The following is a 72,089-nucleotide window of genomic DNA, read 5'->3' as shown; positions in this document are numbered from 1 at the left end:
CTTACTCTCTATTCTTTGGACCATTCCTGTGACACTAGTTAGAGATTCCGATGCTTCACTTCAGCTTTACTGTATCACTGCGACCTTCTTATTGACGATGAAACACAGAAATTGCATCGGAATTAAATACAAAAGGCACAATTCCGACTCAAGTACAAGTAGACTGGCTCTTCTTACTGTCTATGTTTTGAACCATTCCTGTGACACTAGTTATAGATTCCGATGCTTCACTTCATCTTTACTGTATCCCTCTGACCTTCTTATTGACGATGAAACACAGAAATTACATCGGAAATAAATATAAAAGGCACAATGCCGACTTAAGTACAAGAAAACTGACTCTTCTTACTGTCTAAGTTTTGAACCCTTCCTGTGACACTAGTTATAGATTCCGATGCTTCACTTCAGGTTTACTGTATCCCTCTGACCTTCTTATTGACGATGAAACACAGAAATTTTATCGGAATTAAATACAAATGGCACAATGCCGACTTAAGTACAAGAAAACTGACTCTTCTTACTGTCTATGTTTTGAACCATTCCTGTGACACTAGTTATAGATTCCGATGCTTCACTTCAGGTTTACTGTATCCCTCTGACCTTCTTATTGACGATGAAACACAGATATTGCATCGGAATTAAATACAAAAGGCACAATGCCGACTTACGTACAAGAAAACTGACTCTTCTTACTGTCTATGTTTTGAACCTTTCCTGTGAGATGGGTTTTAGATTCCGAAGCTTCACTTCAGGTTTATTGAATCCCTCTGACCTTATACTGACGATGAAACACAGAAATTGCATCGGAATTAAATACATAAGGCTCAATGCCGACTTAAGTACAAGGAGACTGTCTCATCTTACCCTCTATTCTTTGGACCATTCCTGTGACACTAGTTAGAGATTCCGATGCTTCACTTCAGCTTTACTGTATCTCTCTGACCTTCTTATTGACGATGAAACACAGAAATTGCATCGGAATTAAATGCAAAAGGCACAATGCCGAATTAAGTACATGAAAACTGCCTCTTCTTACTGTCTATGTTTTGAACCATTCCTGTGACACTAGTTATAGATTCCGATGCTTCACTTCAGGTTTACTGTATCCCTTGGACCTTCGCATTGACGACGAAACACAGAATTAGCATCGGAATTAAATACAAAAGGCACTATGCCGACTTGAGTACAAGAAAACTGACTCTTCTTACTGTCTATGTTTTGAAACAATCCTGTGACACTAGATATAGATTCCGATGCTTCACTTCAGGTTTACTCTATCCCTCTGACCTTCTTATTGACGATGAAACACAAGAATTGCATCGGAATTTAATACAAAAGGCACAATGCCGACTTAAGTACAAGAAAACAGACTCTTCTTACTGTCTATGTGTGAACCATTCCTGTGACACTAGTTATAGATTCCGATGCTTCCTTCAGATGTACTGTATCCCTCTGACCTTCTTATTGACGGTGAAACACAGAAATTACTTCGGAAATAAATATAAAAGGCACAATGCCGACTTAAGTAGAAGAAAACTGACTCTTCTTACTGTCTAGGTTTTGAACCCTTCCTGTGACACTAGTTATAGATTCCGATGCTTCACTTCAGGTTTACTGTATCCCTCTGACCTTCTTATTGACGATGAAACACAGAAATTTCATCGGAATTAAATACAAATGGCACAATGCCGACTAAGTACAAGAAAACTGACTCTTCTTACTGTCTATGTTTTGAACCATTCCTGTGACACTAGTTATAGATTCCGATGCTTCACTTCAGGATTACTGAATCCCTCTGACCTTCTTATTGACGATGAAACACAGAAATTATATCGGAATTACACACAAAAGGCACAATGCCGACTTAAGTACAAGAAAACTGACTCTTCTTACTGTCTATGATTTGAACCATTCCTGTGACACTAGTTATAGATTCCGATGCTTCACTTCAGGTTTACTGCATCCCTCTGACCTTCTTATTGACGATGAAACACAGAAATTGCATCGGAATTAAATACAAAAGGCACAATGCCGACTTATGTACAAGAAAACTGACTCTTCTTACTGTCTATGTTTTGAACTTTTCCTGTGAGATGGGTTTTAGAATCCGATGCTTCACATCAGGTTTACTGTATCCCTCTGACCTTATACTGACGATGAAACACAGAGATTGCATCGGAATTAAATACATAAGGCTCAATGCCGACTTAAGTACAAGAAGACTGTCTCATCTTACTCTCTATTCTTTGGACCATTCCTGTGACACTAGTTAGAGATTCCGATGCTTCACTTCAGCTTTACTGTATCACTGTGACCTTCTTATTGACGATGAAACACAGAAATTGCATCGGAATTAATTACAAAAGGCACAATTCCGACTCAAGTACAAGAAGACTGGCTCTTCTTACTGTCTATGTTTTGAACCATTCCTGTGACACTAGCTATAGATTAGGATGCTTCACTTCAGGTTTACTGTATCCCTCGGACCTTCTTATTGACGATGAAACACAGAAATTGCATCGGAATTAAATACAAAGACACAATGCCGACTTAAGTACAAGAAAACATACTCTTCTTACTGACTATGTTTTGAACCATTCCTGTGACACTAGTTATAGATTCCGATGCTTCACTTCAGGTTTACTGTATCCCACTGACCTTCTTATTGACGATGAAACACAGAAATTGCAACGGAATTAAATACAAAAGGCACAATGCCGACTTAAGTACAAGAAAACTGACTCTTCTTACTGTCTATGTTTTGAACCATTCCTGTGACACTAGTTATCGATTCCGATGCTTCACGTCAGGTTTACTGTATCCCTCTGACCTTCTTATTGACGGTGAAACACAGAAATTCCATCGGAATTAAATGCAAAAGGCACAATGCCGAATTAAGTACAAGAAAACTGACTCTTCTTACTGTCTATGTTTTGAACCATTCATGTGACACTAGTTATAGATTCCGATGCTTCACTTCAGGTTTGCTGTATCCCTTGGACCTTCGTATTGACGACGAAACACAGAATTTGCATCGTAATTAAATACAAAAGGCACAATGATGACTTAAGTACAAGAAAACTGACTCTTCTTACTGTCTATGTTTTGAACTTTTCCTGTGAGATGGGTTTTAGAATCCGATGCTTCACGTCAGGTTTACTGTATCCCTCTGACCTTATACTGACGATGAAACACAGAGATTGCATCGGAATTAAATACAAAAGGCACAATGCCGACTTGCGTACAAGAAGACTGAGTCTTCTTACTGTCTATGTTTTGAACCAATCCTGTGACACTAGATATAGATTCCGATGCTTCACTTCAGGTTTACTGTATCCCTCTGACCTTCTTATTGACGATGAAACACAAGAATTGCATCGGAATTAAATAAAAAAGTCACAATGCCGACTTAAGTACAAGAAAACAGACTCTTCTTACTGTCTATGTTTGAACCATTCCTGTGACATTAGTTATAGATTCCGATGCTTCCCTTCAGGTTTACTGTATCCCTCTGACCTTCTTATTGACGATGAACCACAGAAATTACATCGGAAATAAATATAAAAGGCACAATGCCTACTTAAGTACAAGAAAACTGACTCTTCTTACTGTCTATGTTTTGAACCATTCCTGTGACACTAGTTATAGATTCCGATGCTTCACTTCAGGTTTACTGTATCCCTCTGACCTTCCTATTGACGATGAAACACAGAAATTGCATCGGAATTAAATACAAAAGGCACAATGCCGACTTATGTACAAGAAAACTGACTCTTCTTACTGTCTATGATTTGAACCTTTCCTGTAAGATGGGTTTTAGATTCCGAAGCTTCACATCAGGTTTACTGTATCCCTCTGACCTTATACTGACGATGAAACACAGAAATTGCATCGGAATTAAATACATAAGACTCAATGCCGACATAAGTACAAGAAGACTGTCTCATCTTACTCTCTATTCTTTGGACCATTCCTGTGACACTAGTTAGAGATTCCGATGCTTCACTTCAGCTTTACTGTATCACTGTGACCTTCTTATTGACGATGAAACACAGAAATTGCATTGGAATTAAATACAAAAGGCACAATTCCGACTCAAGTACAAGAAGACTATCTCTTCTTACTGTCTATGTTTTGAACCATTCCTGTGGCACTAGATATAGATTCCGATGCTTCACTTCAGGTTTACTGTATCCCGCTGACCTTCTTATTGACGATGAAACACAGGAATTGCATCGGAATTAAATACAAAAAGCACAATGCCACCTTAAGTACAAGAAAACAGACTCTTCTTACTGTCTATGTTTGAACCATTCCTGTGACACTAGTTATAGATTCCGATGTTTCCCTTCAGGTTTACTGTACCCCTCTGACCTTCTTATTGACGATGAAACACAGAAATTACATCGGAAATAAATATAAAAGGCACAATGCCGACTTAAGTACAAGAAAACTGACTCTTCTTACTGTCTATGTTTGAACCAATCCTGTGACACTAGATATAGATTCCGATGCTTCACTTCAGGTTTACTGTATCCCTCTGACCTTCTTATTGACGATGAAACACAGGAATTGCATCGGAATTAAATACAAAAGGCACAATGCCGACTTAAGTACAAGAAAACAGACTCTTCTTACTGTCTATGTTTGAACCATTCCTGTGACACTAGTTATAGATTCCGATGCTTCCCTTCAGGTTTACTGTATCCCTCTGACCTTCTTATTGACGATGAAACACAGGAATTGCATCGGAATTAAATACAAAAGGCACAATGCCGACTTATGTACAAGAAAAGTGACTCTTCTTACTGTCTATGTTTTGAACCTTTCCTGTGAGATGGGTTTTAGATTCCGAAGCTTCACTTCAGGTTTACTGTAGCCCTCTGACCTTATACTGACGATGAAACACAGAAATTGCATCGGAATTAAATACATAAGGCTCAATGCCGAATTAAGTACTAGAAGACTGTCTCATCTTACTCTCTATTCTTTGGAACATTCCTGTGACACTAGTTAGAGTTTCCGATGCTTCACTTCAGCTTTACTGTATCACTGTGACCTTCTTATTGACGATGAAACACAGAAATTGCATCGGAATTAAATACAATCGGCACAATGCCGACTTAAGTACAAGAAAACTGAGTCTTCTTACTGTCTATGATTTGAATCATTCCTGTGAAACTAGTTATAGATTCCGATGCTTCACTTCAGGTTTACTGTATACCTCTGACCTTCTTATTGACGGTGAAACACTGAAATTGAATCGGAATGAAATACAAAAAACGCAATGCCGACTTAAGTACAAGAAAACTGACTCTTATTACTGTGTATGTTTTGAACCATTCATTTGACACTAGTCATAGACTCCGATGCTTTACTCAAAGTTTACTGTATCCCTCCGACCTTCTTTTTGACGAAGAATCACAGAAATTGCTTCGGAATTAAATACAAAAGGCACAATGCCGACTTAAGCACAAGAAAAGTGACTCTTCTTACTGTCTAAGCTTTGAACCCTCCTGTGACACTAGTTATAGATTCCGATGCTTAACTTCAGGTTTACTGTATCCCTCTGACCTTCTTATTGTAGATGAAACACAGAAATGGCATCGGAATTAATTACAAAAGGCACAATGCCGACTTAAGTACAAGAAAACTGACTCTTCTTACTGCCTATGTTTTGAACCATTCCTATGACACTAGTTATAGATTACGGTGCTTCACTTCAGGTTTACTGTATCCCTCTGACCATCTTATTGACGATGAAACACAGAAATTGCATCGGAATTAAATGCAAAAGGCACAATGCCGAATTAAGTACAAGAAAACTGACTCTTCTTACTGTCTATGATTTGAACCATTCATGTGACACTAGTTATAGATTCCGATGCTTCACTTCAGGTTTACTGTATCCCTTGGACCTTCGTATTGACGACGAAACACAGAATTTGCATCGGAATTAAATACAAAAGGCACAATGCCCACTTGAGTACAAGAAAACTGACTCTTCTTACTGTCTATGTTTTGAACCAATCCTGTGACACTAGATATAGATTCCGATGCTTCACTTCAGGTTTTGTGTATCCCTCTGACCTTCTTATTGACGATGAAACACAGGAATTGCATCGGAATTAAATACAAAAGGCACAATGCCGACGTAAGTACAAGAAAACAGACTCTTCTTACTGTCTATGTTTGAACCATTCCTGTGACACTAGTTATAGATTCCGATGCTTCCCTTCAGGTTTACTGTATCCCTCTGACCTTCTTATTGACGATGAAACACAGAAATTACATCGGAAATAAATATAAAAGGCACAATGCCGACTTAAGTACAAGAAAACTGACTCTTCTTACTGTCTATGTTTTGAACCATTCCTGTGACACTAGTTATAGATTCCGATGCTTGACTTCAGGTTTACTGTATCCCTCTGACCTTCTTATTGACGATGAAACACAGAAATTGCATCGGAATTAAATACAAAAGGCACAATGCCGACTTATGTACAAGAAAACTGACTCTTCTAACTGTCTATGTTTTGAACCTTTCCTGTGAGATGGGTTTTAGATTCCGAAGCTTCACTTCAGGTTTACTGTAGCCCTCTGACCTTATACTGACGACGAAACACAGAAATTGCATCGGAATTAAATACATAAGACTCAATGCCGACTTAAGTACTAGAAGACTGTCTCATCTTACTCTCTATTCTTTGGACAATTCCTGTGACACTAGTTAGAGATTCCGATGCTTCACTTCAGCTTTACTGTATCACTGTGACCTTCTTATTGACGATGAAACACAGAAATTGCATCGGAATTAAATACAAAAGGCACAATTCCGACTCAAGTACAAGTAGACTGGCTCTTCTTACTGTCTATGTTTTGAACCATTCCTGTGACACTTGTTATAGATTCCGATGGTTCACTTCATGTTTACTGTATCCCTCTGACCTCCTTATTGTCGATGAAACACAGAAATTGCATCGGAATGAAATACAAAAGGAACAATGCCGACTGAAGTACAAGAAGACTGGCTCATCTTACTGTCTATGATTTGAACCATTCCTGTGACAACAGTTATAGATTCGGAAGCTCGACTTCACGTTCACTGTCTCCCTCTGACCTTCTTATTGGCGATGAAACACAGAAATTGCATCGGAATTACATACAAAATGCACAATGCCGACATAAGTACAAGAAAGCTGTCTCTTATTACTGTCTATGATTTGAACCATTCCTGTGACAATAGTTATAGATTCGGAAGCTCGACTTCACGTTCACTGTCTCCCTCTGACCTTCTTATTGTTGATGAAACACGGAAATAGCATCGGAATTAAATACAAAAGGCACAATGCCGACTTATGTACAAGAAAACTGACTCTTCTTACTGTCTATGTTTTGAACTATTCGTGTGACACTAGTTATAGATTCCGATGCTTCACTTCAGGTTTACTGTATCCCTCTGACCATCTTATACACGATGAAACACAGAATTTGCATCGGAATTAAATACAAAAGCACAATGCCGACTTAAGTACAAGAAAACTGACTCTTCTTACTGTCTATGTTTTGAACCATTCCTGTGACACTAGTTATAGATTCCGATGCTTCACTTCAGGTTTACTGTTTCCCTCTGACCTTCGTATTGACGATGAAACACGGAAATTGCATCGGAATTAAATACAAAAGGCACAATGCCGACTTATGTGCAAGAAAACTGACTCTTCTTACTGTCTATGTTTTGAACCATTCCTTTGACACTAGTTATAGATTCCGATGCTTCACTTCAGGTTTGCTGTATCCCTCGGATCTTCTTTTCGACGATGAAACACAGAAATTGCATCGGAATTAAATACAAAAGCCACAATGCCGACTTAAGTACAAGAAAACTGACTCTTCTTACTGACTATGTTTTGAACCATTCCTGTGACACTAGTTATAGATTCCGATGCTTCACTTCAGGTTTACTGTATCCCACTGACCTTCTTATTGACGATGAAACACAGAAATTGCAACGGAATTAAATACAAAAGGCACAATGCCGACTTAAGTACAAGAAAATTGACTCTTCTTACTGTCTATGTTTTGAACCATTCCTGTGACACTAGTTATCGATTCCGATGCTTCACTTCCGGTTTACTGTATCCCTCTGACCTTCTTATTGACGATGAAACACAGAAATTGCATCGGAATTAAATGCAAAAGCCACAATGCCGAATTAAGTACAAGAAAAATCACTCTTCTTACTGTCTATGCTTTGAACCATTCATGTGACACTGGTTATAGATTCCGATGCTACACTTCAGGATTACTGTATCCCTTAGACCTTCGTATTGACGACGAAACACAGAATTTGCATCGGAATTAAATACAAAAGGCACAATGCCGAATTGAGTACAAGAAAACTGACTCTTCTTACTGTCTATGTTTTGAACCAATCATGTGACACTAGATATAGATTCCGATGCTTCACTTCAGATTTACTGTATCCCTCTGACCTTCTTATTGACGATGAAACACAGAAATTTCATCGGAATTAAATAAAAAGGCACAATGCCGACTTAAGTACAAGAAAACTGACTCTTCTTACTGTCTATGTTTTGAACAATTCCTGTGACACTAGTTATAGATTCCGATGCTTCTCTTCAGGTTTACTGTATCCCTCTGACCTTCTTATTGACGATGAAACACAGACATTGCATCGGAATTAAATACAAAACACACAATGCCGACTTATGTCCAAGAAAACTGACTCTTCTTACTGTCTATGTGTTGAACCTTTCCTGTGAGATGGGTTTTAGATTCCGATGTTTCACTTCAGGTTTACTGTATCCCTCTGACCTTATACTGACGATGAAACACAGAAATTGCATCGGAATTGAATACATAAGGCTCAATGCCGACTTAAGTACAAGAAGACTGGCTCATCTTACCCTCTATTTTTTTGGACCATTCCTGTGCCACTAGTTAGAGATTCCGATGCTTCACTTCAGCTTTACTGTATCACTGTGACCTTCTTATTGACGATGAAACACAGAAATTGCATCGGAATTAAATACAAAAGGCACAATGCCGACTTATGTACAAGAAAAGTGACTCTTCTTACTGTCTATTTTTCAACCTTTCCTGTGAGATGGGTTTTAGATTCCGAAGCTTCACTTCAGGTTTACTGTAGCCCTCTGACCTTATACTGACGATGAAACACAGAAATTGCATCGGAATTAAATACATAAGACTCAATGCCGGATTAAGTACTAGAAGACTGTCTCATCTTACTCTCTATTCTTTGGAACATTCCTGTGACACTAGTTAGAGTTTCCGATGCTTCACTTCAGCTTTACTGTATCACTGTGACCTTCTTATTGACGATGAAACACAGAAATTGCATCGGAATTAAATACAAAAGGCACAATTCCGACTCAAGTACAAGAAGACTGGCTCTCCTTACTGTCTATGTTTTGAACCACTCCTGTGACACTAGTTATAGACTCCGATGGTTCACTTCATGTTTACTGTATCCCTCTGACCTCCTTATTGTCGATGAAACACAGAAATTGCATCGGAATGAAATACAAAAGGCACAATGCCGACTGAAGTACAAGAAGACTGGCTCATCTCACTGTCTATGATTTGAACCATTCCTGTGACAATAGTTATAGATTCGGATGCTCGACTTCACGTTCACTGTCTCCCTCTGACCTTCTTATTGGCGATGAAATACAGAAATTGCATCGGAAGTAAATACAAAATGCACAATGCCGACATAAGAACAAGAAAACTGACCCTTATTACTGTCTTTGTTTTGAACCATTCCTGTGACACTAGTTATTGATTCCGATGCTTGGCTTCAGGTTTAATGTATCCCTCTGACCTTCTTATTGACGATGAAACACAGAAATTGCATCGGTATTAAATACAATCGGCACAATGCCGACTTAAGTACAAGAAAACTGAGTCTTCTTACTGTCTATGATTTGAATCATTCCTGTGAAACTAGTTATAGATTCCGATGCTTCACTTCAGGTTTACTGTATACCTCTGACCTTCTTATTGACGGTGAAACACTGAAATTGAATCGGAATGAAATACAAAAAACACAATGCCGACTTAAGTACAAGAAAACTGACTCTTATTACTGTGTATGTTTTGAACCATTCATTTGACACTAGTCATAGACTCCGATGCTTTACTCAAAGTTTACTGTATCCCTCCGACCTTCTTTTTGACGAAGAATCACAGAAATTGCTTCGGAATTAAATACAAAAGGCACAATGCCGACTTAAGCACAAGAAAACTGACTCTTCTTACTGTCTAAGCTTTGAACCCTCCTGTGACACTAGTTATAGATTCCGATGCTTCACTTCAGGTTTACTGTATCCCTCTGACCTTCTTATTGTAGATGAAACACAGAAATGGCATCGGAATTAATTACAAAAGGCACAATGCCGACTTAAGTACAGGAAAACTGACTCTTCTTACTGCCTATGTTTTGAACCATTCCTATGACACTAGTTATAGATTACGGTGCTTCACTTCAGGTTTACTGTATCCCTCTGACCATCTTATTGACGATGAAACACAGAAATTGCATCGGAATTAAATGCAAAAGGCACAATGCCGAATTAAGTACAAGAAAACTGACTCTTCTTACTGTCTATGATTTGAACCATTCATGTGACACTAGTTATAGATTCCGATGCTTCACTTCAGGTTTACTGTATCCCTTGGACCTTCGTATTGACGACGAAACACAGAATTTGCATCGGAATTAAATACAAAAGGCACAATGCCCACTTGAGTACAAGAAAACTGACTCTTCTTACTGTCTATGTTTTGAACCAATCCTGTGACACTAGATATAGATTCCGATGCTTCACTTCAGGTTTTGTGTATCCCTCTGACCTTCTTATTGACGATGAAACACAGGAATTGCATCGGAATTAAATACAAAAGACACAATGCCGACGTAAGTACAAGAAAACAGACTCTTCTTACTGTCTATGTTTGAACCATTCCTGTGACACTAGTTATAGATTCCGATGCTTCCCTTCAGGTTTACTGTATCCCTCTGACCTTCTTATTGACGATGAAACACAGAAATTACATCGGAAATAAATATAAAAGGCACAATGCCGACTTAAGTACAAGAAAACTGACTCTTCTTACTGTCTATGTTTTGAATTATTACTGTGACACTAGTTATGGATTCCGATGCTTGACTTCAGGTTTACTGTATCCCTCTGACCTTCTTATTGACGATGAAACACAGAAATTGCATCGGAATTAAATACAAAAGGCACAATGCCGACTTATGTACAAGAAAAGTGACTCTTCTTACTGTCTATGTTTTCAACCTTTCCTGTGAGATGGGTTTTAGATTCCGAAGCTTCACTTCAGGTTTACTGTAGCCCTCTGACCTTATACTGACGATGAAACACAGAAATTGCATCGGAATTAAATACATAAGACTCAATGCCGAATTAAGTACTAGAAGACTGTCTCATCTTACTCCCTATTCTTTGGAACATTCCTGTGACACTAGTTAGAGTTTCCGATGCTTCACTTCAGCTTTACTGTATCACTGTGACCTTCTTATTGACGATGAAACACAGAAATTGCATCGGAATTAAATACAAGAGGCACAATTCCGACTCAAGTACAAGAAGACTGGCTCTCCTTACTGTCTATGTTTTGAACCACTCCTGTGACACTAGTTATAGACTCCGATGGTTCATTTCATGTTTACTGTATCCCTCTGACCTCCTTATTGTCGATGAAACACAGAAATTGCATCGGAATTAAATACAAAAGGCACAATGCCGACTGAAGTACAAGAAGACTGGCTCATCTCACTGTCTATGATTTGAACCATTCCTGTGACAATAGTTATAGATTCGGATGCTCGACTTCACGTTCACTGTCTCCCTCTGACCTTCTTATTGGCGATGAAATACAGAAATTGCATCGGAAGTAAATACAAAATGCACAATGCCGACATAAGAACAAGAAAACTGACCCTTATTACTGTCTTTGTTTTGATCCATTCCTGTGACACTAGTTATTGATTCCGATGCTTGGCTTCAGGTTTACTGTATCCCTCTGACCTTCTTATTGACGATGAAACACAGAAATTGCATCGGTATTAAATACAATCGGCACAATGCCGACTTAAGTACAAGAAAACTGAGTCTTCTTACTGTCTATGATTTGAATCATTCCTGTGAAACTAGTTATAGATTCCGATGCTTCACTTCAGGTTTACTGTATACCTCTGACCTTCTTATTGACGGTGAAACACTGAAATTGAATCGGAATGAAATACAAAAAACACAATGCCGACTTAAGTACAAGAAAACTGACTCTTATTACTGTGTATGTTTTGAACCATTCATTTGACACTAGTCATAGACTCCGATGCTTTACTCAAAGTTTACTGTATCCCTCCGACCTTCTTTTTGACGAAGAATCACAGAAATTGCTTCGGAATTAAATACAAAAGGCACAATGCCGACTTAAGCACAAGAAAACTGACTCTTCTTACTGTCTAAGCTTTGAACCCTCCTGTGACACTAGTTATAGATTCCGATGCTTCACTTCAGGTTTACTGTATCCCTCTGACCTTCTTATTGTAGATGAAACACAGAAATGGCATCGGAATTAATTACAAAAGGCACAATGCCGACTTAAGTACAAGAAAACTGACTCTTCTTACTGCCTATGTTTTGAACCATTCCTATGACACTAGTTATAGATTACGGTGCTTCACTTCAGGTTTACTGTATCCCTCTGACCATCTTATTGACGATGAAACACAGAAATTGCATCGGAATTAAATGCAAAAGGCACAATGCCGAATTAAGTACAAGAAAACTGACTCTTCTTACTGTCTATGATTTGAACCATTCATGTGACACTAGTTATAGATTCCGATGCTTCACTTCAGGTTTACTGTATCCCTTGGACCTTCGTATTGACGACGAAACACAGAATTTGCATCGGAATTAAATACAAAAGGCACAATGCCCACTTGAGTACAAGAAAACTGACTCTTCTTACTGTCTATGTTTTGAACCAATCCTGTGACACTAGATATAGATTCCGATGCTTCACTTCAGGTTTTGTGTATCCCTCTGACCTTCTTATTGACGATGAAACACAGGAATTGCATCGGAATTAAATACAAAAGGCACAATGCCGACGTAAGTACAAGAAAACAGACTCTTCTTACTGTCTATGTTTGAACCATTCCTGTGACACTAGTTATAGATTCCGATGCTTCCCTTCAGGTTTACTGTATCCCTCTGACCTTCTTATTGACGATGAAACACAGAAATTACATCGGAAATAAATATAAAAGGCACAATGCCGACTTAAGTACAAGAAAACTGACTCTTCTTACTGTCTATGTTTTGAATTATTACTGTGACACTAGTTATGGATTCCGATGCTTGACTTCAGGTTTACTGTATCCCTCTGACCTTCTTATTGACGATGAAACACAGAAATTGCATCGGAATTAAATACAAAAGGCACAATGCCGACTTATGTACAAGAAAACTGACTCTTCTAACTGTCTATGTTTTGAACCTTTCCTGTGAGATGGGTTTTTAGATTCCGAAGCTTCACTTCAGGTTTACTGTAGTCCTCTGACCTTATACTGACGATGAAACACAGAAATTGCATCGGAATTAAATACATAAGACTCAATGCCGACTTAAGTACTAGAAAACTGTCTCATCTTACTCTCTATTCTTTGGACCATTCCTGTGACACTAGTTAGAGATTCCGATGCTTCACTTCAGCTTTACTGTATCACTGTGACCTTCTTATTGACGATGAAACACAGAAATTGCATCGGAATTAAATACAAAAGGCACAATTCCGACTCAAGTACAAGTAGACTGGCTCTTCTTACTGTCTATGTTTTGAACCATTCCTGTGACACTAGTTATAGATTCCGATGGTTCACTTCATGTTTACTGTATCCCTCTGACCTCCTTATTGTCGATGAAACACAGAAATTGCATCGGAATGAAATACAAAAGGAACAATGCCGACTGAAGTACAAGAAGACTGGCTCATCTTACTGTCTATGATTTGAACCATTCCTGTGACAACAGTTATAGATTCGGAAGCTCGACTTCACGTTCACTGTCTCCCTCTGACCTTCTTATTGGCGATGAAACACAGAAATTGCATCGGAATTAAATACAAAATGCACAATGCCGACATAAGTACAAGAAAGCTGTCTCTTATTACTGTCTATGATTTGAACCATTCCTGTGACAATAGTTATAGATTCGGAAGCTCGACTTCACGTTCACTGTCTCCCTCTGACCTTCTTATTGTTGATGAAACACGGAAATAGCATCGGAATTAAATACAAAAGGCACAATGCCGACTTATGTACAAGAAAACTGACTCTTCTTACTGTCTATGTTTTGAACTATTCATGTGTCACTAGTTATAGATTCCGATGCTTCACTTCAGGTTTACTGTATCCCTCTGACCATCTTATACACGATGAAACACAGAATTTGCATCGGAATTAAATACAAAAGCACAATGCCGACTTAAGTACAAGAAAACTGACTCTTCTTACTGTCTATGTTTTGAACCATTCCTGTGACACTAGTTATAGATTCCGATGCTTCACTTCAGGTTTACTGTTTCCCTCTGACCTTCGTATTGACGATGAAACACAGAAATTGCATCGGAATTAAATACAAAAGGCACAATGCCGACTTATGTGCAAGAAAACTGACTCTTCTTACTGTCTATGTTTTGAACCATTCCTTTGACACTAGTTATAGATTCCGATGCTTCACTTCAGGTTTACTGTATCCCTCGGATCTTCTTTTCGACGATGAAACACAGAAATTGCATCGGAATTAAATACAAAAGCCACAATGCCGACTTAAGTACAAGAAAACTGACTCTTCTTACTGACTATGTTTTGAACCATTCCTGTGACACTAGTTATAGATTCCGATGCTTCACTTCAGGTTTACTGTATCCCACTGACCTTCTTATTGACGATGAAACACAGAAATTGCAACGGAATTAAATACAAAAGGCACAATGCCGACTTAAGTACAAGAAAATTGACTCTTCTTACTGTCTATGTTTTGAACCATTCCTGTGACACTAGTTATCGATTCCGATGCTTCACTTCCGGTTTACTGTATCCCTCTGACCTTCTTATTGACGATGAAACACAGAAATTGCATCGGAATTAAATGCAAAAGCCACAATGCCGAATTAAGTACAAGAAAACTCACTCTTCTTACTGTCTATGCTTTGAACCATTCATGTGACACTGGTTATAGATTCCGACGCTTCACTTCAGGATTACTGTATCCCTTGGACCTTCGTATTGACGACGAAACACAGAATTTGGATCGGAATTAAATACAAAAGGCACAATGCCGAATTGAGTACAAGAAAACTGCCTCTTCTTCCTGTCTATGTTTTGAACCAATCATGTGACACTAGATATAGATTCCGATGCTTCACTTCAGATTTACTGTATCCCTCTGACCTTCTTATTGACGATGAAACACAGAAATTTCATCGGAATTAAATACAAAAGGCACAATGCCGACTTAAGTACAAGAAAACTGACTCTTCTTACTGTCTATGTTTTGAACAATTCCTGTGACACTAGTTATAGATTCCGATGCTTCTCTTCAGGTTTACTGTATCCCTCTGACCTTCTTATTGACGATGAAACACAGACATTGCATCGGAATTAAATACAAAACACACAATGCCGACTTATGTCCAAGAAAACTGACTCTTCTTACTGTCTATGTGTTGAACCTTTCCTGTGAGATGGGTTTTAGATTCCGATGTTTCACTTCAGGTTTACTGTATCCCTCTGACCTTATACTGACGATGAAACACAGAGATTGCATCGGAATTAAATACATAAGGCTCAATGCCGACTTAAGTACAAGAAGACTGGCTCATCTTACCCTCTATTTTTTTGGACCATTCCTGTGACACTAGTTAGAGATTCCGATGCTTCACTTCAGCTTTACTGTATCACTGTGAACTTCTTATTGTCGATTAAACACAGAAATTGCATCGGAATTAAATACAAGAGGCAAAATGTCAACTTAAGTACAAGAAAACTGACTCTTCTTACTCTCTATGTTTTGAAGAATTCCTGTGACACTAGTTATAGATTCCGATGCTTCACTTCGGGTTTACTGTATCCCTCTGACCTTCTTATTGACGATGAAACACAGAAATTACATCGGAAATAAATATAAAAGGCACAATGCCGACTTAAGTACAAGAAAACTGACTCTTCTTACTGTCTATGTTTTGAACCATTCCTGTGACACTAGTTATAGATTCCGATGCTTCACTTCAGGTTTACTGTATCCCTCTGACCTTCTTATTGACGATGAAACACAGAAATTGCATCGGAATTAAATACAAAAGGCACAATGCCGACTTATGTACAAGAAAACTGACTCTTCTATCTGTCTATGTTTTGAACCTTTCCTGTGAGATGGGTTTTAGATTCCGAAGCTTCACTTCAGGTTTACTGTAGCCCTCTGACCTTATACTGACGATGAAACACAGAAATTGCATCGGAATTAAATACATAAGACTCAATGCCGACTTAAGTACTAGAAGACTGTCTCATCTTACTCTCTATTCTTTGGACCATTCCTGTGACACTAGTTAGAGATTCCGATGCTTCACTTCAGCTTTACTGTATCACTGTGACCTTCTTATTGACGATGAAACACAGAAATTGCATCGGAATTAAATACAAAAGGCACAATTCCAACTCAAGTACAAGTAGACTGGCTCTTCTTACTGTCTATGTTTTGAACCATTCCTGTGACACTAGTTATAGATTCCGATGGTTCACTTCATGTTTACTGTATCCCTCTGACCTGCTTATTGTCGATGAAACACAGAAATTGCATCGGAATTAAATACAAAAGGAACAATGCCGACTGAAGTACAAGAAGACTGGCTCATCTTACTGTCTATGATTTGAACCATTCCTGTGACAACAGTTATAGATTCGGAAGCTCGACTTCACGTTCACTGTCTCCCTCTGACCTTCTTATCGGCGATGAAACACAGAAATTGCATCGGAATTAAATACAAAATGCACAATGCCGACATAAGTACAAGAAAACTGTCTCTTATTACTGTCTATGATTTGAACCATTCCTGTGACAATAGTTATAGATTCGGAAGCTCGACTTCACGTTCACTGTCTCCCTCTGACCTTCTTATTGTTGATGAAACACAGAAATTGAATCGGAATTAATTAAAAAAGGCACAATGCCGACTTAAGTACAAGAAAACTGACTCTTCTTACTGTCTATGTTTTTCACCATTCCTGTGACACTAGTTATAGATTACGGTGCTTCACTTCAGGTTTACTGTATCCCTCTGACCTTCTTATTGACGATGAAACACGGAAATAGCATCGGAATTAAATACAAAAGGCACAATGCCGACTTATGTACAAGAAAACTGACTCTTCTTACTGTCTATGTTTTGAACTATTCATGTGACACTAGTTATAGATTCCGATGCTTCACTTCAGGTTTACTGTATCCCTCTGACCATCTTATTCACGATGAAACACAGAATTTGCATCGGAATTAAATACAAAAGCACAATGCCGACTTAAGTACAAGAAAACTGACCCTTCTTACTGTCTATGTTTTGAACCATTCCTGTGACACTAGTTATAGATTCCGATGCTTCACTTCAGGTTTACTGTTTCCCTCTGACCTTCGTATTGACGATGAAACACAGAAATTGCATCGGAATTAAATACAAAAGGCACAATGCCGACTTATGTGCAAGAAAACTGACTCTTCTTACTGTCTATGTTTTTAACCATTCCTTTGACACTAGTTATAGATTCCGATGCTTCACTTCAGGTTTACTGTATCCCTCGGATCTTCTTTTCGACGATGAAACACAGAAATTGCATCGGAATTAAATACAAAAGGCACAATGCCGACTTAAGTACAAGAAAACTGGTTCTTCTTACTGACTATGTTTTGAACCATTCCTGTGACACTAGTTATAGATTCCGATGCTTTCACTCAGGTTTACTGTATCCCACTGACCTTCTTATTGACGATGAAACACAGAAATTGCAACGGAATTAATACAAAAGGCACAATGCCGACTTAAGTACAAGAAAATTGACTCTTCTTACTGTCTATGTTTTGAACCATTCCTGTGACACTAGTTATCGATTCCGATGCTTCACTTCCGGTTTACTGTATCCCTCTGACCTTCTTATTGACGATGAAACACAGAAATTGCAATCGGAATTAAATGCAAAAGCCACAATGCCGAATTAAGTACAAGAAAACTCACTCTTCTTACTGTCTATGCTTTGAACCATTCATGTGACACTGGTTATAGATTCCGATGCTTCACTTCAGGATTACTGTATCCCTTGGACCTTCGTATTGACGACGAAACACAGAATTTGCATCGGATTTAAATACAAAAGGCAAAATGCCGAATTGAGTACAAGAAAACTGCCTCTTCTTCCTGTCTATGTTTTGAACCAATCATGTGACACTAGATATAGATTCCGATGCATTACTTCAGGTTTACTGTATCCCTCTGACCTTCTTATTGACGATGAAACACAGAAATTTCGTCGGAATTAAATACAAAAGGCACATTGCCGACTTAAGTACAAGAAAACTGACTCTTCTTACTGTCTATGTTTTGACAATTCCTGTGACACTAGTTATAGATTCTGAGGCTTCTCTTCAGGTTTACTGTATCCCTCTGACCTTCTTATTGACGATGAAACACAGACATTGCATCGGAATTAAATACAAAACACACAATGCCGACTTATGTCCAAGAAAACTGACTCTTCTTACTGTCTATGTGTTGAACCTTTCCTGTGAGATGGGTTTTAGATTCCGATGTTTCACTTCAGCTTTACTGTATCCCTCTGACCTTATACTGACGAAGAAACACAGAAATTGCATCGGAATTAAATACATAAGGCTCAATACCGACTTAAGTACAAGAAGACTGGCTCATCTTACCCTCTATTTTTTTGGACCATTCCTGTGACACTAGTTAGAGATTCCGATGCTTCACTTCAGCTTTACTGTATCACTGTGAACTTCTTATTGTCGATTAAACACAGAAATTGCATCGGAATTAAATACAAGAGGCAAAATGTCAACTTAAGTACAAGAAAACTGACTCTTCTTACTCTCTATGTTTTGAAGAATTCCTGTGACACTAGTTATAGATTCCGATGCTTCACTTCGGGTTTACTGTATCCCTCTGATCTTCTTATTAACGATGAAACACAGACATTTCATCGGAATTAAATACAAAAGGCACAATACCGACTTAAGTACTAGAAAATTGACTCTTCTTACTGCCTATGTTTTGAACATTTCCTGTGACACTAGTTATAGATTCCGATGCTTCACTTCAGGTTTACTGCATCACTCTGACCTTCTTATTGTCGATGAAACACAGAAATTGCATCGGAATTAAATACAAAAGGCACAATGCTGACTCAAGTACCTGAAAACTGACTCTTCATACTGTCTATGTTCTGAACCATTCCTGTGACACTAGTTATAGATTCCGATGCTTCACTTCAGGTTTACTGCATCCCTCTGACCTTCTTATTGACGACGAAACACAGAAATTGCATCGGAATTAAATAGAAAAGGCACAATGCCGACCTAAGTACAAGAAAATTGACTCTTCTTACTGTCTATGCTTTGAACTATTCCTGTGACACTAGTTATAGATTCCAATGCTTCACTTCAGGTTTACTGTATACCTCTGACCTTCTTATAGACGATGAAACACTGAAATTGCATCGGAATTAAAGACAAAAGGCAAAATGCCGACTTAAGTACAAGAAAACTGACTCTTCTTACTGTCTATGTTTTGAACCATTCCTGTGACACTAGTTATTGATTCCGATTCTTCACTTCAGGTTTACTGAATCCCGCTGACCTTCTTATTGCCGATGAAACACAGAAATTGCATCGGAATTAAATACAAAAGGCACAATGGCGACTCAAATACTAGAAGACTGGCTCTTCTTACTGTCTATGATATGAACCTTTCCTGTGAGACCGGTTTTAGATTCCGATGCTTCACTTCAGGTTTACTGTATCCCTTGGACCTTATTATAGACGACGAAACACAAAAATTGCATCGGAATTAAATACAAAAGGCACAATGCCGACTTAACTACAAGAAATCTGACTCTTCTTACTGTCTATGTTTTGAACCATTCATGTGACACTAGTTATAGATTCCGATGCTTCACTTCAGGTTTTCTGTATCCCTTGGACCTTCTTATTGACGACGAAACACAGAATTTGCATCGGAATTAAATACAAAAGGGACAATGCCGGCTTAAGTACAAGAAAACTGACTCTTCTTACTGTCTGTGTTTTGAACCAATCCTGTGACACTAGATTTAGATTCCGATGCTTCACTTTAGGTTTACTGTATCCCTCTGACCTTCTTATTGACGATGAAACACAGGAATTGCATCGGAATTAATTACAAAAGGCACAATACCGACTTCAGTACAAGAAAACAGACACTTCTTACTGTCTATGTTTGAACCATTCCTGTGACACTAGTTATAGATTGCGATGCTTCACTTCAGGTTTACTGTATCCCTCTGAACTTCTTATTGACGATGAAACACAGAACTTGCATCGGAATGAAATACAAAGGGCACAATGCCGACTTATGTACACGAAGACTGGCTCTTCATACTGTCTATGTTTTGAACCTTTCCTGTGAGACCTGTTTTAGATTCCGATGCTTCACTTCAGGTTTACTGTATTCCTCTGACCTTCTTTTTGACGGTGAAACACTGAAATTGAATCGGAATTAAATACAAAAAACACAATGCCGACTTAAGTACAAGAAAACTGACTCTTCTTACTGTGTATGTTTTGAACCATTCATGTGACACTAGTTATAGACTCCGATGCTTTACTTAAAAGTTTACTGTATCCCTCCGACCTTTTTGACGATGAATCACAGAAATTGCTTCGGAATTAAATACAAAAGGCACAATGCCGACTTAAGCACAAGAAAACTGACTCTTCTTACTGTCTAAGCTTTAACCATTCCTGTGACACTAGTTATAGATTCCGATGCTTCACTTCAGGTTTACTGTATCCCTCTGACCTTCTTATTGTTGATGAAACACAGAAATTGCATCGGAATTAATTACGAAAGGCACATAGCCGACTTAAGTACAAGAAAACTGACTCTTCTTACTGTCTATGTTTTGAACCATTCCTGTGACACTAGTTATAGATTACGGTGCTTCACTTCAGGTTTACTGTATCTCTCTGACTTTCTTATTGACGATGAAACACGGAAATAGCATCGGAATTAAATACAAAAGGCACAATGCCGACTTACGTACAAGAAAACTGACTCTTCTTACTGTCTATGTTTTGAACTATTCATGTGACACTAGTTATAGATTCCGATGCTTCACTTCAGGTTTACTGTATCCCTCTGACCATCTTATTGACGATGAAACACAGAATTTGCATCGGAATTAAATACAATAGCACAATGCCGACTTAAGTACAAGAAAACTGACTCTTCTTACTGTCTATGTTTGAACCATTCCTGTGACACTAATTATAGATTCCGATGCTTCACTTGAGGTTTACTGTATCCCTCTGACCTTCTTATCGACGATGAAACACAGAAATTGCATCGGAATTAAATACAAAAGGCACAATGCCGACTTAAGTACAAGAAAACTGACTCTTCTTACTATGTTTTGAACCATTCCTGTGACACTAGTTATAGATTCCGATACTTCACTTCAGGTTTACTGTATCCCTCTGACCTTCTTATTGACGATGAAACACAGAAATTGCATCGGAATTAAATACAAAAGGCACAATGCCGACTTAAGTACAAGAAAACTGACTCTTCTTACTGTCTATGTTTTGAACCATTCCTGTGACACTAGTTATAGATTCCGATGCTTCACTTCAGGTTCACTGTATCCCTCTGACCTTCTTATTGACGATGAAACACAGAAATTGCATCGGAATTAAATACAAAAGGCACAATGCCGACTTAAGTACTAGAAAATTGACTCTTCTTACTGTCTATGTTTTGAACTATTCCTGTGACACTAGTAATAGATTCCGATGCTTCACCTCAGGTTTACTGTATCCCTCTGACCTTCTTATTGACGATGAAACACAGAAATTGCAATGGAATTAAAAACGAAAGGCACAATGCCGACTTAAGTACAAGAAAACTGACTCTTCTTACTGTCTATGTTTTGAACCATTCCTGTGACACTAGTTATAGATTCCGATGCTTCACTTCAGGTTTACTGTATCCCTCTGACCTTCTTAGTGACGATGAAACACAGAAACTGCATCGGAATTAAATACAAAAGGCACAATGCCGACTTAAGTACAAGAAAACTGACTCTTCTTACTCTCTGTGTTTTGAACCATTCCTGTGACACTAGTTACAGATTCCGATGTTTCACTTCAGGTTTACTGTATCCCTCTGACCTTCTTATTGACGATGAAACACAGAAATTGCATCGGAATTAAATACAAAAGGCACAATGCCGACTTATGTACAAGAAAACTGACTCTTCCTACTGTCTATGTTTTGAACCATTCCTTTGACACTAGTTATAGATTCCGTTGCTTCACTTCAGGTTTACTGTATCCCTCGGATCTTCTTATTGACGATGAAACACAGAAATTGCATCGGAATTAAATACAAAAGGCACAATGCCGACTTCAGTACAAGAAAACTGACTCTTCTTACTGACTATGTTTTGAACCATTCCTGTGACACTAGTTATAGATTCCGATGCTTCACTTCAGGTTTACTGTATCCCACTGACCTTCTTATTGACGATGAAACACAGAAATTGCAACGGAATTAAATACAAAAATCACAATGCCGACTTAAGTACAAGAAAATTGACTCCTCTTACTGTCTATGTTTTGAACTATTCCTGTGACACTAGTTATCGATTCCGATGCTTCACTACCGGTTTACTGTATCCCTCTGACCTTCTTATTGACGATGAAACACAGAAATTGCATCGGAATTAAATGCAAAAGCCACAATGCCGAATTAAGTACAAGAAAACTGACTCTTCTTACTGTCTATGCTTTGAACCATTCATGTGACACTGGTTATAGATTCCGATGCTTCACTTCAGGATTACTGTATCCCTTGGACCTTCGTATTGACGACGAAACACAGAATTTGCATCGGAATTAAATACAAAAGGCACAATGCCGAATTGAGTACAAGAAAACCGACTCTTCTTACTGTCTATGTTTTGAACCAATCATGTGACACTAGATATAGATTCCGATGCTTCACTTCAGGTTTACTGTATCCCTCTGACCTTCTTATTGACGATGAAACACAGAAATTTCATCGGAATTAAATACAAAAGGCACAATGCCGACTTAAGTACAAGAAAACTGACTCTTCTTACTGTCTATGTTTTGAACAATTCCTGTGACACTAGTTATAGATTCCGATGCTTCTCTTCAGGTTTACTGTATCCCTCTGACCTTCTTATTGACGATGAAACACAGACATTGCATCGGAATTAAATACAAAACACACAATGCCGACTTATGTCCAAGAAAACTGACTCTTCTTACTGTCTATGTGTTGAACCTTTCCTGTGAGATGGGTTTTAGATTCCGATGTTTCACTTCAGGTTTACTGTATCCCTCTGACCTTATACTGACGATGAAACACAGAAATTTCTCGGAATTAAATACATAAGGCTCAATGCCGACTTAAGTACAAGAAGACTGGCTCATCTTACCCTCTATTTTTTTGGACCATTCCTGTGACACTAGTTAGAGATTCCGATGCTTCACTTCAGCTTTACTGTATCCCTCTGACCTTCTTATTGTCAATGAAACACAGAAATTGCATCGGAATTAAATACAAAAGGCACAATTCTGACTCAAGTACAAGAAAACTGATTCTTCATACTGTCTATGTTCTGAACCATTCCTGTGACACTAGTTATAGATTCCGATGCTTCACTTCAGGTTTACTGCATCTCTCTGACCTTCTTGTTGACGACGAAACACAGAAATTGCATCGGAATTAAATACAAAAGTCACAATGCCGACCTAAGTACAAGAAAATTGACTCTTCTTACTGTCTATGCTTTGAACTATTCCTATGACACTAGTTATAGATTCCAATGCTTCACTTCAGGTTTACTGTATACCTCTGACCTTCTTATAGACGATGAAACACTGAAATTGCATCGGAATTAAAGACAAAAGGCAAAATGCCGACTTAAGTACAAGAAAACTGACTCTTCTTACTGTCTATGTTTTGAACCATTCCTGTGACACTAGTTATTGATTCCGATTCTTCACTTCAGGTTTACTGAATCCCGCTGACCTTCTTATTCCCGATGAAACACAGAAATTGCATCGGAATTAAATACAAAAGGCACAATGGCGACTCAAATACTAGAAGACTGGCTCTTCTTACTGTCTATGATATGAACCTTTCCTGTGAGACCGGTTTTAGATTCCGATGCTTCACTTCAGGTTTACTGTATCCCTTGGACCTTATTATTGACGACGAAACACAAAAATTGCATCGGAATTAAATACAAAAGATACAATGCCGACTTAAGTACAAGAAATCTGACTCTTCTTACTGTCTATGTTTTGAACCATTCGTGTGACACTAGTTATAGATTCCGATGCTTCACTTCAGGTTTTCTGTATCCCTTGGACCTTCTTATTGACGACGAAACACAGAATTTGCATCGGAATTAAATACAAAAGGCACAATGCCGACTTAAGTACAAGAAAACTGACTCTTCTTACTGTCTGTGTTTTGAACCAATCCTGTGACACTAGATTTAGATTCCGATGCTTCACTTTAGGTTTACTGTATCCCTCTGACCTTCTTATTGACGATGAAACACAGGAATTGCATCGGAATTAAATACAAAAGGCACAATACCGATTTCAGTACAAGAAAACAGACCCTTCTTACTGTCTATGTTTAAACCATTCCTGTGACACTAGTTATAGATTGCGATGCTTCACTTCAGGTTTACTGTATCCCTCTGAACTTCTTATTGACGATGAAACACAGAACTTGCATCGGAATGAATAACAAAGGGCACAATGCCGACTCAAGTACAAGAAGACTGGCTCTTCATACTGTCTATGTTTTGAACCTTTCCTGTGAGACCTGTTTTAGATTCCGATGCTTCACTTCAGGTTTACTGTATCCCTCTGACCTCCTTATTGTCGATGAAACACAGAAATTGCATTGCAATTAAATACAAAAGGCACAATGCCGACTCAAGTACAAGAAGACTGACCCTTCTTACTGTCTATGATTTGAACCATTCCTGTGACACTAGTTATAGATTCGGATGATCGACTTCAGGTTCACTGTCTCCCTCTGACCTTCTTATTGGCGATGAAACACAGAAATTGCATCGGAATCAAATACAAAATTCACAATGCCGACATAAGTACAAGAAAACTGACTCTTATTACTGTCTATGTTTTGAACCATTCCTGTGAAACTAGTTATAGATTCCGATGCTTCACTTCAGGTTTACTGTATCCCTCTGACCTTCTTATTGACAATGAAACACAGAAATTGCATCGGAATTAAATACAAAAGGCACAATGCCGACCTAAGTACAAGAAAATTGACTCTTCTTAATGTCTATGCTTTGAACCATTCCTGTGACACTAGTTATAGATTCCAATGCTTCACTTCAGGTTTACTGTATACCTCTGACCTTCGTATAGACGATGAAACACAGAAATTGCATCGGAATTAAAGACAAAAGGCAAAATGCCGACTTAAGTACTAGAAAACTGACTCTTCTTACTGTCTATGTTTTGAACCATTCCTGTGACACTAGTTATCGATCCGGATGCTTTACTTCAGGTTTACTGTATCCCTCTGACCTTATATTGGCGATGAAACACAGAAATTGCATCGGAATTAAATACAAAAGGCTCAATGCCGACTTAAGTACAAGAAGACTGTCTCCTCTTACTTTCTATACTTTGAACCATTCCTGTGACACTAGTTATAGGTTCCGATACTTCACTTCAGCTTTACTGTATCCCTCTGACCTTCTTATTGACGATGAACACAGAAATTGCATCGGAATCAAGTACAAAAGCCACAATGCCCACTTAAGTACAAGAAGACTGACACTTGTTACTGTCTATGTTTTGAACCATTCCTGTGGCACTAGTTATAGATTCCGATTCTTCACTTCAGTTTTACTGAATCTCGCTGACCTTTTATTGACGATGAAACACAGAAATTGCATCGGAATTAAATACAAAAGGCACAACGCCGATCCAAATACGAGAAGACTGGCTCTTCTTACTGTCTATGTTATGCACCCTTCCTGTGGGACCGGTTTTAGATTCCGATGCTTCACTTCAGGTTTACTGTATACAGTGGACCTTCTTATTGACAGCGAAACACAGAAATTGCATCGGAATTAAATACAAAAGGCACAATGCCGACTTAAGTACAAGAAAAATGACTCTTCTTACTGTCTATATTTTAAACCATTCCTGTGACATTAGTTATAGATTCCGATGCTTCACTTCTGTTTACTGTATCCCTCTGACCTTCTTATCGACGATGAAACACAGAAATTGCATCGGAATTAAATACAAAAGGAACAATGCCGACTTAAGTACAAAAAGACTGACTCTTCTTACTGTCTATGTTTTGAACCTTTCCTGTGACACCAGTTATAGATTCCGATGCTTCACTTCAGGTTTACTGTATCCCTATGACCTCCTTATTGTCGATGAAACACAGAAATTGCATCGGAATGAAATACAAGAGGCACAATGCCGACTTAAGTACAAGATGACTGGCTCCTCTTACTGTCTATGTTTTGAACCATTCCTGTGACACTAGTTATAGATTCGGATGCTCGACTTCAGGTTCACTGTCTCCCTCTGACCTTCTTATTGGCGATGAAACACAGAAATTGCATCGGAATTAAATTCAAAAGGCACAATGCCGACTTAAGTACAAGAAAACTGACTCTTCTTACTGTCTATGTTTTGAACCATTCCTGTGACACTAGTAATAGATTGCGATGCTTCACTACAGGTTTACTGTATCCCTCTGACCTTCTTATCGACGATGAATCACAGATATTGCATCGGAATTAAATACAAAAGGCGCAAGGCCAACTTAAGTACAAGATAACTGACTCTTCTTTCTGTCTATGTTTTGAACCATTCCTGTGACACTAGTTATAGATTCGGATGCTCGACTTCAGGTTCACTCTCTCCCTCTGACCTTCTTATTGGCGATGAAACACAGCAATTGCATCGGAATTAGATACAAAAGCCACAATGCCGACTTAAGTACAAGAAAACTTACTTTTCTTACTGTCTTTGTTTTGAACCATTCCTGTGACACTAGTCGTAGATTCCGATGCTTCCCTTCAAGGTTACTGTATCCCTCTGAGCTTCTTATTGACGATGAAACACAGAAATTGCATCGGAATTAAATACAAAAGGCAAAATGCCGACTTAAGTACAAGAAGAGTGACTCTTCTTAGTGTCTACGTTTTGAACCATTCCTGTGACACTAGTTATAGATTCCGATTCTTCACTTCAGGTTTACTGAATCTCGCTGAACTTGTTATTGACGATGAAACACAGAAATTGCATCGGAATTAAATACAAAAGGCACAACGCCGATCCAAATACAAGAAGACTGGCTCTTCTTACTGTCTATGTTATGAACCCTTCCTGTGAGACCGGTTTCAGATTCCGATGCTTCACTTTAGGTTATCTGTATACCGTGGACCTTCTTATTGACGGCGAAACACAGAAATCGCATCGGAATTAAATACAAAAGGCACAATGCCGACTTAAGTACAAGAAAACTGACACTTCCTACTGTCTATGTTTTGAACCATTCCTTTGACACTAGTTATAGATTCCGTTGCTTCACTTCAGGTTTACTGTATCCCTCGGATCTTCTTATTGACGATGAAACACAGAAATTGCATCGGAATTAAATACAAAAGGCACAATGCCGACTTAAGTACAAGAAAACTGACTCTTCTTACTGACTATGTTTTGAACCATTCCTGTGACACTAGTTATAGATTCCGATGCTTCACTTCAGGTTTACTGTATCCCACTGACCTTCTTATTGACGATGAAACACAGAAATTGCAACGGAATTAAATACAAAAGGCACAATGCCGACTTAAGTACAAGAAAATTGACTCTTCTTACTGTCTATGTTTTGAACTATTCCTGTGACACTAGTTATCGATTCCGATGCTTCACTACCGGTTTACTGTATCCCTCTGACCTTCTTATTGACGATGAAACACAGAAATTGCATCGGAATTAAATGCAAAAGCCACAATGCCGAATTAAGTACAAGAAAACTGACTCTTCTTACTGTCTATGCTTTGAACCATTCATGTGACACTGGTTATAGATTCCGATGCTTCACTTCAGGATTACTGTATCCCTTGGACCTTCGTATTGACGACGAAACACAGAATTTGCATCGGAATTAGATACAAAAGGCACAATGCCGAACTGAGTACAAGAAAACCGACTCTTCTTACTGTCTATGTTTTGAACCAATCATGTGACACTAGATATAGATTCCGATGCTTCACTTCAGGTTTACTGTATCCCTCTGACCTTCTTATGGACGATGAAACACAGAAATTTCATCGGAATTAAATACAAAAGGCACAATGCCGACTTAAGTACAAGAAAACTGACTCTTCTTACTGTCTATGTTTTGAACAATTCCTGTGACACTAGTTATAGATTCCGATGCTTCTCTTCAGGTTTACTGTATCCCTCTGACCTTCTTATTGACGATGAAACACAGACATTGCATCGGAATTAAATACAAAACACACAATGCCGACTTATGTCCAAGAAAACTGACTCTTCTTACTGTCTATGTGTTGAACCATTCCTGTGAGATGGGTTTTAGATTCCGATGTTTCACTTCAGGTTTACTGTATCCCTCTGACCTTATACTGACGATGAAACACAGAAATTTCATCGGAATTAAATACATAAGGCTCAATGCCGTTTTAAGTACAAGAAGACTGGCTCATCTTAGCCTCTATTTTTTTGGACCATTCCTGTGACACTAGTTAGAGATTCCGATGCTTCACTTCAGCTTTACTGTATCCCTCTGACCTTCTTATTGTCAATGAAACACAGAAATTGCATCGGAATTAAATACAAAAGGCACAATTCTGACTCAAGTACAAGAAAACTGATTCTTCATACTGTCTATGTTCTGTACCATTCCTGTGACACTAGTTATAGATTCCGATGCTTCACTTCAGGTTTACTGCATCCCTCTGACCTTCTTGTTGACGACGAAACACAGAAATTGCATCGGAACTAAATACAAAAGGCACAATGCCGACCTAAGTACAAGAAAATTGACTCTTCTTACTGTCTATGCTTTGAACTATTCCTGTGACACTAGTTATAGATTCCAATGCTTCACTTCAGGTTTACTGTATACCTCTGATCTTCTTATAGACGATGAAACACTGAAATTGCATCGGAATTAAAGACAAAAGGCAAAATGCCGACTTAAGTACAATAAAACTGACTCTTCTTACTGTCTATGTTTTGAACCATTCCTGTGACACTAGTTATTGATTCCGATTCTTCACTTCAGGTTTACTGAATCCCGCTGACCTTCTTATTCCCGATGAAACACAGAAATTGCATCGGAATTAAATACAAAAGGCACAATGGCGACTCAAATACTAGAAGACTGGCTCTTCTTACTGTCTATGATATGAACCTTTCCTGTGAGACCGGTTTTAGATTCCGATGCTTCACTTCAGGTTTACTGTATCCCTTGGACCTTATTATAGACGACGAAACACAAAAATTGCATCGGAATTAAATACAAAAGGCACAATGCCGACTTAAGTACAAGAAATTTGACTCTTCTTACTGTCTATGTTTTGAACCATTCGTGTGACACTAGTTATAGATTCCGATGCTTCACTTCAGGTTTTCTGTATCCCTTGGACCTTCTTATTGACGACGAAACACAGAATTTGCATCGGAATTAAATACAAAAGGCACAATGCCGACTTAAGTACAAGAAAACTGACTCTTCTTACTGTCTGTGTTTTGAACCAATCCTGTGACACTAGATTTAGATTCCGATGCTTCACTTTAGGTTTACTGTATCCCTCTGACCTTCTTATTGACGATGAAACACAGGAATTGCATCGGAATTAAATACAAAAGGCACAATACCGATTTCAGTACAAGAAAACAGACCCTTCTTACTGTCTATGTTTAAACCATTCCTGTGACACTAGTTATAGATTGCGATGCTTCACTTCAGGTTTACTGTATCCCTCTGAACTTCTTATTGACGATGAAACACAGAACTTGCATCGGAATGAATAACAAAGGGCACAATGCCGACTCAAGTACAAGAAGACTGGCTCTTCATACTGTCTATGTTTTGAACCTTTCCTGTGAGACCTGTTTTAGATTCCGATGCTTCACTTCAGGTTTACTGTATCCCTCTGACCTCCTTATTGTCGATGAAACACAGAAATTGCATTGCAATTAAATACAAAAGGCACAATGCCGACTCAAGTACAAGAAGACTGACCCTTCTTACTGTCTATGATTTGAACCATTCCTGTGACACTAGTTATAGATTCGGATGATCGACTTCAGGTTCACTGTCTCCCTCTGACCTTCTTATTGGCGATGAAACACAGAAATTGCATCGGAATCAAATACAAAATTCACAATGCCTACATAAGTACAAGAAAACTGACTCTTATTACTGTCTATGTTTTGAACCATTCCTGTGAAACTAGTTATAGATTCCGATGCTTCACTTCAGGTTTACTGTATCCCTCTGACCTTCTTATTGACAATGAAACACAGAAATTGCATCGGAATTAAATACAAAAGGCACAATGCCGACCTAAGTACAAGAAAATTGACTCTTCTTAATGTCTATGCTTTGAACCATTCCTGTGACACTAGTTATAGATTCCAATGCTTCACTTCAGGTTTACTGTATACCTCTGACCTTCTTATAGACGATGAAACACTGAAATTGCATCGGAATTAAAGACAAAAGGCAAAATGCCGACTTAAGTACTAGAAAACTGACTCTTCTTACTGTCTATGTTTTGAACCATTCCTGTGACACTAGTTATCGATCCGGATGCTTTACTTCAGGTTTACTGTATCCCTCTGACCTTATATTGGCGATGAAACACAGAAATTGCATCGGAATTAAATACAAAAGGCTCAATGCCGACTTAAGTACAAGAAGACTGTCTCCTCTTACTTTCTATGCTTTGAACCATTCCTGTGACACTAGTTATAGGTTCCGATACTTCACTTCAGCTTTACTGTATCCCTCTGACCTTCTTATTGACGATGAACACAGAAATTGCATCGGAATCAAGTACAAAAGGCACAATGCCCACTTAAGTACAAGAAGACTGACACTTCTTACTGTCTATGCTTTGAACCATTCCTGTGGCACTAGTTATAGATTCCGATTCTTCACTTCAGTTTTACTGAATCTCGCTGACCTTTTATTGACGATGAAACACAGAAATTGCATCGGAATTAAATACAAAAGGCACAATGCCGACTTAAGTACAAGAAAAATGACTCTTCTTACTGTCTATATTTTAAACCATTCCTGTGACATTAGTTATAGATTCCGATGCTTCACTTCTGTTTACTGTATCCCTCTGACCTTCTTATCGACGATGAAACACAGAAATTGCATCGGAATTAAATACAAAGGGAACAATGCCGACTTAAGTACAAAAAGACTGACTCTTCTTACTGTCTATGTTTTGAACCTTTCCTGTGACACCAGTTATAGATTCCGATGCTTCACTTCAGGTTTACTGTATCCCTATGACCTCCTTATTGTCGATGAAACACAGAAATTGCATCGGAATTAAATACAAAAGGCACAATGCCGACTTAAGTACAAGATGACTGGCTCCTCTTACTGTCTATGTTTTGAACCACTCCTGTGACACTAGTTATAGATTCGGATGCTCGACTTCAGGTTCACTGTCTCCCTCTGACCTTCTTATTGGCGATGAAACACAGAAATTGCATCGGAATTAAATTCAAAAGGCACAATGCCGACTTAAGTACAAGAAAACTGACTCTTCTTACTGTCTATGTTTTGAACCATTCCTGTGACACTAGTAATAGATTGCGATGCTTCACTTCAGGTTTACTGTATCCCTCTGACCTTCTTATCGACGATGAATCACAGATATTGCATCGGCATTAAATACAAAAGGCGCAAGGCCAACTTAAGTACAAGATAACTGACTCTTCTTTCTGTCTATGTTTTGAACCATTCCTGTGACACTAGTTATAGATTCGGATGCTCGACTTCAGGTTCACTCTCTCCCTCTGACCATCTTATTGGCGATGAAACACAGCAATTGCATCGGAATTAGATACAAAAGCCACAATGCCGACTTAAGTACAAGAAAACTTACTTTTCTTACTGTCTTTGTTTTGAACCAATCCTGTGACACTAGTCGTAGATTCCGATGCTTCCCTTCAAGGTTACTGTATCCCTCTGAGCTTCTTATTGACGATGAAACACAGAAATTGCATCGGAATTAAATACAAAAGGCAAAATGCCGACTTAAGTACAAGAAGAGTGACTCTTCTTAGTGTCTACGTTTTGAACCATTCCTGTGACACTAGTTATAGATTCCGATTCTTCACTTCAGGTTTACTGAATCTCGCTGACCTTGTTATTGACGATGAAACACAGACATTGCATCGGAATTAAATACAAAAGGCACAACGCCGATCCAAATACAAGAAGACTGGCTCTTCTTACTGTCTATGTTATGAACCCTTCCTGTGAGACCGGTTTCAGATTCCGATGCTTCACTTTAGGTTATCTGTATACCGTGGACCTTCTTATTGACGGCGAAACACAGAAATCGCATCGGAATTAAATACAAAAGGCACAATGCCGACTTAAGTACAAGAAATTTGACTCTTCTTACTGTCTATGTTTTGAACCATTCGTGTGACACTAGTTATAGATTCCGATGCTTCACTTCAGGTTTTCTGTATCCCTTGGACCTTCTTATTGACGACGAAACACAGAATTTGCATCGGAATTAAATACAAAAGGCACAATGCCGACTTAAGTACAAGAAAACTGACTCTTCTTACTGTCTGTGTTTTGAACCAATCCTGTGACACTAGATTTAGATTCCGATGCTTCACTTTAGGTTTACTGTATCCCTCTGACCTTCTTATTGACGATGAAACACAGGAATTGCATCGGAATTAAATACAAAAGGCACAATACCGATTTCAGTACAAGAAAACAGACCCTTCTTACTGTCTATGTTTAAACCATTCCTGTGACACTAGTTATAGATTGCGATGCTTCACTTCAGGTTTACTGTATCCCTCTGAACTTCTTATTGACGATGAAACACAGAACTTGCATCGGAATGAATAACAAAGGGCACAATGCCGACTCAAGTACAAGAAGACTGGCTCTTCATACTGTCTATGTTTTGAACCTTTCCTGTGAGACCTGTTTTAGATTCCGATGCTTCACTTCAGGTTTACTGTATCCCTCTGACCTCCTTATTGTCGATGAAACACAGAAATTGCATTGCAATTAAATACAAAAGGCACAATGCCGACTCAAGTACAAGAAGACTGACCCTTCTTACTGTCTATGATTTGAACCATTCCTGTGACACTAGTTATAGATTCGGATGATCGACTTCAGGTTCACTGTCTCCCTCTGACCTTCTTATTGGCGATGAAACACAGAAATTGCATCGGAATCAAATACAAAATTCACAATGCCGACTTAAGTACAAGAAATTTGACTCTTCTTACTGTCTATGTTTTGAACCATTCCTGTGACACTAGTAATAGATTCCGATGCTTCACTTCAGGCTTACTGTATCCCTCTGACCTTCTTATTGACGATGAATCACAGATATTGCATCGGAATTAAATACAAAAGGCAAAATGCCGACTTAAGTACAAGAAGAGTGACTCTTCTTAGTGTCTACGTTTTGAACCATTCCTGTGACACTAGTTATAGATTCCGATTCTTCACTTCAGGTTTACTGAATCTCGCTGACCTTGTTATTGACGATGAAACACAGAAATTGCATCGGAATTAAATGCAAAAGGCACAAGGCCGATCCAAATACAAGAAGACTGGCTCTTCTTACTGTCTATGTTATGAACCCTTCCTGTGGGACCGGTTTCAGATTCCGATGCTTCACTTTAGGTTATCTGTATACCGTGGACCTTCTTATTGACGGCGAAACACAGAAATCGCATCGGAATTAAATACAAAAGGCACAATGCCGACTTAAGTACAAGAAAATTGACTCTTCTTACTGTCTATGTTTTAAACCATTCTTGTGACATTAGTTATAGATTCCGATGCTTCACTTCTTTTTACTGTATCCCACTGACCGTCTTATCGACGATGAAACACAGAAATTGCATCGGAATTAAATACAAAAGGCACAATGCCGACTTAAGTACAAGAAGACTGACTCTTCTTACTGTATATATTTTGAACCATTCCTGTGACACTAGTTATAGATTCCGAATCTTCACTTCAGGTTTACTGAAGCTCGCTGAGCTTCGTATTGACGATGAAACACAGAAATTGCATCGCAATTAAATACAAAAGGCACAACGCCGACGCAAATACAAGAAGATTGGCTCTTCTTACTGTACATGTTATGAACCCTTCCTGTGAGACAGGTTTTAGATTCCGATGCTTCACTTCAGGTTTACTGTATTCCGTGGACCTTCTTATTGACGACGAAACACAGAAATTGCATCGGAATTAAATACAAAAGGCACAATGGCGACTCAAGTACAAGAACAATGGCTCTTCTTACTGTCTATGTTTGAACCATTCCTGTGACACTAGTTATAGATTCGGATGCTCGACTTCAGGTTCACTGTCTCCCTCTGACCTTCTTATTGGCGATGAAACACAGAAATTGCATCGGAGTTAAATTCAAAAGGCAGAATGCCTACTTAAGTACAAGAAATCTGACTCTTCTTACTGTCTATGTTTTGAACCATTCCTGTGACACTAGTTATTGATTCCGATGCTACACTTCAGGTTTACTGTATCCCTCTGACCTTCTTATTGAAGATGAAACATAGAAATTGCATCGGAATTACATACAGAAGCCACAATGCCGTCTTATGTACAGGAAAACTGACCCTTCTTAAAGTCTATGTTTTGAACCATTCTTGTGACACTAGTTATAGAATCGGATGGTCGACTTCAGGTTCAATGTCTCCCTCTGACCTTCTTATTGGCGATGAATCACAGAAATTGCATCGGACTTAAATACAAAAGGCACAATGCCTACTTAAGTACAAGAAAACTGACTCTTCTTACTGTCTATGTTTTGAACCATTCCTGTGACACTAGTTATTGATTCCGATGCTTCACTTCAGGTTTACTGTATCCCTCTGACCTTCTTATTGACGCTGAAACATAGAAATTGCATCGGAATTACATACAAAAGCCACAATGCCGTCTTAACTACAGGAAAACTGACTCTTCTTAAAAACTAAGTTTTGAACCATTCATGTGACACTAGTTATAGATAAGGATGCTCGACTTCAGGTTCACTGTCTCTCTCTGACCTTCTTATTGGCGATGAAACACAGCAATTGCATCGGAATGAAATACAAAAGGCACAATGCCGTCTTAAGTACAAGAAAATTGACACTTCATACTGTCTATGTTTTGAACCATTCCTGTGACACTAGTTATAGATTCCGATGATTCACTTCTGGTTTACTGTATCCCTCTGACCTTCTTACTGACGATGAAACATAGAAATTGCATCGGAATTACATACAAAAGCCACAATGCCGCCTTAAGTACAGCAAATTTGACTCTTCTTAAAGTCTACGTTTTGAACCATTCTTCTGACACTAGTTATTGATTCCGATGCTTCACTTCAGGTTTACTGTATCCCTCTAACCTTCTTCTTGACGATGGAACACAGAAATTGCATCGGAATTAGATACGAAAGGCACAATGCCGACTTAAGTGCAAGAAAACTTACTTTTCTTACTGTCTTTGTTTTGAACCATTCCTGTGACACTAGTCATAGATTCCGATGCTTCCCTTCAGGTTTACTGTATCCCTCTGACCTTCTTATTGACGACGAAACACAGAAATTGCATCGGATTTAAATACAAAAGGCACAACGCCGATCAAAATACGAGAAGACTGGCTCTTCTTACTGTCAATGTTATGAACCCTTCCTGTGAGACCGGTTTTAGATTCCTATGCTTCACTTCAGGTTTACTGTATACAGTGGACCTTCTTATTGACGGCGAAACACAGAAATTGCATCGGAATTAAATACGAAAGGCACAATGCCGACTTAAGTACAAGAAAAATGACTCTTCTTACTGTCTAAATTGTAAACCATTCCTGTGACATTAGTTATAGATTCCGATGCTTCACTTCTGTTTACTGTATCCCTCTGACCTTCTTATCGACGATGAAACACAGAAATTGCATCGGAATTAAATACAAAAGGCACAATGCCGACTTAAGTACAAAAAGACTGACTCTTCTTACTGTCTATGTTTTGAACCTTTCCTGTGACACCAGTTATAGATTCCGATGCTTCACTTCAGGTTTACTGTATCCCTCTGACCTCCTTATTGTCGGTGAAACACAGAAATTGCATCGGAATTAAATACAAAAGGCACAATGCCGGCTTAACTACAAGATGACTGGCTCCTCTTACTGTCTATGCTTTGAACCATTCCTGTGACACTAGTTATAGATTCGGATGCTCGACATCAGGTTCACTGTCTCCCTCTGACCTTCTTATTGGCGATGAAACACAGAAATTGCATCGGAATTAAATTCAAAAGGCACAATGCCGACTTAAGTACAAGAAATTTGACTCTTCTTACTGTCTATGTTTTGAACCATTCCTGTGACACTAGTAATAGATTCCGATGCTTCACTTCAGGCTTACTGTATCCCTCTGACCTTCTTATTGACGATGAATCACAGATATTGCATCGGAATTAAATACAAAAGGCAAAATGCCGACTTAAGTACAAGAAGAGTGACTCTTCTTAGTGTCTACGTTTTGAACCATTCCTGTGACACTAGTTATAGATTCCGATTCTTCACTTCAGGTTTACTGAATCTCGCTGACCTTGTTATTGACGATGAAACACAGAAATTGCATCGGAATTAAATGCAAAAGGCACAAGGCCGATCCAAATACAAGAAGACTGGCTCTTCTTACTGTCTATGTTATGAACCCTTCCTGTGGGACCGGTTTCAGATTCCGATGCTTCACTTTAGGTTATCTGTATACCGTGGACCTTCTTATTGACGGCGAAACACAGAAATCGCATCGGAATTAAATACAAAAGGCACAATGCCGACTTAAGTACAAGAAAACTGACTCTTCTTACTGTCTATGTTTTAAACCATTCTTGTGACATTAGTTATAGATTCCGATGCTTCACTTCTTTTTACTGTATCCCACTGACCGTCTTATCGACGATGAAACACAGAAATTGCATCGGAATTAAATACAAAAGGCACAATGCCGACTTAAGTACAAGAAGACTGACTCTTCTTACTGTATATATTTTGAACCATTCCTGTGACACTAGTTATAGATTCCGAATCTTCACTTCAGGTTTACTGAAGCTCGCTGAGCTTCGTATTGACGATGAAACACAGAAATTGCATCGCAATTAAATACAAAAGGCACAACGCCGACGCAAATACAAGAAGATTGGCTCTTCTTACTGTACATGTTATGAACCCTTCCTGTGAGACAGGTTTTAGATTCCGATGCTTCACTTCAGGTTTACTGTATTCCGTGGACCTTCTTATTGACGACGAAACACAGAAATTGCATCGGAATTAAATACAAAAGGCACAATGGCGACTCAAGTACAAGAAGAATGGCTCTTCTTACTGTCTATGTTTGAACCATTCCTGTGACACTAGTTATAGATTCGGATGCTCGACTTCAGGTTCACTGTCTCCCTCTGACCTTCTTATTGGCGATGAAACACAGAAATTGCATCGGAGTTAAATTCAAAAGGCAGAATGCCTACTTATGTACAAGAAATCTGACTCTTCTTACTGTCTATGTTTTGAACCATTCCTGTGACACTAGTTATTGATTCCGATGCTACACTTCAGGTTTACTGTATCCCTCTGACCTTCTTATTGAAGATGAAACATAGAAATTGCATCGGAATTACATACAGAAGCCACAATGCCGTCTTATGTACAGGAAAACTGACCCTTCTTAAAGTCTATGTTTTGAACCATTCTTGTGACACTAGTTATAGAATCGGATGGTCGACTTCAGGTTCAATGTCTCCCTCTGACCTTCTTATTGGCGATGAATCACAGAAATTGCATCGGACTTAAATACAAAAGGCACAATGCCTACTTAAGTACAAGAAAACTGACTCTTCTTACTGTCTATGTTTTGAACCATTCCTGTGACACTAGTTATTGATTCCGATGCTTCACTTCAGGTTTACTGTATCCCTCTGACCTTCTTATTGACGCTGAAACATAGAAATTGCATCGGAATTACATACAAAAGCCACAATGCCGTCTTAACTACAGGAAAACTGACTCTTCTTAAAAACTAAGTTTTGAACCATTCATGTGACACTAGTTATAGATAAGGATGCTCGACTTCAGGTTCACTGTCTCTCTCTGACCTTCTTATTGGCGATGAAACACAGCAATTGCATCGGAATGAAATACAAAAGGCACAATGCCGTCTTAAGTACAAGAAAATTGACACTTCATACTGTCTATGTTTTGAACCATTCCTGTGACACTAGTTATAGATTCCGATGATTCACTTCTGGTTTACTGTATCCCTCTGACCTTCTTACTGACGATGAAACATAGAAATTGCATCGGAATTACATACAAAAGCCACAATGCCGCCTTAAGTACAGCAAATTTGACTCTTCTTAAAGTCTACGTTTTGAACCATTCTTCTGACACTAGTTATTGATTCCGATGCTTCACTTCAGGTTTACTGTATCCCTCTAACCTTCTTCTTGACGATGGAACACAGAAATTGCATCGGAATTAGATACAAAAGGCACAATGCCGACTTAAGTGCAAGAAAACTTACTTTTTTTACTGTCTTTGTTTTGAACCATTCCTGTGACACTAGTCATAGATTCCGATGCTTCCCTTCAGGTTTACTGTATCCCTCTGACCTTCTTATTGACGACGAAACACAGAAATTGCATCGGATTTAAATACAAAAGGCACAACGCCGATCAAAATACGAGAAGACTGGCTCTTCTTACTGTCAATGTTATGAACCCTTCCTGTGAGACCGGTTTTAGATTCCTATGCTTCACTTCAGGTTTACTGTATACAGTGGACCTTCTTATTGACGGCGAAACACAGAAATTGCATCGGAATTAAATACGAAAGGCACAATGCCGACTTAAGTACAAGAAAAATGACTCTTCTTACTGTCTAAATTGTAAACCATTCCTGTGACATTAGTTATAGATTCCGATGCTTCACTTCTGTTTACTGTATCCCTCTGACCTTCTTATCGACGATGAAACACAGAAATTGCATCGGAATTAAATACAAAAGGCACAATGCCGACTTAAGTACAAAAAGACTGACTCTTCTTACTGTCTATGTTTTGAACCTTTCCTGTGACACCAGTTATAGATTCCGATGCTTCACTTCAGGTTTACTGTATCCCTCTGACCTCCTTATTGTCGGTGAAACACAGAAATTGCATCGGAATTAAATACAAAAGGCACAATGCCGGCTTAACTACAAGATGACTGGCTCCTCTTACTGTCTATGCTTTGAACCATTCCTGTGACACTAGTTATAGATTCGGATGCTCGACATCAGGTTCACTGTCTCCCTCTGACCTTCTTATTGGCGATGAAACACAGAAATTGCATCGGAATTAAATTCAAAAGGCACAATGCCGACTTAAGTACAAGAAAACTGACTCTTCTTACTTTCTATGTTTTGAACCATTCCTGTGAAACTAGTAATAGATTCCGATGCTTCACTTCAGGTTTACTGTATCCCGCTGACCTTCTTATTGACGATGAATCACAGATATTGCATCGGAATTAAATACAAAAGGCGCAATGCCAACTTAAGTACAAGATTACTGACTCTTCTTTCTGTCTATGTTTTGAACCATTCCTGTGACACTAGTTATAGATTCGGATGCTCGACTTCAGGTTCACTCTCTCCCTCTGACCTTCTTATTGGCGATAAAACACAGCAATTGCATCGGAATTAGATACAAAAGCCACAATGGCGACTTAAGTACAAGTCAACTTACTTTTCTTACTGTCTTTGTTTTGAACCATTCCTGTGACACTAGTTATAGATTCCGATTCTTCACTTCAGGTTTACTGAATCTCGCTGACCTTGTTATTGACGATGAAACACGGAAATTGCATCGGAATTAAATACAAAAGGCACAATGCCGACTCAAGTACAAGAAGACTGGCTCTTCTTACTGTCTAAGTTTTGAACCTTTCCTGTGAGACAGGTTTTAGATTCCGATGCTTCACTTCAGGTTTACTGTATCCCTTGGACCTTCTTATTGACGACGAAACAGAGAAATTGCTTCGGAATTAAATACAAAAGGCACAAAGGCGACTTAAGTTCAAGAAAACTGACTATTCTTACTGTCTATGTTTTCTACCATTCCTGTAACACTAGTTATAGATTCCGATGTTTCACTTCAGGTTTACTGTATCCCTCTGACCTTCTTATTGACGATGAAACACAGAAATTGCATCGTAATTAAATACAAAAGGCACAATGCCGACTTAAGTACTAGAAAACTGACTCTTCTTACTGTCTATGTTTGAAACATTCCTGTGACACTAGTTATAGATTCCGATGCCTCACTTCAGGTTTACTGTATACCTCTGACCATCTTATTGACGAAGAAACACTGAAATTGCCTCGGAATTAAAGACAAAAGGCAAAATGCCGATTTAAGTACAAGAAAGCTGACTCTTCTTACTGTCTATGTTTTGAACCATTCCTGTGAAACTAGTTATAGATTCCGATTCGTCACTTCAGGTTTACTGAATCTCGCTGACCTTCGTATTGACGATGAAACACAGAAATTGCATCGGAATTAAATACAAAAGGCACAATACCGACTCAAGTACAAGAACACTCGAACTTCTTACTGTCTATGTTTTGAACCTTTCCTGTGAGACAGGTTTTAGATTCCGATGCTTCACTTCAGGTTTACTGTATCCCTTGGACCTTCTTATTGACGATGAAACATACAAATTCCATCGGAATTGCATACAAAAGGCACAATAACGACTTAAGTTCAAGAAATTGACTCTTCTAAGCGTCTATGTTTTGAACCATTCCTGTGAGAATAGTTATAGATTCCGATGCTTCACTTCAGGTTTACTGTATCTCTCTGACATTCTTATTGACGATGAAACACAGAAATTGCATCGGAATTAAATACAAAAGGCACAATAACGACTCAAGTACAAGAAGACTGGCTCTTCTTACTGTCTATGTTTTGAACCTTTCCTGTGAGACCGGTTTTAGATTCCGATGCTTCACTTCAGGTTTACTGTATCCGCTGGACCTTCTTATTGACGACGAAACGCAGAAATTGCATCGGAATTCAATACAAAAGGAACAATGCCGACTTAAGTACAAGAATTCTGACACTTCTTACTGTCTATGTTTTGAACCATTCCTGTGACACTAGTTATACATTCCGATGCTTCACTTCAGGTTTACTGTATCCCTCTGACCTTCTTATTGACGATGAAACACAGACATTGCATCGGAATTAAATACAAAAGGCTCAATGCCGACTTAAGTACAAGAAAACTGACTCTTCTTACTGTTTATGTTTTGAACCATTCCTCTGACACTAGTTATAGATTCCGATGCTTCACTTCAGGTTTTCTGTATCCCTCTGACCTTCTTATTGACGATGAAACACAGAATTTGAATCGGAATTAAATACAAAAGGCACAATGCCGACTTAAGTACAAGAAAACTGACTCTTCTTACTGTCTATGTTTTGACCATGCCTGTGACACTAGTTATAGATTCCGACGCTTCACTTCAGGTTTACTGAATCTCGCTGACCTTCGTATTGACGATGAAACACAGAAATTGCATCGGAATTATATACAAGAGGCACAATGCCAACTCAAGTACAAGAAGACTGGCTCTTCTTACTGTCTATGTTTTGAACCTTTCCTGAGAGCCCGTTTTTAGTTTCCGATGCTTCACTTCAGGTTTACTGTATCCCTTGGACATTCTTATTGACGAATAAACACAGAAATTGCATCGGAATTAAATCCAAAAGTCACAATGCCGACTTAAGTACAAGAAAACTAACTCTTCTTACTGTCTATGTTTGAACCATACCTGTGACACTAGTTATAGATTCCGATGCTTCACTGCAGGTTTACTGTATCCCTCTGACCTCCTTATTGACGATGAAACACAAAAAATTGCTTCGGAATTAAATACAAAAGGCACAATGCCGAATTAAGTACAAGAAAACTGACTCTTCTTACAGTCTATGTTTTGAACCATTCCTGTGACACTAGTTATAGATTCCGATGCTTCACTTCAGGTTTACTGTATCCCTCTGACCTTCTTATTGACGATAAAACACAGAAATTGCATCGGAATTAAATACAAAAGGCAGAATGCCGACTCAAGTACAAGAAGACTGGCTCGTCTTACTGTCTATGATTGAACCTTTCCTGTGAGACCGGTTTTAGATTACGATGCTTCACGCCAGGTTTACTGTATCATTTGGACATTCTTACTGACGAATAAACACAGAAATTGCATCGGAATTAAATACAAAAGGCACATTGCCGACTTAAGTAGAAGAAAACTAACTCTTCTTACTGTCTATGTTTGAACCATTCCTGTGACACTAGTTATAGATTCCGATGCTTCACTTCAGGTTTACTGTATCCCTCTGACCTCCTTATTGACGATGAAACACAGAGATTGCATCGGAATTAAATACAAAAGGCACAATGCCGAATTAAGTACAAGAAAACTGACTCTTCTTATAGTCTATGTTTTGATCCATTCCTGTGACACTAGTTATAGATTCCGATGCTTCACTTCACGTTTACTGTATCCCACTGACCTTCTTATTGACGATAAAACACAGAAATTGCATCGGAATTAAATACAAAAGGCACAATGCCGACTCAAGTACAAGTAGACTGGCTCTTCTTACTGTCTGTGGTTTGTACCTTTTCTGTGAGACAGGTTTTAGATTCCGTTGCCTCACTTCAGGTTTACGGTATCCCATAGACCTTCTTATTGTCGATGAAACACAGAAATTGCATCGGAATTAAATACAAAAGGCAAAATACCGACTTAAATACAAAAAAACTGACTCTTCTTACTGTCTATGTTTTGAACCAATCCTGTGACACTAGTTATAGATTCCGATGCTTCACTTCAGGTTTACTGTATCACTCTGACATTCTTATTGACGATGAAACACAGAAATAGCATCGGAATTAAATACAAAAAGCACAATGCCAACTCAAGTAAAAGAAGGCTGACTCTTCTTACTGTCTATGATTTGAACCATTCCTGTGAGCCCGTTTTTAGATTCCGATGCTTCACTTCAGGTTTACTGTATCCCTTGGACTTTCCTATTGACGACGAAACACAGAAATTGCATTAGAATTAAAAACAAAAGGCACAATGACGACTTAAGTGCAAGAAAACCGACTTTTCTTACTGTCTATGTTTAAACCATTCCTGTGACACTAGTTATAGATTCCGATGCTTCGCTTCAGGTTTACTTTATCCCTCGGGCCTCCTTATTGACGATGACACACAGAGATTGCATCGGAATTAGATACAAAAGGCACAATGCCGACTTACGGGCAAGAAAACTTACTTTTCTTACTGTCTTTGTTTTGAACCATTCCTGTGACACTACTTATAGATTCCGATGCTTCCCTTCAAGCTTACTGTAGCCCTCTGACCTTCTTATTGACGATGAAACACAGAAATTGCATCGGAATTAAATACAAAAGGCACAATGCCGACTTAAGTACAAGACTGACGTCTCTTACTGTCTATGTTTTGAACCATTCCTGTGACACTAGTTATAGATTCCAATTCTTCACTTCAGGTTTACTGAATCTCGCTGACCTTCTTATTGACGATGAAACACAGAAATTGCATCGGAATTAAATACAAAAGGCACAATGCCGACTCAAGTACAAGAAGACTGGCTCTTCTTACTGTCCATGTTTTGAACCTTTCCTGTGAGACAGGTTTTAGATTCCGATGCTTCACTTCAGGTTTACTGTATCCCTTGGACCTTCTTATTAACGACGAAACAGAGAAATTGCTTCGCAATTAAATACAAAAGGCACAAAGACGACTCAAGTTCAAGAAAACTGACTATTCTTACTGTCTATGTTTTCTACCATTCCTGTGACACTAGTTATGGATTCCGATGTTTCACTTCAGGTTTACTGTATCCCTCTGACGTTCTTATTGACGATGAAACACAGAAATTGCATCGTAATTAAATACAAAAGGCACAATGCCGACTTAAGTACAAGAAAACTGACTCTTCTTACTGTCTATGTTTGAACCATTCCTGTGACACTAGTTATAGATTCCGATGCTTCACTTCAGGTTTACTGTATACCTCTGACCATCTTATTGACGAAGAAACACTGAAATTGCCTCGGAATTAAAGACAAAAGGCAAAATGCCGATTTAAGTACAAGAAAGCTGACTCTTCTTACTGTCTATGTTTTGAACCATTTCTGTGAAACTAGTTATAGATTCCGACGCTTCACTTCAGGTTTACTGTATCCCTCTGACCTTCTTATTGACGATGAAACACAGAAATTGCATCGGAATTATATACAAAAGGCACAATGCCAACTCAAGTACAAGAAGACTGGCTCTTCTTACTGTCTATGTTTTGAACCTTTCCTGAGAGCCCGTTTTTAGTTTCCGATGCTTCACTTCAGGTTTACTGTATCCCTTGGACATTCTTATTGACGAATAAACACAGAAATTGCATCGGAATTAAATCCAAAAGTCACAATGCCGACTTAAGTACAAGAAAACTAACTCTTCTTACTGTCTATGTTTGAACCATACCTGTGACACTAGTTATAGATTCCGATGCTTCACTGCAGGTTTACTGTATCCCTCTGACCTCCTTATTGACGATGAAACACAAAAAAATTGCTTCGGAATTAAATACAAAAGGCACAATGCCGAATTAAGTACAAGAAAACTGACTCTTCTTACAGTCTATGTTTTGAACCATTCCTGTGACACTAGTTATAGATTCCGATGCTTCACTTCAGGTTTACTGTATCCCTCTGACCTTCTTATTGACGATAAAACACAGAAATTGCATCGGAATTAAATACAAAAGGCAGAATGCCGACTCAAGTACAAGAAGACTGGCTCGTCTTACTGTCTATGATTGAACCTTTCCTGTGAGACCGGTTTTAGATTACGATGCTTCACGCCAGGTTTACTGTATCATTTGGACATTCTTACTGACGAATAAACACAGAAATTGCATCGGAATTAAATACAAAAGGCACATTGCCGACTTAAGTAGAAGAAAACTAACTCTTTTTACTGTCTATGTTTGAACCATTCCTGTGACACTAGTTATAGATTCCGATGCTTCACTTCAGGTTTACTGTATCCCTCTGACCTCCTTATTGACGATGAAACACAGAGATTGCATCGGAATTAAATACAAAAGGCACAATGCCGAATTAAGTACAAGAAAACTGACTCTTCTTATAGTCTATGTTTTGATCCATTCCTGTGACACTAGTTATAGATTCCGATGCTTCACTTCACGTTTACTGTATCCCACTGACCTTCTTATTGACGATAAAACACAGAAATTGCATCGGAATTAAATACAAAAGGCACAATGCCGACTCAAGTACAAGTAGACTGGCTCTTCTTACTGTCTGTGGTTTGTACCTTTTCTGTGAGACAGGTTTTAGATTCCGTTGCCTCACTTCAGGTTTACGGTATCCCATAGACCTTCTTATTGTCGATGAAACACAGAAATTGCATCGGAATTAAATACAAAAGGCAAAATACCGACTTAAATACAAAAAAACTGACTCTTCTTACTGTCTATGTTTTGAACCAATCCTGTGACACTAGTTATAGATTCCGATGCTTCACTTCAGGTTTACTGTATCACTCTGACATTCTTATTGACGATGAAACACAGAAATAGCATCGGAATTAAATACAAAAAGCACAATGCCAACTCAAGTAAAAGAAGGCTGACTCTTCTTACTGTCTATGATTTGAACCATTCCTGTGAGCCCGTTTTTAGATTCCGATGCTTCACTTCAGGTTTACTGTATCCCTTGGACTTTCCTATTGACGACGAAACACAGAAATTGCATTAGAATTAAAAACAAAAGGCACAATGACGACTTAAGTGCAAGAAAACCGACTTTTCTTACTGTCTATGTTTAAACCATTCCTGTGACACTAGGTATAGATTCCGATGCTTCGCTTCAGGTTTACTTTATCCCTCTGGCCTCCTTATTGACGATGACACACAGAGATTGCATCGGAATTAGATACAAAAGGCACAATGCCGACTTACGGGCAAGAAAACTTACTTTTCTTACTGTCTTTGTTTTGAACCATTCCTGTGACACTACTTATAGATTCCGATGCTTCCCTTCAAGCTTACTGTAGCCCTCTGACCTTCTTATTGACGATGAAACACAGAAATTGCATCGGAATTAAATACAAAAGGCACAATGCCGACTTAAGTACAAGACTGACGTCTCTTACTGTCTATGTTTTGAACCATTCCTGTGACACTAGTTATAGATTCCAATTCTTCACTTCAGGTTTACTGAATCTCGCTGACCTTCTTATTGACGATGAAACACAGAAATTGCATCGGAATTAAATACAAAAGGCACAATGCCGACTCAAGTACAAGAAGACTGGCTCTTCTTACTGTCTATGTTTTGAACCTTTCCTGTGAGACAGGTTTTAGATTCCGATGCTTCACTTCAGGTTTACTGTATCCCTTGGACCTTCTTATTGACGACGAAACAGAGAAATTGCTTCGCAATTAAATACAAAAGGCACAAAGACGACTTAAGTTCAAGAAAACTGACTATTCTTACTGTCTATGTTTTCTACCATTCCTGTGACACTAGTTATGGATTCCGATGTTTCACTTCAGGTTTACTGTATCCCTCTGACGTTCTTATTGACGATGAAACACAGAAATTGCATCGTAATTAAATACAAAAGGCACAATGCCGACTTAAGTACAAGAAAACTGACTCTTCTTACTGTCTATGTTTGAACCATTCCTGTGACACTAGTTATAGATTCCGATGCTTCACTTCAGGTTTACTGTATACCTCTGACCATCTTATTGACGAAGAAACACTGAAATTGCCTCGGAATTAAAGACAAAAGGCAAAATGCCGATTTAAGTACAAGAAAGCTGACTCTTCTTACTGTCTATGTTTTGAACCATTTCTGTGAAACTAGTTATAGATTCCGATTCTTCACTTCAGGTTTACTGAATCTCGCTGACCTTCGTATTGACGATGAAACACAGAAATTGCATCGGAATTAAATACAAAAGGCACAATAAAGACTCAAGTACAAGAACACTCGAACTTCTTACTGTCTATGTTTTGAACCTTTCCTGTGAGACAGGTTTTAGATTCCGATGCTTCACTTCAGGTTTACTGTATCCCTTGGACCTTCTTATTGACGATGAAACATACAAATTCCATCGGAATTTAATACAAAAGGCACAATAACGACTTAAGTTCAAGAAATTGGCTCTTCTAAACGTCTATGTTTTGAACCATTCCTGTGAGAGTAGTTATAGATTCCGATGCTTCACTTCAGGTTTACTGTATCTCTCTGACATTCTTATTGACGATGAAACACAGAAATTGCATCGGAATTAAATACAAAAGGCACAATGCCGACTCAAGTACAAGAAGACTGGCTCTTCTTACTGTCTATGTTTTGAACCTTTCCTGTGAGACCGGTTTTAGATTCCGATGCTTCACTTCAGGTTTACTGTATCCGGTGGACCTTCTTATTGACGACGAAACGCAGAAATTGCATCGGAATTCAATACAAAAGGCACAATGCCGACTTAAGTACAAGAATTCTAACACTTCTTACTGTCTATGTTTTGAACCATTCCTGTGAAACTAGTTATAGATTCCGCTTCTTCACTTCAGGTTTACTGAATCTCGCTGACCTTCGTATTGACGATGAAACACAGAAATTGCATCGGAATTAAATACAAAAGGCACAATACCGACTCAAGTACAAGAACACTCGAACTTCTTACTGTCTATGTTTTGAACCTTTCCTGTGACACCAGTTACAGATTCCGATGCTTCACTTCAGGTTTACTGTATCCCTCTGACCTCCTTATTGTCGATGAAACACAGAAATTGCATCGGAATTAAATACAAAAGGCACAATGCCGACTTAAGTACAAGATGACTGGCTCCTCTTACTGTCTATGCTTTGAACCATTCCTGTGACACTAGTTATAGATTCGGATGCTCGACATCAGGTTCACTGTCTCCCTCTGACCTTCTTATTGGCGATGAAACACAGAAATTGCATCGGAATTAAACTCAAAAGGCACAATGCCGACTTAAGTACAAGAAAACTGACTCTTCTTACTGTCTATGCTTTGAACCATTCCTGTGACACTAGTAATAGATTCCGATGCTTCACTTCAGGTTTACTGTATCCCTCTGACCTTCTTATTGACGATGAATCACAGATATTGCATCGGAAATAAATACAAAAGGCGCAATGCCAACTTAAGTACAAGATAACTGACTCTTCTTTCTGTCTATGTTTTGAACCATTCCTGTGACACTAGTTATAGATTCGGATGCTCGACTTCAGGTTCACTCTCTCCCTCTGACCTTCTTATTGGCGATGAAACACAGCAATTACATCGGAATTAGATACAAAAGCCACAATGGCGACTTAAGTACAAGAAAACTTACTTTTCTTACTGTCTTTGTTTTGAACCATTCCTGTGACACTAGTCATAGATTCCGATGCTTCCCTTCAAGGTTACTGTATCCCTCTGACCTTCTTATTGACGATGAAACACAGAAATTGCATCGGAATTAAATACAAAAGGCAAAATGCCGACTTAAGTACAAGAAGAGTGACTCTTCTTAGTGTCTACGTTTTGAACCATTCCTGTGACACTAGTTATAGATTCCGATTCTTCACTTCAGGTTTACTGAATCTCGCTGACCTTGTTATTGACGATGAAACACAGAAATTGCATCGGAATTAAATACAAAACGCACAACGCAGACCCAAATACAATAAGACTGGCTCTTCTTACTGTCTATGTTATGAACCCTTCCTGTGAGACCGGTATCAGATTCCGTCGCTTCACTTTAGTTTATCTGTATACCGTGGACCTTCTTATTGACGGCGAAACACAGAAATCGCATCGGAATTAAATACAAAAGGCACAATGCCGACTTAAGTACAAGAAAACTGACTCTTCTTACTGTCTATGTTTTAAACCATTCCTGTGACATTAGTTATAGATTCCGATGCTTCACTTCTTTTTACTGTATCCCTCTGACCGTCTTATCGACGATGAAACATAGAAATTGCATCGGAATTAAATACAAAAGGCACAATGCCGACTTAAGTACAAGAAGACTGACTCTTCTTACTGTCTATGTTTTGAACCATTCCTGTGACACTAGTTATAGATTCCGAATCTTCACTTCAGGTTTACTGAATCTCGCTGAGCTTCTTATTGACGATGAAACACAGAAATTGCATCGAAATTAAATACAAAAGGCACAACGCCGACCCAAATATAAGAAGATTGGCTCTTCTTACTGTACATGTTATGAACCCTTCCTGTGAGACAGGTTTTAGATTCCGATGCTTCACTTCAGGTTTACTGTATACCGTGGACCTTCTTATTGACGACGAAACACAGAAATTGCATCGGAATTAAATACAAAACGCACAATGCCGACTCAAGAACAAGAAGACTGGCTCTTCTTACTGTCTATGATTTGAACCATTCTTGTGACACTAGTTATAGATTCGGATGCTCGACTTCAGGTTCAGTGTCTCCCTCTGACCTTCTTATTGGCCATGAAACACAGAAATTGCATCAGAATTAAATACAAAATGCACAATGCCGACATAAGTACAAGAAAACTGACTCTTATTACTGTCTATGTTTTGAACCATTCCTGTGACACTAGTTATAGATTCCGATGCTTCACTTCAGGTTTACTGTATCCCCCTGACCTTGTTGTTGACGATGAAACACCGAAATTGCATCGGAATTAAATACAAAAGGCACAATGCTGTCTCAAGTACAAGAAAACTAACTCTTCTTACTTTCTATGTTCTGAACCATTCCTGTGACACTACTTATAGATTCCGATGCTTCCCTTCAAGCTTACTGTAGCCCTCTGACCTTCTTATTGACGATGAAACACAGAAATTGCATCGGAATTAAATACAAAAGGCACAATGCCGACTTAAGTACAAGACTGACGTCTCTTACTGTCTATGTTTTGAACCATTCCTGTGACACTAGTTATAGATTCCAATTCTTCACTTCAGGTTTACTGAATCTCGCTGACCTTCTTATTGACGATGAAACACAGAAATTGCATCGGAATTAAATACAAAAGGCACAATGCCGACTCAAGTACAAGAAGACTGGCTCTTCTTACTGTCTATGGTTTGAACCTTTCCTGTGAGACAGGTTTTAGATTCCGATGCTTCACTTCAGGTTTACTGTATCCCTTGGACCTTCTTATTGACGACGAAACAGAGAAATTGCTTCGCAATTAAATACAAAAGGCACAAAGACGACTTAAGTTCAAGAAAACTGACTATTCTTACTGTCTATGTTTTCTACCATTCCTGTGACACTAGTTATGGATTCCGATGTTTCACTTCAGGTTTACTGTATCCCTCTGACGTTCTTATTGACGATGAAACACAGAAATTGCATCGTAATTAAATACAAAAGGCACAATGCCGACTTAAGTACAAGAAAACTGACTCTTCTTACTGTCTATGTTTGAACCATTCCTGTGACACTAGTTATAGATTCCGATGCTTCACTTCAGGTTTACTGTATACCTCTGACCATCTTATTGACGAAGAAACACTGAAATTGCCTCGGAATTAAAGACAAAAGGCAAAATGCCGATTTAAGTACAAGAAAGCTGACTCTTCTTACTGTCTATGTTTTGAACCATTCCTGTGAAACTAGTTATAGATTCCGATTCTTCACTTCAGGTTTACTGAATCTCGCTGACCTTCGTATTGACGATGAAACACAGAAATTGCATCGGAATTAAATACAAAAGGCACAATACCGACTCAAGTACAAGAACACTCGAACTTCTTACTGTCTATGTTTTGAACCTTTCCTGTGAGACAGGTTTTAGATTCCGATGCTTCACTTCAGGTTTACTGTATCCCTTGGACCTTCTTATTGACGATGAAACATACAAATTCCATCGGAATTTAATACAAAAGGCACAATAACGACTTAAGTTCAAGAAATTGGCTCTTCTAAACGTCTATGTTTTGAACCATTCCTGTGAGAGTAGTTATAGATTCCGATGCTTCACTTCAGGTTTACTGTATCTCTCTGACATTCTTATTGACGATGAAACACAGAAATTGCATCGGAATTAAATACAAAAGGCACAATGCCGACTCAAGTACAAGAAGACTGGCTCTTCTTACTGTCTATGTTTTGAACCTTTCCTGTGAGACCGGTTTTAGATTCCGATGCTTCACTTCAGGTTTACTGTATCCGGTAGACCTTCTTATTGACGACGAAACGCAGAAATTGCATCGGAATTCAATACAAAAGGCACAATGCCGACTTAAGTACAAGAATTCTAACACTTCTTACTGTCTATGTTTTGAACCATTCCTGTGAAACTAGTTATAGATTCCGATTCTTCACTTCAGGTTTACTGAATCTCGCTGACCTTCGTATTGACGATGAAACACAGAAATTGCATCGGAATTAAATACAAAAGGCACAATACCGACTCAAGTACAAGAACACTCGAACTTCTTACTGTCTATGTTTTGAACCTTTCCTGTGACACCAGTTACAGATTCCGATGCTTCACTTCAGGTTTACTGTATCCCTCTGACCTCCTTATTGTCGATGAAGCACAGAAATTGCATCGGAATTAAATACAAAAGGCACAATGCCGACTTAAGTACAAGATGACTGGCTCCTCTTACTGTCTATGCTTTGAACCATTCCTGTGACACTAGTTATAGATTCGGATGCTCGACATCAGGTTCACTGTCTCCCTCTGACCTTCTTATTGGCGATGAAACACAGAAATTGCATCGGAATTAAACTCAAAAGGCACAATGCCGACTTAAGTACAAGAAAACTGACTCTTCTTACTGTCTATGCTTTGAACCATTCCTGTGACACTAGTAATAGATTCCGATGCTTCACTTCAGGTTTACTGTATCCCTCTGACCTTCTTATTGACGATGAATCACAGATATTGCATCGGAAAGAAATACAAAAGGCGCAATGCCAACTTAAGTACAAGATAACTGACTCTTCTTTCTGTCTATGTTTTGAACCATTCCTGTGACACTAGTTATAGATTCGGATGCTCGACTTCAGGTTCACTCTCTCCCTCTGACCTTCTTATTGGCGATGAAACACAGCAATTACACCGGAATTAGATACAAAAGCCACAATGGCGACTTAAGTACAAGAAAACTTACTTTTCTTACTGTCTTTGTTTTGAACCATTCCTGTGACACTAGTCATAGATTCCGATGCTTCCCTTCAAGGTTACTGTATCCCTATGACCTTCTTATTGACGATGAAACACAGAAATTGCATCGGAATTAAATACAAAAGGCGAAATGCCGACTTAAGTACAAGAAGAGTGACTCTTCTTAGTGTCTACGTTTTGAACCATTCCTGTGACACTAGTTATAGATTCCGATTCTTCACTTCAGGTTTACTGAATCTCGCTGACCTTGTTATTGACGATGAAACACAGAAATTGCATCGGAATTAAATACAAAAAGCACAACGCAGACCCAAATACAATAAGACTGGTTCTTCTTACTGTCTATGTTATGAACCCTTCCTGTGAGACCGGTATCAGATTCCGTCGCTTCACTTTAGTTTATCTGTATACCGTGGACCTTCTTATTGACGGCGAAACACAGAAATCGCATCGGAATTAAATACAAAAGGCACAATGCCGACTTAAGTACAAGAAAACTGACTCTTCTTACTGTCTATGTTTTAAACCATTCCTGTGACATTAGTTATAGATTCCGATGCTTCACTTCTTTTTACTGTATCCCTCTGACCGTCTTATCGACGATGAAACATAGAAATTGCATCGGAATTAAATACAAAAGACACAATGCCGACTTAAGTACAAGAAGACTGACTCTTCTTACTGTCTATGTTTTGAACCATTCCTGTGACACTAGTTATAGATTCCGAATCTTCACTTCAGGTTTACTGAATCTCGCTGAGCTTCTTATTGACGATGAAACACAGAAATTGCATCGAAATTAAATACAAAAGGCACAACGCCGACCCAAATACAAGAAGATTGGCTCTTCTTACTGTACATGTTATGAACCCTTCCTGTGAGACAGGTTTTAGATTCCGATGCTTCACTTCAGGTTTACTGTATACCGTGGACCTTCTTATTGACGACGAAACACAGAAATTGCATCGGAATTAAATACAAAACGCACAATGCCGACTCAAGAACAAGAAGACTGGCTCTTCTTACTGTCTATGATTTGAACCATTCTTGTGACACTAGTTATAGATTCGGATGCTCGACTTCAGGTTCAGTGTCTCCCTCTGACCTTCTTATTGGCCATGAAACACAGAAATTGCATCAGAATTAAATACAAAATGCACAATGCCGACATAAGTACAAGAAAACTGACTCTTATTACTGTCTATGTTTTGAACCATTCCTGTGAGACTAGTTATAGATTCCGATGCTTCACTTCAGGTTTACTGTATCCCCCTGACCTTGTTGTTGACGATGAAACACCGAAATTGCATCGGAATTAAATACAAAAGGCACAATGCTGTCTCAAGTACAAGAAAACTAACTCTTCTTACTTTCTATGTTCTGAACCATTCCTGTGACACTAGTTATAGATTCCGATGCTTCACTTCAGGTTTACTGTATCCCTCTGACCTTCTTATTGACGATGAAACACAGAAATTGCATCGTAATTAAATACAAAAGGCCCAATGCCGACTTAAGTACAAGAAAACTGACTCTTGTTACTGTCTATGTTTTGAACCATTCCTGTGACACTAGTTATAGATTCCGATGCTTCACTTCAGGTTTACTGTATACCTCTGACCATCTTATTGACGAAGATACACTGAAATTGCCTCGGAATTAAAGACAAAAGGCTAAATGTTGATTTAAGTACAAGAGAGCTGACTCTTCTTCCTGTCTATGTTTTGAACCATTACTGTGAAACTAGTTATAGATTCCGATTCTTCACTTCAGGTTTACTGAATCTCGCTGACCTTCGTATTGACGATGAAACACAGAAATTGCATCGGAATTAAATACAAAAGGCACAATACCGACTCAAGTACAAGAACACTCGAACTTCTTACTGTCTATGTTTTGAACCTTTCCTGTGAGACAGGTTTTAGATTCCGATGCTTCACTTCAGGTTTACTGTATCCCTTGGACCTTCTTATTGACGATGAAACATACAAATTGCATCGGAATTGCATACAAAAGGCACAATAACGACTTAAGTTCAAGAAATTGACTCTTCTAAACGTCTATGTTTTGAACCATTCCTGTGACACTAGTTATACATTCCGACGCATCACTTCAGGTTTACTGTATCCCTCTGACCTTCTTATTGACGATGAAACACAGACATTGCATTGGAATTAAATACAAAAGGCTCAATGCCGACTTAAGTACAAGAAAACTGACTCTTCTTACTGTTTATGTTTCAACCATTCCTCTGACACTAGTTATAGATTCCGATGCTTCACTTCAGGTTTACTGTATCCCTCTGATCTTCTTATTGACGATGAAACACAGAAATTGAATCGGAATTAAATACAAAAGGCACAATGCCGACTTAGGTACAAGAAAACTGACTCTTCTTACTGTCTATGTTTTGACCATGCCTGTGACACTAGTTATAGATTCCGATGCTTCACTTCAGGTTTACTGTATCCCTCTGACCTTCTTATTGACGATGAAACACAGAAATTGCATCGGAATTATATACAAAAGGCACAATGCCAACTCAAGTACAAGAAGACTGGCTCTTCTTACTGTCTATGTTTTGAACCTTTCCTGAGAGCCCGTTTTTAGTTTCCGATGCTTCACTTCAGGTTTACTGTATCCCTTGGACATTCTTATTGACGAATAAACACAGAAATTGCATCGGAATTAAATCCAAAAGGCACAATGCCGACTTAAGTACAAGAAAACTAACTCTTCTTACTGTCTATGTTTGAACCATTCCTGTGACACTAGTTGTAGATTCCGGTGCTTCACTGCAGGTTTACTGTATCCCTCTGACCTCCTTATTGACGATGATACACAAAAAATTGCATCGGAGTTAAATAAAAAAGGCACAATGCCCAATTAAGTACAAGAAAACTGACTCTTCTTACAGTCTCTGTTTTGAACCATTCCTGTGACACTAGTATAGATTCCGATGCTTCACTTCAGGTTTACTGTATCCCTCTGACCTTCTTATTGACGATAAAACACAGAAATTGCATCGGAATTTAATACAAAAGGCAGAATGCCGACTCAAGTACAAGAAGACTGGCTCTTCTTACTGTCTATGATTGAACCTTTCCTGTGAGACCGGTTTTAGATAACGATGCTTCACGTCAGGTTTACTGTATCATTTGGACATTCTTACTGACGAATAAACACAGAAATTGCATCGGAATTAAATACAAAAGGCACATTGCCGACTTAAGTAGAAGAAAACTAACTCTTCTTACTGTCTATGTTTGAACCATTCCTGTGACACTAGTTATAGATTCCGATGCTTCACTTCAGGTTTACTGTATCCCTCTGACCTCCTTATTGACGATGAAACACAGAGATTGCATCGGAAATAAATACAAAAGGCACAATGCCGAATTAAGTACAAGAAAACTGACTCTTCTTACAGTCTATGTTTTGAACCATTACTGTGACACTAGTTATAGATTCCGATGCTTCACTTCAGGTTTACTGTATCCCACTGACCTTCTTATTGACGATAAAACACAGAAATTGCATCGGAATTAAATACAAAAGGCACAATGCCGACTCAGTACAAGTAGACTGGCTCTTCTTACTGTCTGTGGTTTGTACCTTTTCTGTGAGACAGGTTTTAGATTCCGTTGCCTCACTTCAGGTTTACGGTATCCCATAGACCTTCTTATTGTCGATGAAACACAGAAATTGCATCGGAATTAAATACAAAAGGCACAATACCGACTTAAATACAAAAAAACTGACTCTTCTTACTGTCTATGTTTTGAACCAATCCTGTGACACTAGTTATAGATTCCGATGCTTCACTTCAGGTTTACTGTATCACTCTGACCTTCTTATTGACGATGAAACACAGAAATTGCATCAGAATTAAATACAAAAAGCACAATGCCAACTCAAGTACAAGAAGGCTGACTCTTCTTACTGTCTATCATTTGAACCATTCCTGTGAGCCCGTTTTTAGATTCCGATGCTTCACTTCAGGTTTACTGTATCCCTTGGACTTTCCTATTGACGACGAAACACAGAAATTGCATTTGAATTAAAAACAAAAGGCACAATGCCGACTTAAGTGCAAGAAAACCGACTTTTCTTACTGTCTATGTTTAAACCATTCATGTGACACTAGTTATAGATTCCGATGCTTCGCTTCAGGTTTACTTTATCCCTCTGGCCTCCTTATTGACGATGACACACAGAGATTGCATCGGAATTAGATACAAAAGGCACAATGCCGACTGACGGAAAAGAAAACTAACTTTTCTTACTGTCTTTGTTTTGAACCATTCCTGTGACACTAGTTACAGATTCCGATGCTTCCCTTCAAGCTTACTGTAGCCCTCTGACCTTCTTATTGACGATGAAACACAGAAATTGCATCGGAATTAAATACAAAATGCACAATGCCGACTTAAGTACAAGACTGACTTCTCTTACTGTCTATGTTTTGAACCATTCCTGTGACACTAGTTATAGATTCCAATTCTTCACTTCAGGTTTACTGAATCTCGCTGACCTTCTTATTGACGATGAAACACAGAAATTGCATCGGAATTAAATACAAAAGGCACAATGCCGACTCAAGTACAAGAAGACTGGCTCTTCTTACTGTCTAAGTTTTGAACCTTTCCTGTGAGACAGGTTTTAGATTCCGATGCTTCACTTCAGGTTTACTGTATCCCTTGGACCTTCTTATTGACGACGAAACAGAGAAATTGCTTCGGAATTAAATACAAAAGGCACAAAGGCGACTTAAGTTCAAGAAAACTGACTATTCTTACTGTCTATGTTTTCTACCATTCCTGTGACACTAGTTATAGATTCCGATGTTTCACTTCAGGTTTACTGTATCCCTCTGACCTTCTTATTGACGATGAAACACAGCAATTGCATCGTAATTAAATACAAAAGGCACAATGCCGACTTAAGTACAAGAAAACTGACTCTTCTTACTGTCTATGTTTGAACCATTCCTGTGACACTAGTTATAGATTCCGATGCTTCACTTCAGGTTCACTGTATACCTCTGACCATCGTATTGACGAAGAAACACTGAAATTGCCTCGGAATTAAAGACAAAAGGCAAAATGCCGATTTAAGTACAAGAAAGCTGACTCTTCTTACTGTCTATGTTTTGAACCATTCCTGTGAAACTAGTTATAGATTCCGATTCGTCACTTCAGGTTTACTGAATCTCGCTGACCTTCGTATTGACGATGAAACACAGAAATTGCATCGGAATTAAATACAAAAGGCACAATACCGACTCAAGTACAAGAACACTCGAACTTCTTACTGTCTATGTTTTGAACCTTTCCTGTCAGACAGGTTTTAGATTCCGATGCTTCACTTCAGGTTTACTGTATCCCTTGGACCTTCTTATTGACGATGAAACATACAAATTCCATCGGAATTGCATACAAAATGCACAATAACGACTTAAGTTCAAGAAATTGACTCTTCTAAACGTCTATGTTTTGAACCATTGCTGTGAGAATAGTTATAGATTCCGATACTTCACTTCAGGTTTACTGTATCTCTCTGACATTCTGATTGACGATGAAACACAGAAATTGCATCGGAATTAAATACAAAAGGCACAATGCCGACTTAAGTACAAGAAAACTGACTCTTCTTACTGTCTATGTTTTGACCATGCCTGTGACACTAGTTATAGATTCCGACGCTTCACTTCAGGTTTACTGTATCCCTCTGACCTTCTTATTGACGATGAAACACAGAAATTGCATCGGAATTATATACAAAAGGCACAATGCCAACTCAAGTACAAGGAGACTGGCTCTTCTTACTGTCTATGTTTTGAACCTTTCCTGAGAGCCCGTTTTTAGTTTCCGATGCTTCACTTCAGGTTTACTGTATCCCTTGGACATTCTTATTGACGAATAAACACAGAAATTGCATCGGAATTAAACACAAAAGGCACATTGCCGACTTAAGCAGAAGAAAACTAACTCTTCTTACTGTCTATGTTTGAACCATTCCTGTGACACTAGTTATAGATTCCGATGCTTCACTTCAGGTTTACTGTATCCCTCTGACCTCCTTATTGACGATGAAACACAGAGATTGCATCGGAATTAAATACAAAAGGCACAATGCCGAATTAAGTACAAGAAAACTGACTCTTCTTACAGTCTATGTTTTGAACCATTCCTGTGACACTAGTTATAGATTCCGATGCTTCACTTCAGGTTTACTGTATCCCACTGACCTTCTTATTGACGACAAAACACAGAAATTGCATCGGAATTAAATACAAAAGGCACAATGCCGACTCAAGTACAAGTAGACTGGCTCTTCTTACTGTCTGTGGTTTGTACCTTTTCTGTGAGACAGGTTTTAGATTCCGTTGCCTCACTTCAGGTTTACGGTATCCCATAGACCTTCTTATTGTCGATGAAACACAGAAATTGCATCGGAATTAAATACAAAAGGCACAATACCGACTTAAATACAAAAAAACTGACTCTTCTTACTGTCTATGTTTTGAACCATTCCTGTGACACTAGTTATAGATTCCGATGCTTCACTTCAGGTTTACTGTATCCCTCTGACCTCCTTATTGACGATGAAACACAGAGATTGCATCGGAATTAAATACAAAAGGCACAATGCCGAATTAAGTACAAGAAAACTGACTCTTCTTACAGTCTATGTTTTGAACCAATCCTGTGACACTAGTTATAGATTCAGATGCTTCACTTCAGGTTTACTGTATCCCTTGGACTTTCCTATTGACGACGAAACACAGAAATTGCATTAGAATTAAAAACAAAAGGCACAATGACGACTTAAGTGCAAGAAAACCGACTTTTCTTACTGTCTATGTTTAAACCATTCCTGTGACACTAGTTATAGATTCCGATGCTTCGCTTCAGGTTTACTTTATCCCTCTGGCCTCCTTATTGACGATGACACACAGAGATTGCATCGGAATTAGATACAAAAGGCACAATGCCGACTTACGGACAAGAAAACTTACTTTTCTTACTGTCTTTGTTTTGAACCATTCCTGTGACACAAGTTATAGATTCCGATGCTTCCCTTCAAGCTTACTGTAGCCCTCTGACCTTCTTATTGACGATGAAACACAGAAATTGCATCGGAATTAAATACAAAAGGCACAATGCCGACTTAAGTACAAGACTGACTTCTCTTACTGTCTATGTTTTGAACCATTCCTGTGACACTAGTTATAGATTCCAATTCTTCACTTCAGGTTTACTGAATCTCGCTGACCTTCTTATTGACGATGAAACACAGAAATTGCATCGGAATTAAATACAAAAGGCACAATGCCGACTCAAGTACAAGAAGACTGGCTCTTCTTACTGTCTAAGTTTTCAACCTTTCCTGTGAGACAGGTTTTAGATTCCGATGCTTCACTTCAGGTTTACTGTATCCCTTGGACCTTCTTATTGACGACGAAACAGAGAAATTGCTTCGGAATTAAATACAAAAGGCACAAAGGCGACTTAAGTTCAAGAAAACTGACTATTCTTACTGTCTATGTTTTCTACCATTCCTGTGACACTAGTTATAGATTCCGATGTTTCACTTCAGGTTTACTGTATCCCTCTGACCTTCTTATTGACGATGAATCACAGAAATTGCATCGTAATTAAATACAAAAGGCACAATGCCGACTTAAGTACAAGAAAACTGACTCTTCTTACTGTCTATGTTTGAAGCATTCCTGTGACACTAGTTATAGATTCCGATGCTTCACTTCAGGTTTACTGTATACCTCTGACCATCTTATTGACGAAGAAACACTGAAATTGCCTCGGAATTAAAGACAAAAGGCAAAATGCCGATTTAAGTACAAGAAAGCTGACTCTTCTTACTGTCTATGTTTTGAACCATTCCTGTGAAACTAGTTATAGATTACGATTCGTCACTTCAGGTTTACTGAATCTCGCTGACCTTCGTATTGACGATGAAACACAGAAATTGCATCGGAATTAAATACAAAAGGCACAATACCGACTCAAGTACAAGAACACTCGAACTTCTTACTGTCTATGTTTTGAACCTTTCCTGTGAGACAGGTTTTAGATTCCGATGCTTCACTTCAGGTTTACTGTATCCGGTGGACCTTCTTATTGACGACGAAACGCAGAAATTGCATCGGAATTCAATACAAAAGGCACAATGCCGACTTAAGTACAAGAATTCTGACACTTCTTACTGTCTATGTTTTGAACCATTCCTGTGACACTAGTTATACATTCCGATGCTTCACTTCAGGTTTACTGTATCCCTCTGACCTTCTTATTGACGATGAAACACAGACATTGCATCGGAATTAAATACAAAAGGCTCAATGCCGACTTAAGTACAAGGAAACTGACTCTTCTTACTGTTTATGTTTTGAACCATTCCTCTGACACTAGTTATAGATTCCGATGCTTCACTTCAGGTTTACTGTATCCCTCTGACCTTCTTATTGACGATGAAACACAGAATTTGAATCGGAATTAAATACAAAAGGCACAATGCCGACTTAAGTACAAGAAAACTGACTCTTCTTACTGTCTATGTTTTGACCATGCCTGTGACACTAGTTATAGATTCCGACGCTTCACTTCAGGTTTACTGTATCCCTCTGACCTTCTTATTGACGATGAAACACAGAAATTGCATCGGAATTATATACAAAAGGCACAATGCCAACTCAAGTACAAGAAGACTGGCTCTTCTTACTGTCTATGTTTTGAACCTATCCTGAGAGCCCGTTTTTAGTTTCCGATGCTTCACTTCAGGTTTACTGTATCCCTTGGACATTCTTATTGACGAATAAACACAGAAATTGCATCGGAATTAAATACAAAAGGCACATTGCCGACTTAAGTAGAAGAAAACAAACTCTTCTTACTGTCTATGTTTGAACCATTCCTGTGACACTAGTTATAGATTCCGATGCTTCACTTCAGGTTTACTGTATCCCTCTGACCTCCTTATTGACGATGAAACACAGAGATTGCATCGGAATTAAATACAAAAGGCACAATGCCGAATTAAGTACAAGAAAACTGACTCTTCTTACAGTCTATGTTTTGAACCAATCCTGTGACACTAGTTATAGATTCAGATGCTTCACTTCAGGTTTACTGTATCCCTTGGACTTTCCTATTGACGACGAAACACAGAAATTGCATTAGAATTAAAAACAAAAGGCACAATGACGACTTAAGTGCAAGAAAACCGACTTTTCTTACTGTCTATGTTTAAACCATTCCTGTGACACTAGTTATAGATTCCGATGCTTCGCTTCAGGTTTACTTTATCCCTCTGGCCTCCTTATTGACGATGACACACAGAGATTGCATCGGAATTAGATACAAAAGGCACAATGCCGACTTACGGACAAGAAAACTTACTTTTCTTACTGTCTTTGTTTTGAACCATTCCTGTGACACTACTTATAGATTCCGATGCTTCCCTTCAAGCTTACTGTATCCCTCTGACCTTCTTATTGACGATGAAACACAGAAATTGCATCGGAATTAAATACAAAAGGCACAATGCCGACTTAAGTACAAGACTGGCGTCTCTTACTGTCTATGTTTTGAACCATTCCTGTGACACTAGTTATAGATTCCAATTCTTCACTTCAGGTTTACTGAATCTCGCTGACCTTCTTATTGACGATGAAACACAGAAATTGCATCGGAATTAAATACAAAAGGCACAATGCCGACTCAAGTACAAGAAGACTGGCTCTTCTTACTGTCTATGTTTTGAACCTTTCCTGTGAGACAGGTTTTAGACTCCGATGCTTCACTTCAGGTTTACTGTATCCCTTGGACCTTCTTATTGACGACGAAACAGAGAAATTGCTTCGCAATTAAATACAAAAGGCACAAAGACGACTTAAGTTCAAGAAAACTGACTATTCTTACTGTCTATGTTTTCTACCATTCCTGTGACACTAGTTATAGATTCCGATGTTTCACTTCAGGTTTACTGTATCCCTCTGACCTTCTTATTGACGATGAAACACAGAAATTGCATCGTAATTAAATACAAAAGGCACAATGCCGACTTAAGTACAAGAAAACTGACTCTTCTTACTGTCTGTGTTTGAACCATTCCTGTGACACTAGTTATAGATTCCGATGCTTCACTTCAGGTTTACTGCATACCTCTGACCATTTTATTGACGAAGAAACACCGAAATTGCCTCGGAATTAAAGACAAAAGGCAAAATGCCGACTCAAGTACAAGAAGACTGGCTCTTCTTACTGTCTATGTTTTGAACCTTTCCTGTGAGACCGGTTTTAGATTCCGATGCTTTACTTCAGGTTTACTGTATCCGGTGGACCTTCTTATTGACGACGAAACGCAGAAATTGCATCGGAATTCAATACAAAAGGCGCAATGCCGACTTAAGTACAAGAATTCTGACACTTCTTACTTTCTATGTTTTGAACCATTCCTGTGACACTAGTTATACATTCCGATGCTTCTTTTCAGGTTTACTGTATCCCTCTGACCTTCTTATTGACGATGAAACACAGACATTGCATCGGAATTAAATACAAAAGGCTCAATGCCGACTTAAGTACAAGAAAACTGACTCTTCTTACTGTTCATGCTTTGAACCATTCCTCTGACACTAGTTATAGATTCCGATGCTTCACTTCAGGTTTACTGTATCCCTCTGACCTTCTTATTGACGATGAAACACAGAATTTGAATCGGAATTAAATACAAAAGGCACAATGCCGACTTAAGTACAAGAAAACTGACTCTTCTTACTGTCTATGTTTTGACAATGCCTGTGACACTAGTTATAGATTCCGATGCTTCACTTCAGGTTTACTGTATCCCTCTGACCTTCTTATTGACGATGAAACACAGAAATTGCATCGGAATTATATACAAAAGGCACAATGCCAACTCAAGTACAAGAAGACTGGCTCTTCTTACTGTCTTGTTTTGAACCTTTCCTGAGAGCCCGTTTTTAGTTTCCGATGCTTCACTTCAGGTTTACTGTATCCCTTAGACATTCGTATTGACGAATAAACACAGAAATTGCATCGGAATTAAATCCAAAAGGCACAATGCCGACTTAAGTACAAGAAAACTAACTCATCTTACTGTCTATGTTTGAACCATTCCTGTGACACTAGTTATAGATTCCGATGCTTCACTGCAGGTTTACTGTATCCCTCTGTCCTCCTTATTGACGATGAAACACAAAAAATTGCATCGGAATTAAATACAAAAGGCACAATGCCGAATTAAGTACAAGAAAACTGACTCTTCTTACAGTCTATGTTTTGAACCATTCCTGTGACACTAGTTATAGATTCCGATGCTTCACTTCAGGTTTACTGTATCCCTCTGACCTTCTTATTGACGATAAAACACAAAAATTGCATCGGAATTAAATACAAAAGGCAGAATGCCGACTCAAGTACAAGAAGACTGGCTCTTATTACTGTCTATGTTTTGAACCTTTCCTGTGAGACCGGTTTTAGATTCCGATGCTTCACTTCAGGTTTACTGTAACCGGTGGACCTTCTTATTGACGACGAAACGCAGAAATTGCATCGGAATTCAATACAAAAGGCGCAATGCCGACTTAAGTACAAGAATTCTGACACTTCTTACTGTCTATGTTTTGAACCATTCCTGTGACACTAGTTATACATTCCGATGCTTCTTTTCAGGTTTACTGTATCCCTCTGACCTTCTTATTGACGATGAAACACAGACATTGCATCGGAATTAAATACAAAAGGCTCAATGCCGACTTAAGTACAAGAAAACTGACTCTTCTTACTGTTCATGTTTTGAACCATTCCTCTGACACTAGTTATAGATTCCGGTGCTTCACTTCAGGTTTACTGTATCCCTCTGACCTTCTTATTGACGATGAAACACAGAATTTGAATCGGAATTAAAAACAAAAGGCACAATGCCGACTTAAGTACAAGAAAACTGACTCTTCTTACTGTCTATGTTTTGACAATGCCTGTGACACTAGTTATAGATTCCGATGCTTCACTTCAGGTTTACTGTATCCCTCTGACCTTCTTATTGACGATGAAACACAGAAATTGCATCGGAATTATATACAAAAGGCACAATGCCAACTCAAGTACAAGAAGACTGGCTCTTCTTACTGTCTATGTTTTGAACCTTTCCTGAGAGCCCGTTTTTAGTTTCCGATGCTTCACTTAAGGTTTACTGTATCCCTTAGACATTCTTATTGACGAATAAACACAGAAATTGCATCGGAATTAAATCCAAAAGGCACAATGCCGACTTAAGTACAAGAATTCTGACACTTCTTACTGTCTATGTTTTGAACCATTCCTGTGACACTAGTTATACATTTCGATGCTTCTTTTCAGGTTTACTGTATCCCTCTGACCTTCTTATTGACGATGAAACACAGACATTGCATCGGAATTAAATACAAAAGGCTCAATGCCGACTTAAGTACAAGAAAACTGACTCTTCTTACTGTTCATGTTTTGAACCATTCCTCTGACACTAGTTATAGATTCCGATGCTTCACTTCAGGTTTACTGTATCCCTCTGACCTTCTTATTGACGATGAAACACAGAATTTGAATCGGAATTAAATACAAAAGGCACAATGCCGACTTAAGTACAAGAAAACTGACTCTTCTTACTGTCTATGTTTTGACAATGCCTGTGACACTAGTTATAGATTCCGATGCTTCACTTCAGGTTTACTGTATCCCTCTGACCTTCTTATTGACGATGAAACACAGAAATTGCATCGGAATTATATACAAAAGGCACAATGCCAACTCAAGTACAAGAAGACTGGCTCTTCTTACTGTCTATGTTTTGAACCTTTCCTGAGAGCCCGTTTTTAGTTTCCGATGCTTCACTTCAGGTTTACTGTATCCCTTAGACATTCGTATTGACGAATAAACACAGAAATTGCATCGGAATTAAATCCAAAAGGCACAATGCCGACTTAAGTACAAGAAAACTGACTCTTCTTACTGTGTATGTTTTGACAATGCCTGTGACACTAGTTATAGATTCCGATGCTTCACTTCAGGTTTACTGTATCCCTCTGACCTTCTTATTGACGATGAAACACAGAAATTGCATCGGAATTATATACAAAAGGCACAATGCCAACTCAAGTACAAGAAGACTGGCTCTTCTTACTGTCTATGTTTTGAACCTTTCCTGAGAGCCCGTTTTTAGTTTCCGATGCTTCACTTCAGGTTTACTGTATCCCTTAGACATTCGTATTGACGAATAAACACAGAAATTGCATCGGAATTAAATCCAAAAGGCACAATGCCGACTTAAGTACAAGAAAACTAACTCATCTTACTGTCTATGTTTGAACCATTCCTGTGACACTAGTTATAGATTCCGATGCTTCACTGCAGGTTTACTGTATCCCTCTGTCCTCCTTATTGACGATGAAACACAAAAAATTGCATCGGAATTAAATACAAAAGGCACAATGCCGAATTAAGTACAAGAAAACTGACTCTTCTTACAGTCTATGTTTTGAACCATTCCTGTGACACTAGTTATAGATTCCGATGCTTCACTTCAGGTTTACTGTATCCCTCTGACCTTCTTATTGACGATAAAACACAAAAATTGCATCGGAATTAAATACAAAAGGCAGAATGCCGACTCAAGTACAAGAAGACTGGCTCTTATTACTGTCTATGTTTTGAACCTTTCCTGTGAGACCGGTTTTAGATTCCGATGCTTCACTTCAGGTTTACTGTATCCGGTGGACCTTCTTATTGACGACGAAACGCAGAAATTGCATCGGAATTCAATACAAAAGGCGCAATGCCGACTTAAGTACAAGAATTCTGACACTTCTTACTGTCTATGTTTTGAACCATTCCTGTGACACTAGTTATACATTCCGATGCTTCTTTTCAGGTTTACTGTATCCCTCTGACCTTCTTATTGACGATGAAACACAGACATTGCATCGGAATTAAATACAAAAGGCTCAATGCCGACTTAAGTACAAGAAAACTAACTCATCTTACTGTCTATGTTTGAACCATTCCTGTGACACTAGTTATAGATTCCGATGCTTCACTGCAGGTTTACTGTATCCCTCTGTCCTCCTTATTGACGATGAAACACAAAAAATTGCATCGGAATTAAATACAAAAGGCACAATGCCGAATTAAGTACAAGAAAGCTGACTCTTCTTACTGTCTATGTTTTGAACCATTCCTGTGAAACTAGTTATAGATTCCGATTCTTCACGTCAGGTTTACTGAATCTCGCTGACCTTCGTATTGACGATGAAACACAGAAATTGCATCGGAATTAAATACAAAAGGCACAATACCGACTCAAGTACAAGAACACTCGAACTTCTTACTGTCTATGTTTTGAACCTTTCCTGTGAGACAGGTTTTAGATTCCGATGCTTCACTTCAGGTTTACTGTATCCCTTGGACCTTCTTATTGACGATGAAACATACAAATTCCATAGGAATTGCATACAAAAGGCACAATAACGACTTAAGTTCAAGAAATTGGCTCTTCTAAACGTCTATGTTTTGAACCATTCCTGTGAGAATAGTTATAGATTCCGATGCTTCACTTCGGGTTTACTGTATCTCTCTGACATTCTTATTGACGATGAAACACAGAAATTGCATCGGAATTAAATACAAAAGGCACAATGCCGACTCAAGTACAAGAAGACTGGCTCTTCTTACTGTCTATGTTTTGAACCTTTCCTGTGAGACTGGTTTTAGATTCCGATGCTTCACTTCAGGTTTACTGTATCCGGTGGACCTTCTTATTGACGACGAAACGCAGAAATTGCATCGGAATTCAATACAAAAGGCGCAATGCCGACTTAAGTACAAGAATTCTGACACTTCTTACTGTCTATGTTTTGAACCATTCCTGTGACACTAGTTATACATTCCGATGCTTCTTTTCAGGTTTACTGTATCCCTCTGACCTTCTTATTGACGATGAAACACAGACATTGCATCGGAATTAAATACAAAAGGCTCAATGCCGACTTAAGTACAAGAAAACTGACTCTTCTTACTGTTCATGTTTTGAACCATTCCTCTGACACTAGTTATAGATTCCGATGCTTCACTTCAGGTTTACTGTATCCCTCTGACCTTCTTATTGACGATGAAACACAGAATTTGAATCGGAATTAAATACAAAAGGCACAATGCCGACTTAAGTACAAGAAAACTGACTCTTCTTACTGTCTATGTTTTGACAATGCCTGTGACACTAGTTATAGATTCCGATGCTTCACTTCAGGTTTACTGTATCCCTCTGACCTTCTTATTGACGATGAAACACAGAAATTGCATCGGAATTATATACAAAAGGCACAATGCCAACTCAAGTACAAGAAGACTGGCTCATCTTACTGTCTATGTTTTGATCCTTTCCTGTGAGACCGGTTTTAGATTCCGATGCTTCATTTCAGGTTTACTGTATCCCTCTGACCTTCGTATTGACGATGAAACACAGAAATTGCATCGGAATTAAATACAAAAGGCACAATGCCGACTCAAGTACAAGAAGACTGGCTCTTCTTACTGTCTGTGGTTTGTACCTTTTCTGTGAGACAGGTTTTAGATTCCGTTGCCTCACTTCAGGTTTACGGTATCCCATAGGCCTTCTTATTGTCGATGAAACACAGAAATTGCATCGGAATTAAATACAAAAGGCACAATACCGACTTAAATACAAAAAAACAGACTCTTCTTACTGTCTATGTTTTGAACCATTCCTGTGACACTAGTTATAGATTCCGATGGTTCACTTCAAGTTTATTGTATCACTCTGACCTTCTTATTGACGATGAAACACAGAAATTGCATCGGAATTAAATACAAAAAGCACAATGCCAACTCAAGTACAAGAAGGCTGAATCTTCTTACTGTCTATGTTTTGAACCATTCCTGTGAGCCCGTTTTTAGATTCCGATGCTTCACTTCAGGTTTACTGTATCCCTTGGACTTTCCTATTGACGACGAAACACAGAAATTGCATTAGAATTAAAAACAAAAGGCACAATGCCGACTTAAGTGCAAGAAAACCGACTTTTCTAACTGTCTATGTTTAAACCATTCCTGTGACACTAGTTATAGATTCCGATGCTTCGCTTCAGGTTTACTTTATCCCTCTGGCCTCCTTATTGACGATGACACACAGAAATTGCATCGGAATTAAATACAAAAGGCACAATGCCGACTCAAGTACAAGAAGCTTGGCTCTTCTTAGTGTTTATGTTTTGAACCATTCCTGCGACACTAGTTATAGATTCCGATGCTTCACTTCAGGTTTACTGTATCCCTCTGACCTTCTTATTGACGATGAAACACAGAAATTGTATCGGAATTAAATACAAAACGCACAATGCCGACTTAATTACAAGAAAACTGACTCTTCCTACTGTCTATGTTTTCAACCATTCCTGTGACACTTGCTATAGATTCCGATGCTTCACTTCAGGTTTACTGCATCCCTTGGACCTTCTTATTGACGACGAAACACAGAAATTGCTTCGGAATTAGATACAAAAGGCACAATGCCGACTTACGGACAAGAAAACTTACTTTTCTTACTGTCTTTGTTTTGAACCATTCCTGTGACACTAGTTATAGATTCCGATGCTTCCCTTCAAGCTTACTGTATCCCTCTGACCTTCTTATTGACGATGAAACACAGAAATTGCATCGGAATTAAACACAAAAGGCACAATGCCGACTTAAGTACAAGACTGACTTCTCTTACTGTCTATGTTTTGAACCATTCCTGTGACACCAGTTATAGATTCCAATTCTTCACTTCAGGTTTACTGAATCTCGCTGACCTTCTTATTGACGATGAAACACAGAAATTGCATCGGAATTAAATACAAAAGGCACAATGCCGACTCAAGTACAAGAATACTGGCTCTTCTTACTGTCTATGTTTTGAACCTTTCCTGTGAGACAGGTTTTAGATTCCGATGCTTCACTTCAGGTTTACTGTATCCTTTGGACCTTCTTATTGACGACGAAACAGAGAAATTGCTTCGGAATTAAATACAAAAGGCACAAAGACGACTTAAATTCAAGAAAACTGACTATTCTTACTGTCTATGTTTTGTACCATTCCTGTGACACTAGTTATACATTCCGATGTTTCACTTCAGTTTTACTGTATCCCTCTGACCTTCTTATTGACGATGAAACACAGAAATTGCATCGGAATTAAATACAAAAGGCACAATGCCGACCTAAGTACAAGAAGCTTGGCTCTTCTTAGTGTTTATGCTTTGAACCATTCCTGTGACACTAGTTATAGATTCCGATGCTTCACTTCAGGTTTACTGTATCCCTCTGACCTTCTTATTGACGATGAAACACAGAAATTGTATCGGAATTAAATACAAAACGCACAATGCCGACTTAATTACAAGAAAACTGACTCTTCCTACTGTCTATGTTTTGAACCATTCCTGTGACACTTGCTATAGATTCCGATGCTTCACTTCAGGTTTACTGCATCCCTTGGACCTTCTTATTGACGACGAAACACAGAAATTGCTTCGGAATTAAATACAAAAGGCACAAAGACGACTTAAGTTCAAGAAAACTGACTATTCTTACTGTCTATGTTTTGAACCTTTCCTGTGAGACCGTTTTTAGATTCCGATGGTTCACTTCAGGTTTACTGTATCCCTCTGACCTTCTTATTGACGATGAAACACAGAAATTGCATCGGAATTAAATACAAAAGGCACAATGCCGACTCAAGTACAAGAAGACTGGCTCTTCTTACTGTCTATGTTTGACCCTTTCCTGTGAGGCCGGTTTAGGATTCCGACGCTTCACTTCAGGTTTACCGTATCCCTCTGACTTTCTTAATGACTATGAAACATAGAAATTGCATCGGGATTAAATACAAGAGGCACAATGCCGACTTAAGTAGAAGAAAACGGACTCTTCTTACTGTTTATGTTTTGAACCATTCCTGTGACACTAGTTATAGATTCCGATGCTTCACTTCAGGTTTACTGCATCCCTTGGACCTTCTTATTGACGACGAAACACAGAAATTGCTTCGGAATTAAATACAAAAGGCACAATGCTGATTTAAGTACAAGAAAACTGACTTTTCTTACTGTCTATGTTTTGAACCATTCCTGTGACACTAGTTATAGATTCCAATTCTTCACTTCAGGTTTACTGAATCTCGCTGACCTTCTTATTGACGATGAAACACAGAAATTGCATCGGAATTAAATACAAAAGGCACAATGCCGACTCAAGTACAACAAGACTGGCTCTTCTTACTGTCTATGATTTGAACCTTTCCTGTGAGACAGGTTTTAGATTCCTTTGCTTCACTTCAGGTTTACTGTATCCCTTGGACCTTCTTATTGACGACGAAACACAGACATTGCTTCGGAATTAAATACAAAAGGCACAATAACGACTTAAGTTCAAGAAATTGACTCTTCTAAACGTCTATGTTTTGAACCATTCCTGTGGCAATAGTTATAGATCCCGATGCTTCACTTCAGGTTTACTGTATCACTCTGACCTTCTTATTGACGAATAAACACAGATGTTGCATCGGAATTAGATACAAAAGGCACAATAACGACTTAAGGACAAGAAAACTTACTTTTCTTACTGTCTTTGTTTTGAACCATTCCTGTGACACTAGTTATAGATTCCGATGCTTCACTTCAAGCTTACTGTATCCCTCTGACCTTCTTATTGACGATGAAACATACAAATTGCATCGGAATTACATACAAAAGGCACAACGCCATCTTAAGTACAGGAAAACTGACTCTTCTTAAAGTCTTTGTTCTGAACCATTCTTGTGACACTAGTTATAGATTCCGATGCTTCACTTCAGGTTTACTGAATCTCGCTGACCTCCTTATTGACGATGAAACACAGAAATTGCATCGGAATTAAATACAAAAGGCACAAT

This window comes from Schistocerca americana, unplaced genomic scaffold (assembly GCF_021461395.2).
Source record: "Schistocerca americana isolate TAMUIC-IGC-003095 unplaced genomic scaffold, iqSchAmer2.1 HiC_scaffold_13, whole genome shotgun sequence".
Lineage (NCBI taxonomy): Eukaryota > Metazoa > Arthropoda > Insecta > Orthoptera > Acrididae > Schistocerca > Schistocerca americana.
Note: the sequence above shows the minus strand (reverse complement) of the source record.